Below are 72,089 nucleotides of genomic sequence, written 5' to 3'. Positions count from 1 at the left end.
GATACTTACTGGGTATATGTTATTTATGTACTCACGCTACACTTCTGCACTAACTGTGCAGGATCTGAGGCAGGTGCATCTGCCAGTCATACCAGCACGCACCCCCGTTACCCTGAGGCCTAGTGGTGAGTTGCTTCCTGAGCCGTTCCGCAACTCCTAGAGTCTCTCTTTTGCACTTGTGACACCAGGTCTTGGCACACATACTAGTAGACTTTATGGTTTGGAGTATTTATATCGCTTTGATTGCCACTCAGTTGCCTTCATTTTATTTATTAAATTTTCTACTCCTTAATTTCTTAATAAATGGAATTTAATTATTTGGAAATTTATTTAAAATAGGAATCATATGGTTAGTTTGCCGTTACCTTGCCTAGCGACGAGGTTGGGTGCCATCACGGCCTATAGGAGAAATTGGGTCGTGACAACATGGTATCAGAGCACTAGGTTCACGTAGGTCTCACAAGTTATGAGCAGGCCTAATAGAGTCTTGCGGATCGGTGCAGAGACGTCCGTACTTATCTTCGAGAGGCTATAGGGTGTTAGGAAACTACTCTTTCTTCATATCCTATCATGTAGTTGATGTTGTGCTAAGTATCTTTCTCTTATTCTTAGATGGTGAGAACGCGTGCGGCAGATGTACCCGATCATGGAGGAGCTGCTCCCCCTATTGCTAGAGGCCGAGGGAGGGTTCCAACTCATGGTAGAGGACGAGGGCATCCTAGAGTTGTTACAGTCATGCCACCAGTGGATCTAGTGGAGGATCCTATTATTGAGGAGCAGGGGAAGGTGCCTGCAGTGGAGCCAGATCCAGTGGATTTCATGTCCGCACCGGGATTCCATGAGGTCATAGGCTGTATGTTGCAATTCATGGATTTTATGACTCAGGCTGGTTTATTTCTAGCAGACCCCACCACGTCTTAGGCGGGAGGGGGAGCACAGACCTCTACTGCTCAGGCTTCAGGGCATCCACCTATCATATATCAGACCCCGGACACACTACCCGTGGGCGGAGCTCAGCTAGTTGCAGTAGTTATACCTGAGCCCAGACCGGCTGTGGTCGGTGTTCTGCAGAAGCTATTGGACAAATGGACTAGGATACATCCTCCTGTCTTTGGGGGTGAGCGTCATGAGGACCCCCAGGATTTTATTGATCGGTGCAGGGTCAAACTGCACAACATGAGGATATTGGAGTCCCACGGGGTCGACTTTACCACTATTCAGCTAGAGGGAAGGACTCGTAGATGGTGGCAGCCCTATCTTCTTAGAAGACCAGTAGGTTCTCCTCCCATGACTTGGGATTGGTTCACACACCTCTTCCTGGACAAATATATTCCACCCTCTCAGAGGGAAGAGTTGCGGTTTCAGTTCGAGCAACTCCAACATGGTCAGATGTCGGTGATCGACTATAAGGTGAGATTCTCTGAGTTGTCTCGTCATGCACTTATGATACTTCCTACCGATGCAGAGAGAGTGTGGAGGTTTGTTGTAGGGTTGCACTCTGGTATTCAGGCCACTATGGCCCGAGAGGTTGAGATGGGGACTTCTTAAGAGCTAGTTATGGAGATAGCTCGGAGGATCGAGGGTGTCTGCCAGCGGAGCCTAGAGCAGGCGATGAGGGATAAGCGATTTCGATATTCTGGAGAGTTCAGTGGTGCCCGGGCTGGGGGCAGGGGTCAGTTTGTGAGGGGTCAGTCTAGCAGGCCCACATATCTAACACCGCCGCCTTCTCGAGGTACTCCACTGTAGCCTTATTTCAGCGCCATTCCAGAGAGCTCCTACCGTCCACCAGCTATTCAGGGTTCCTCCAGTGGACCTTCAGGCCATCAGGGTCAGACTTCAGATCAGCAGTCCACCGTACGAAGAGGTTGTTTTGAGTGCGGGGATCTTGGTCACGTGAGAAGGTTTTGCCCTAGGCTTAGGGGAAAGGTAGTGTAGCAGGGTCAGCACCTTATGATTATAGCACCAGCTGCACCACCAACCGTCCGGCCGCTCAGAGGCATAGGGAAGGTGGGTAGGGGCCATCCTAGATGTGGAGGTTAGCCAGGTGGCGCTCCAGCCAGATTTTATGCCTTTCCAGCCAGACCAGATGCAATAGCCTCAGATGCCGTGATCACAGGTATTATTTGTGTCTGCGGTAAGGATGCTCCAATACTATTTGATCCAGGGTCCACATATTCATATGTTTCATCTCTATTTGCTAATTTCCTGGGAGTTCCTCATGAGTCCTTGGGTACTCATGTTTATGTGTCCACTCCAATGGGCGGTTCTTTGTTGTGGATCGGATTTATCGGTCATGTATCATGACTTTCTGTGGTTATAAGACTATAGCATATCTTCTATTGCTTGATATGACCGACTTTGAGGTCATCTTGGGGATGGATTGGTTGTCCTCATATCACGCCATCCATGCCAAGACTGTTACCTTGGCGAAGCCAAAGCTACCTAGATTAGAGTGGAAGGGTTCGTCTCTCAGTGCATCTAGTCGGGTTATCTCCTTTTTGAAGGCTCGACACATGGTAAAGAAGGGTAGTTTGGCTTATCTAGCCTATGTTCGGGATACTACCACATACACTCCGGTGATTGATTCAGTGCCCGTGGTCTGGGAGTTCTCCGATTTGTTTCCTGCTAGCAAAGGGGTTCGTCTGATCAATTGTATCGCCTTGGGGTGCACCGGTGTTATTTGTGAAGAAGAAAGATGGGACTATGTGAATGTGCATTGATTACCGCTAGTTGAACAAAGTTACCATTAAGAACAAGTACACGTTACCGCGTATTGATGATTTGTTTGACCAGTTGCAGGGTACCAGGGTGTTCTCTAAGATCGACTTGAGATTGGGGTACCATCAGTTGAAGATTCGGATGTTCTGAAGACAGCTTTCCGGACTAGATACAACCATTATGAGTTTCTAGTGATGTCCTTCGGTTTTCCTAACGCCCCGGCGGAGTTTATAGATTTGATGAATCGGATGTTCAAGCCATATATTGATTCGTTTGTCATTGTCTTCATTGATGACATTTTGATCTACTCGCATATCATGGAGGAGCATGAGCAGCATTTAAGAGTGCTGCTTCAGACCTTGCGGGAACAGAAGTTATATGCTAAGTTCTCCCAAGTGTGAGTTCTGGTTAGATTCTATGGCATTCTTGGACATGTTGTATCAAGTAAGGGTATTAAGGTAGATCCCACGAAGATCGAGGCAGTTTAGAGTTGGCCTCGTCCTACCACAGCGACCGAGATCAAGAGCTTCTTGGGGTTAGCAGGTTATTATCGTTGGTTTGTGTAGGGCTTCTCATTTATTGCAGCACCTCTACCTAGATTGACCTAGAAGGGTGCTCTGTTCCAATGGTCCGATGATTGCAAGGCGAGCTTTCAGAAGCTCAAGACTGCATTGACTTCAGCACTGGTATTAGTGTTGCCTTCCAGTTCAGGGATATATACTGTGTATTGCAACGCTTCATGCGTTGGTTTGGGTTATGTATTGATGCAGTAGGGGCGAGTTATTGCATATGCTTCACGTCAGCTGAAGCCCCACAAGAAGAATTACCCCGTACATGATTTGGAGTTGGCCGCGATTGTTCATGCTCTCAAGATCTGGAGGCATTATCTTTATGGGGTGTCCTGTGAGGTTTACACCGATCATCGTAGCTTGCAGTATTTGTCCAAGCAGAGGGATCTCAATTTGAGGCAGCGCTGGTGGCTTAAGTTACTAAAAGATTATGATATTATTATCCTTTATCATTCAGGCAAGGCGAATGTAGTTGCGGATGCCTTGAGTAGAAAGGCAAAGAGTATAGGTATTTTGGCATTCATTTCAGCAGAGGAGAGGCCACTAGCTTTGGACATTCAGTCCTTGGCTAACAGACTTGTGAGGTTTGACATTTCATAGCCCAGCCAAGTTCTTGCATGCGTCGTCGCCAAGTCTTCACTATTCAAGAAGATCAAGGCTCGTCAGTTTGATGATCCGCACTTGTTGGATCTCAGAGAGATGGTACTATAGGGTGGTGCCAAGGAGGTTACTGTCGGTGTGGATGGTGTTCTGCGACTCCACGGTCACTTATGTCTCCCTAATGTTGATGGATTGAGGGAAAAGATTCTAGAGGAGGCACACAGTTCTCGGTATTTTATTCATCCCGGTGCTACAAAGATGTATTATGACCTGAGGCAGCATTATTGGTGGCGGCGGATGAGGAAGGACATATTTGAGTATGTAGCGAGGTGCCTTAATTGCCAGCAGGTTAAGTACGAGCATCAGAGGCCAGGTGGCCTACTCCAGTAGATGGTTATAGCTGAGTGAAAATGGGAGCGCATTACTATGGATTTCGTAGTTGGATTGCCGCGGACCTTGCGGAAGTGTGATGCAGTTTGGGTCATCGTCGATAGGTTGACCAAGTCGGCACACTTCATTCCAGTAAGGACCACGTATTCAGAGAGATTGGCCCAGATTTACATTCAAGAGATTGTTCGGTTACACGGTGTGCCTGTCTTCATTATATCAGATAAAGGCCCTCAGTTTACTTCACATTTCTGGAGGGCAGTACAGAGTGAGTTGGGGACCCGGGTAGAGCTCAACACATCCTTTCATCCGCAGACCGATGGACAATCGGAGCGGACAGTTCAGATCTTGGAGGATATGCTTAGAGTATGTGTGATTGACTTCGGAGGACAGTGAGTTCGATTCTTACCATTGGCCGAGTTTACGTACAACAACAATTATCTGTCCAGCATCCAGATGGATCCATTTGAGGCTTTATATGGTCGGCGATGTCATTCGCCCAACTGATGGTTTATGCCCGGCGAGGCTAAGTTATATGGTACTGATTTAGTTATGGATGCCTTGGAAAAGATAAAGTTGATTCAGGAGCGACTTCGCACAGCACAGTCCAGACATAAGAGTTGTGCGGATCAAAAGGCATGTGACTTATCATTTATGGTAGGCAAGAAGGTCCTCTTGAAAGTCTCGCCGATGAAGGAAATCATGAGGTTCGGGAAGAAGGAAACATTGAGCCCAAGGTTTATAGGTCCATTCGAGGTGTTGAGACGGGTTGGGGAGGTTGCTTATGAGCTTGCTTTGCCTCCCAGTCTATCGGGAGTTCATCCGGTCTTCCACGTGTCTATGCTCCGGAAGTATCATGCCGACAGGTCGCATGTGTTAGACTACAACACGGTTCAATTAGATGAGAGCCTGGGTTATGACGAGGAGCCAGTTGCCATTGTTGGCAGGCAAGTTCGCCAGTTGAGGTCCAAGAAGATTTATGTGGTAAAGGTTCAGTGGAGGGGTCAACCAGTTGAGGAGGTGACTTGGGAGACCGAGGAGGACATGCGGAGTAGATATCCGCACTTATTCGGTACTCCAGGTATGATTCTAGACCCGTTCGAGGACGAACGTCTGTTTAAGAGGTGGAGAATGTAATGACCCGATCGGTCATTTTGCTTTCTGGATCCCCGTTCCCATAAATAAGACTCCCCGTATGTGTTTTTACTATTTTATGACTTGCGGGGATGGTTAGTTCGGGTTTGGAAGGGTTCGGGTTGAAATCGAAACACACAGTTCCTTGTTATTGGCTTTAAAGGGGCCAAGTTTGACTTAGGTCAACATTACTAGTAAACGACCTCGAAACCGGGATTTGATGGTCCCAATAGGTTCGTATGATGATTTTGGACTTGGGCATGCGTTTGGATCGGGTTTTGGGTGACTCGGGAGCGTTTTGGCGCCTAAAGTTGAAAGTTAGTTTATTGAGGGTTTTAAAGTTCTTTAAATTTTGTTTGGAGTAGGTTTTGGTGTTATCGAGGTCCGTTTGGGATTTCGATCCCGGAAATAGTTCCGTATAGTTATTTAAGACTTGCACGCAAATTTTGGTAGCATTCCAAGTAGCTTAAGTATGATTCGGCGCGTTCGGAGCAAGCTGGAAGAACTTGAAGATTCATAAATTGATTCGATTTGGTTTGAGGTGCGATTCTTAGTTTTGGTGTTGTTTTCCATGTTCCGAGAGTTTGAGTGAGTCCGTCTCATATTTACAAACTTTTTGGTAAGTTTGGACTAGGCCTCAGGAGCCTCAGGTGCTACTCGGACGTTGCACAGATCGAGTTAAAGCTCAAAATGGGCTGATGGTGAACCAGTTATGGTGTGCCTTCACCTGCGAGCTTTTGGCCGCAGGTGCGAGCTTGTGGCCGCAGGTGCGAGCTCTTGGCCACATAAGCGGTTTTGTCCATTTGGCCAATGGTCCGCAGAAGCGGAGAAATATGCGCAGAAGCGGCCTCGCTTTTGCGATGAGAAGTCTGCAGGTGCGAGAAGGCCGCAAATGCGCTCCACCCTCCGCATAAGTGAGAGCATGTCCGCAGAAGTGGAGTCATCTAGCCTGGGCTAGGACCGCACCTGCGATGACATTTTCGCAGGTGTGGCGCCACATATGCGTCCCCGGGTCCGCAGAAGTGGAAATGCTAGAGGCAGTGAGGTCATTTTAATATGTGACTTAGGCCATTTTGGGTTCATTTATTGCATATTCGTGTATTATCCTTGTAATAACTTTTAAATCGGATGTTTATAAAGTATCCTCTCTTCTTGTGGAGCGGGTAGAACGCCTCGACAGTAGAATAGATGCATCTATGGTTCATGCCTCTCGACCCTCGGCAGTGTATACATTATTATAGATCGGGTCGTACGACCTCAGCATAATCGTGCGTGATAATACTTGGAGCTTAATTATATTTGTTGTTATTTTATGGCCTGAGAGGTTAAAACTATATATGACAGAAACTGACTTGAAATTTACCATTTGTGGAAGAATTATATATTTCCTGCTTGTTATTGAGATATTACTATTATTTACATAAACCATGCTCATTTAGAATTTCTGTATTTTTATTGTTAGCCCATAGTAAGTGTCAATATCGACCCCTCGTCACTACTTCTTCTAGGTTAGACTAGATACTTACTGGGTACATGTTGTTTATGTACTCACGCTACACTTCTGCACTAACCGTGCAGGATCTGAGGCAGGTGAATCTGGTAGTCATACCGGCGCGCACCCCCGTTACTCTGAGGCCTAGTGGTGAGATATTACCTGAGCCGTTCCGCAGCATCTAGAGTGTCTCTTTTGCACTTGTTATACCGGGTGTTGGCACATATACTAGTAGACTTTATAGTTTGGTGTATTTATATCGCTTTGATTGCCACTCAGTTGCCTTCATTTTATTTATTAAATTTTCTACTCCTTAATTTCATAATAAATGAAATTTAATTACTTGGAAATTTATTAAAAAAGAGCAATCATATGGTTAGTTTACCGTTGGCTTGGCTAGCGGCGATGTTGGGCGCCATCACGACTTAAAGGAGAAATTGTGTCGTGACATTAAGACCCTTTAATTGTGAAATGAGCGCTAAAAGAAATAAGGAGGGAATTTGGGTGGCTTTCGAGTGGAGCCAATGAAAAGAAGAAAGGTGCAATTGTTTTGTGAAATAATACACCTCTAGTCGAAATTGCAAAAGAAAAAGAAAAAAATTAGTGAAAAAAAGAAAAGAAAAAATATAGATGAATAAATTGATATCTTGTTCTTGCTAGTGGAGTGTAAATTAAGACAATGCTTAAAGAAAGAGAGAATATTTGGGGTGTGATCTTGTTTGTGAAATTGAAGTGGATTTAAGAATTTCTGCTTAAAGTTATTATGTGATGTGTTGAAGTGTTTAGGAGAGTGAACCATTATTCCTAAATATATCCTACTCGTACCTTAGCCCACATTACAACCAAGAAAAAATCCTAATTGATTTTATATCGAGCAAGCCTATATTAGTAGAGATTTACATTAAGGGCAAGCCTGTGGTACCAATTGCATGCATGTGACGTCTTTGTGAGAGTGAGCGATTTTGATATATGTGAGTCCTTAAAATATATTTAAGTGTTTGATTTGAATGTGTGTATTCAATTTACTCTTTTGTTTTTGTTGTGAGGGCACATGATTTCGCGGGGGATAGGTGATGTTACTAGATTTCTCAATGATATTAAGTGTTCAATCCATGAGTGCATTGTGATACTGAGTCGGTGTTTGAGGCTAGGATTGTTATGAGTATGTTGTCTTCATTGTGAATATTTTTTTTGAAGAATGGCATAAGTATAGGGAAGTGTATGTATTGCACATGCTCTAGCTTAATTTTTGCTATCAACCGTGATCATTGGTGTAGTGTGCCTCAATGGTGTAAATATAAAGTGCTCAAGAATAGTGTAAATTATTGGTTGACTCGAGGACGAGCAATATTTAAGTGTGGGGTAGTGATGTTTGGCTATAAATGTATATTTGTAGTGCATTGTTCAACTTACATTTTAGTGTTTTAATGATTAATTGTGCGACGTTTGAGCTTAATTGTATCATTTTTATGTGTAGGATCATTGACAGATGAAAACGCATGAAGGTTGTACACAAGGATGTCAAATATACACAAAAAGAGAATGAAAAGGCAAAAAATCAAACAAGGCCCAGAACCAAGCACCAGGCCAGGCGACGCCTGGCTCCAGGCAAGGTAGACCGCGCGACAGAGCATGTGAGGCGAGCCCAAACACGCACTACAAGCCAGGCCTCGCGAGCTCTGAGGCCTGGTCCTTTCCCAATCCGTGCATTAAATATTTTTTTACTTGATTTTGGACTTGGAGACTCCGACCCTAACCTATAAATACCCCATAAACGTGATTATTGAGGGGTTGGTCAATTTCGAAGGTGGCAAAGGCATAGAAACACAAACGGAGCACTAAATTCATCAATGTTTCCATCTTTCATCTAGGTTTCATAGCATTCATGCTTAAAAATAATATTTTGATTATTGTCATGAACATGAGTGGCGAAAAACCTCATTATTTTGGGGTTATGGGTTGTACCTGACTATTGTTGTTTGATGATTGATTATTTTGCTTGAATTATTATCTTAATTTGTTTATTCAATCTTGCACTTAATTATTCTATTGCATAGGTAATAGTAGAATACTATTTATGAATCTATAGTTGAACTCGAAAGTGGGAACTAAGATTGCATACAAGATTGAATAGAGTAAGTTCTTGAATCCGGGCATCAGAAAATAGATTCGCGATTAGGATAGACATATCCTAGTTGCCTTATTTGGTTATTTTCGCAGGAAATATACATGCATTTTTGTTAAATTCTAATTCTATAGACATATAGTACTAGGTTGGCTTGAATAGGCGAGCGAAGCGTCGAAAGAACTTTTCGAGCATATAATGTGATTTTGTGATGACCCGATAGGTCATCTTATATTTTAGAACCTAATTCTGCACTATAAAGCCTTAAATACCTCATTCTAGCCTTTCTCAATTTGCGTGTACAGTCCGAGCATTTTTTCGGAAAGCTTTTATGTTAAAAACTGAGAAAAAATATGAATTTTTTTGCCTTAAGATCCATTTGAGTTGACATCACTCAACGTTTTGGGCAAACTAACCTGGATTCGTGTTTTGATGGTCTCGGTGGGTCCGTATCGTGATTTAGGACTTGGACGTATGCCCAAAATCGAATTTGAAAGTCCCTAGCCCGATTTATCGTACTTTGTTGAAATTTGAAATTTGAAATTTTGAAGGCTTAATGACTTTGAAAGTTTGACCAATGTTTAACTTTATTAATATCGGGTCCGTATTTTGGTTCTGGAACCCGATATTGGTCCAATAATACATTTATGACTTATCTGTCAAATTTGGTGTGAAACCGAGTTGGTTTGACGTGTTTCGGACGTCCGGTTGTTAATATAGCAATTCTAAAGTTTCTTGAAAATTTCATTTTATTTTGGTGTCCGATTCATAGTTCTAGGTGTTATTTTGGCGATTTGATTGCGTGAACAAGTTCGTATGATATTTTTAGACTTGTGTGCATATTTGGTTTGGAGCCCCGAGGGCTCGGATGAGTTTCGGATAAGCTACAGAATGGTTTGGACTTAGAAAACTCAGCTGGTTCTGCAATTTCTGGTAACTGGTGTCTGATCTCACAATTTCGAGATCAGAGTTCGCATTTGCGAACATTCCCCAATCCTGACATGCCCGCATTTGCGAGCAAATTCTTTGCATTTGCGAAGAGTACCTGGGTCAGTATGAGTTCGCATTTGCGATCAAGAGGTCGCAATTACGGGGAGCCCAAAGTTTGCATTTGCGAACAATACTTCGCATTTGCGAAGTGGGGCTGGGGCAGGCTTGGTAGCATTTGCGATCAATTTGGTCGCAAATGCGGAAGATCAATGATCGCATTTGCGAACAAGTCATCGCAAATGCGATAAAAACAGAGATGGGAGGACTTCACTTTTGCGACTGTTTCTTCGCATTTGCGGGGTTCGCATTTGCGAACCCCAGGTCGCAAATGCGACATCTACAACTGATCAAAATAGGAGTTAAACGGGATTTTGGTTCACTCTCACATTTTCAAAATAAGAAACCCTAGAGGTGATTTTTCAAAGAACCTTTCTTCCCCAAATCATTGGTAAGTGATTCTAAACTAGTTTCTTTCAATCTTTCACTACATTTCCAAAGATTTCAACCAAAAATCTTGTGTTTCCATGGTGGAAATTGGGGGTTTTGGGTAGAATTAGGGATTTTTGTAAAATAGGGATTTAGACCTCAAATTAAGGTCGGAGGTCGTATTTCAAAATAAATTACATAACTGGGCTCGGGGGTGAATGGGTAATCGGGTTTTGATCTGAATTTCGGGTATGAACCGAGCAAGCCCGGAAGTTGACTTTTGTTAACTTTATCAATAATGACCTAAATTGAATCCTTTGCAATCGTGGGTAGTTCCTAAGGCTTAATTTGAATCATTTGTATGGTAATTTCCTAGATTCTATTGGTTCGGAGGCTTGTTTGAAAGGCAAAGCTATGATCGAGCTTTGAGTGGACTTGTGGAGCGAGGTAGGTGTCGCAGTTAACCTTGACTTGAGGGATTAAGACTCGTTTGTCTATTTTCTACATGTTTAGATGTTGGGTACAACGTATATGTAAGGTGACGAGTACTTATGCGTTGTTGACGGGTTAAAGCATGTGGGTGGGACTTGTTCCTTGTAATTATTACTTACTTTGATCATGTTATCCATGCTTAGACTAGTTATTTGTTAAATTGATCGTTCTTACCGTGTTTATGGGTTTTTGTGATAATTGAGCATTGATTCCAAAGTTGAGATTGGTATTGTGGAACAATTGTTGAAGTAAGGCTTGTTCTTGTTAATCCTATCTCCCTGTTATTACTTGTTCATTGTTATGTGGTAAGGGAGAGTGTTAAATCACGACGGGTGATGTCGTGCCATATTGTGAGTGTTAAAGCACGAAGGGTGATGCCGTGCTAAGTTATGAGAGTTAATGCACGAAGGGTGATGTTGTGCCGTATCTATTGATTTATATTGAGAGTGAGAGTAAAAGCATGAAGGGTGATGCCTTACAGTATCATTATTTCATTGTGAGGTTGAGATTAAAAGCACGAAGTGTGATGCCATACAATTTTATTTTTTATGTTTAATTGTTTTCACTGGTTAAAGGCATATTAACTGTTATGGTATTCATTTCTGCTGTATTTCTCGTATCTTTCATTCCCTTTAGCATGTTCCCTTCCAATAGTACATGTTTAGCTATTATCTGTTGTTATCTTGTACATATACTGTTATCTGCACATGTTTATTATGTGGGTGTCTTGTCATAGCCTCGTCACTACTTCGTCGAGGTTAGGCTCGACACTTTCGAGTACATGGGATCAGTTGTACTCATACTACACTCTGCACTTCTTGTTTAAATTTTGGTACTAGTCCTAGCTGATCGTGAGGCTTAGCAGCTTGGTATTGCTTATTGGAGACTCAAGGTAGATCTGCTGGCGTCCACAGACCTTGGAGTCCCCTTCTATCTCTCCTATTTTACTGTTTCTTTTCATGCAGAACAATTGTATTTCTTTCAGACTTTTTTTGTAGGAAATCTTAGAAGCTCGTGAATTGTGACTCCAGATATGAATTACATTAGATATTATGGGCTTTATGTTATTCCGTATTTCAGTTTTAGCTTCTATTTAGTTTAATTGATTCTGGTTTTGAAATTGACTAAAAATGGTTTAAAGAATCCTCTAACGTTGGCTTGCCTAGCAAGTGAAATGTTAGGCGTCATCACGGTCCCGCATGTGGGAATTCCGAATCGTGAGAAGTTGGTATCAGAGCACTAGGTTGCCTAGGTCTCACAATTCACGAGCATGCTTAGTATAGTCTGGAGGATTGGTACGGAGACGTCTGTACTTATCTTCCAGAGGTTATGAAGTTTAGGAAAAAATTTCACATCTATTCTTCTCTGTCGTGCGATTTTATTCTCTCGTTGCTAATTGAACTCTTCTACTCTTGTTCTCTCATAGATGGCAAGAACACATACTACATCTTCAGCTGAGCAGCAGCCAGATCCCCAGTGGCAGCTCATACGAGGGACAGAGGTCGAGGCCGAGGCCGTGCCAGAGGCCGAGACAGGGGCAGCGCTCAACTAAGAGCTCGAGCAACAGCACCAGTAATGGAGCCTCAGGTAGAGTTTGACGACGAGGTTCCAGGCCAGACTGTCCCTGTCGGACCAGCTCAGGTTCCAGAGAGCTTCATCGCCACCCCAGTGCTTCAGGACGCTTTGTTCCATTTGGTGGGCCTTATGGAGAGTGTGGCCCAGACTGGTACATTTCCCATGGCACTAGCCATCTCTCAGGATGGAGGAGGAGCACAGACTCCTGCTACTCACACTCCGGAGCAGATGGCTCCCCAGTATCAGACTCCAGCAGCTTAGCCAGTCGGAGTAGTTCAGCCGGTTGTTGCGGCACAGGCCGGTGATGGGCCAGCTATGTCTTCTGAGGGCTTATTGAGATTGGACAAGTTCACCAAGCTCTTCTCAGTTCACTTCATTGGTTCACCTTCTGAGGACCCACAGGATTATCTTGACCGCTGCCATGAGGTTCTGCGGAACATGGGGATAGTTGAGAACAATGGGGTCGATTTTGCTATGTTTCAGATGACGGGTTCCGCCAAGAGATGATGGAAGGATTTTATATTGACCAGACCAGCGGGGTCGCCTGCTTTTACTTGGGACCAGTTCCCTCAGATATATCTTGAGAAGTTCCTTCTTGTCACATTGAGAGAGGAGTATTGTCGGCAGTTTGAGCGTCTCCACTAGGGCAGTATGACGGTTACTCAGTATGAGACCCGTTTTGTGGATTTGGCCTGTCATGCTATTCTTATGCTTCCTACCGAGAGAGAGAGAGAGAGAGAGAGAGAGAGAGAGAGAGAGAGAGAGAGAGAGAGAGAGAGAGTGAGGAGGTTTATTGAGGGGCTTGCTCAGCCTATCAAGTTGCAGATAGCTAAGGAGACCGGGAGTGAGATTTTGTTTCAGACGACTGCCAATGTTGCCAGGCGAGTCGAGATGGTTCTTACACATGGGGAAGGTCAGGGGTCTGACAAGAGGCCTCGTCATTCCGATGGGTTTAGTGGCGCCTCGTATGGAGGCAATAGTACTTTTGGTAGAGGCCATCCTCCCAGGCCATTTCATTCAGCACTCCAGGCATCCAACGGTGCTTCAAGTGGACCTGGCACTCATATGCCTAATTCCGACCAGCTAGCCTACAGTGCACCACCAACTCCTATTAGTGCACTTCCGCTCCATAGTTTTCAGGGTGGTTACTCAGGCCGACAGGGGTCAGTTTCAGGGTCAGCAGTCATAGCAGCTAAGGTCCTGTTATACTTGTGGTGATTCGGGGCATATTGCTAGATTTTTCCCTCATGCAACGAGCAGTTCACATCATCAGTGTTCTCGTGCCATGGTCTCGACACCGGGTACTTCACCGCCCACTCAGCCAGCTAAAGGTAGGGGTCATGCAGCCAGAGGTGGTGGTCAAGCCGTTAGAGGTGGAGGTCAAGCCGCTAGAGGTGGAAGCCAGCCAACTAGGGGTCGTCCTAGAGATGTAGTTCAGAGTGGTGGCCCCCAGCCCTGATACTATACTTTTCCACCCATGCATGAGGCTGAGTCATTCGACGTTGTTATCACATGTACTATTTCAGTTTGCAGTAGAGATGCTTCAGTTCTATTTGATCCGGGTTTCACTTATTCCTATGTGTCATCCTATTTTGCTTTACATTTGGTTGTGCCTCGTGATTCTTTGAGTGCTCCTGTGTGTGTGTCCATACTTGTGGGAGATGTTATTGTTATAGATCGCATTTATCGTTTGTGTGTGGTTACCATTGGGAGTCTTGAGACTAGTGTAGACATTCTACTTCTCGATATGGTAGTTTTTGATGTTATCTTAGGTATGGATTGACTGTCACCTTATCATGCTATATTGGATTGTCACGCCAATACAGTGACCTTAGCCTTGCTGGGATTGCCTCGATTAGAGTGGAGAGGGACTCCTAGCCATTCTACCAGCAGGGTTATCTCTTATATGAAGGCTCGGCACATGGTCGAGAAGGGGTGTCTAGCTTATATGTCTTATGTCCGTAATTCTAGCACGGAGGTTCCTTCCATGGATTCAGTATCAGTTGTCCGTGAGTTTCCAGAGGTGTTTCCTGCAGACCTGCCGGGGATGCCACCCGACAGGGATATCGACTTATGTATTGACTTGGTTCCGGGCACTCAGCCCATTTCTATTTTGACATACTGTATGGCCCCGCCAGAGTTGAAAGAATTGAAGGAGCAGTTGCAGGACTTGCTTGATAAGGGCTTCATTAGACCTAGTGTCCCGTCCTAAGGTACGCCTGTATTATTCGTGAAGAAGAAGGATGGATCGATGAGGATGTGCATAGATTATCGGCAGTTAAACAAAGTCACCATCAAGAACAAGTATCCATTGCTGAGGATTGATGACTTATTTGATCAGCTTTGGGGTGCCAAAGTATTCTCGAAGATTGATTTGATATCTGGCTACCATCAATTGAGTATTAGGGCATCTGATGTCCCTAAGACAGCTTTTCGGACTCGGTATGGGCATTATGAGTTTCTAGTGATGTTCTTTGGGTTGACAAATTCCCCAACAACATTTATGGATTTGATGAGCCGAGTGTTCAAGCCCTACTTGGACTCCTTTGTGATTGTGTTTATTGATGATATCTTGATCTACTCCCACAGTCGAGGGGAGCACGAGCAGCATCTTCGGATTGTACTTCAGACTCTGAGAGACAGCCAGTTATATGCTAAGTTTTCAAAGTGCGAGTTTTGGTTGGCTTCAGTCGCTTTTTTGGGGTATGTTGTATCAACATAGGGCATTCAGGTGGACCTTAAGAAGATTGAGGCAGTTCAGAACTGGCCCAGACCCACTTCAGCCACGGAGATCCGGAGTTTCTTGGGATTAGCGGGTTATTACCGTCGTTTGTGGAGGGGTTCTCATCTATAGTAGCCCCGTTGACCAGGTTGACCCAGAAGGGTGCCCCGTTCAGATCGTCAGACGAGTGTGAGGCGAGCTTTCAGAAGCTCAAGACTGCTTTGGCTACGATGCCGGTGTTGGTGTTTCCCAGAGGTTCAGGATCTTATACAGTATATTGTGATGCATCCCGTGTTGGGCTCGGTACAGTATTGATGCAGGATGGCAGGGTGATTGCATATGCGTCGCGACAGTTGAAGATTCATGAGAAAAATTACCATGTCCATGACTTAGAGTTAGCAGCCATTGTTCATGCGCTGAAGATTTGGAGGCACTATCTTTACGGCGTATCATGTGAGGTATTCACGGATTATCGGAGCTTGTATTACTTGTTCAAACAGAATGAGCTCAATTTGCGACAGAGGAGGTGGTTGTAGCTATTGAAAGACTATGATATCACCATCTTGCATCATCCCGGGAAGGCTAATATAGTGGCTGATGCCTTGAGTAGAAAGTCAATGAGTATGGGCAGCCTTGCGTACATTCTAGTCGGTGAGAGACCGCTTACATTAGATGTTCAGGCTTTGGCCAATCAGTTCGTGCGGTTGGATTTTTCTGAGCCCAGTCATGTTCTAGCTTGTACATTCGCTCGGTATTCATTGTTTGAGCACATCAGGGAGCGACAATATGATGACCCTCATTTGCTTGTCCTTAGGGACACAGTGCGGCACGGTGGTGCCAAGCAGGTTACTATTGGAGATGATGGAGTTTTGAGGATGTAGGGTTGTGTTTGTTTGCCTAATGTGGATGGACTTTGTGAGTTGAGCCCTAGGTATATCGGGCCTTTTGAGATTCTTGAGAGAGTGAGAGAGGTGGTTTACAGGCTTGCGTTGCCAGCGGGTTTATCAGCAGTTCATCTGGTGTTCCATGTGTCCATGCTCCGAAAGTATCACGGCGATCCATCCCACGTACTAGATTTCAGCTCTGTCCAGTTGGACAAGGATTTGACTTACGAGGAGGAGCCGGTGGCTATTCTAGCTCGGCAGGTTCGTCAGTTGAGGTCGAAGAGTTATCCTTCAGTCAGAGTGTAGTGGAGAGGTCAGCACATCGAGGCAGCTACTTGGGAGTCTGAGTCGGACATGCAGAGTAGATATCCCCACCTTTTCACCAGCCCAAGAACTTTTCTATGTCCGTTCGAGGACGAACGATTATTTTAGAGGTGAAGAATGTGATGACCCGATAGGTCATCTTATGTTTTAGAACCTAATTCTGCTCTATGAAGCCTTAAATACCTCATTCTAGCCTTTCTCGATTTATGTGCACAGTCCAGACATTTTTATGAAAAGCTTTTATGTTAAAAACTGAAAAAAATATGAAATGTTTTTTGCCTTAAGATCTATTTAAGTTGACTTCGGTCAACGTTTTGAGCAAACTGACCGGATTTATGTTTTGACGGTCCCGGTGGGTCGTATCATGATTTGAGACTTGGACGTATGCCCGAAATTGAATTCGAAAGTCCCTAGCCCGAGTTATCGGACTTTGTTGAAATTTAAAAGTTTGAAGGCTTAATGACTTTGAAAGTTTGACCAATATTTGACTTTATTGATATCGGATCCGTATTTTGGTTCCGGAACCCGGTATAGGTCCAATAGTACATTTATGGCTTATCTATCAAATTTGGTGTGAAACGAAGTTGGTTTGACGTGATTCGGACGTCCGATTGTTAATATAGCACCACTACTAAAAAATCAGGTTTTAGCGACGAACAAATCTTGTAGCTAAACAGCAAAATTCGTCGCTAATCTCATTTAGCGACGGATTAGCAACGGATTATCAAATAATTTTGCTAGCTACGAGCATTTTAGTGACATATTAGCCACGACGTTCGTAGCTAATTCTAATTTTTTTTGTAGTGGCAATTCTAAAGTTTCTTGAAAATTTTATTTGATTTTGGTGTCTGATTCATAGTTATAGGTGCTATTTTGGCGATTTGATCACGCGAGCAAGTTCGTATGATATTTTTATACTTGTGTGCATGTTTGGTTTGGAGCCCCGAGGGCTCGGGTGAGTTTCGGATAGGCAACAGAGTGGTTTGGACTTAGAAAACTCAGCTGGTTCTACAATTTCTGGTAGCTGGTGTCTGATCTCGCAATTGCGAGATCAGTGTTCGCATTTGCGAACATTCTCCAATCCTGACAGGCTCGCATTTGCGAAGAGTACTTGGGCCAGCATGAGTTCGCATTTGCGATCAAGAGGTCGCAATTGTGGGGAGGCCAGATTCTATTGGTTCGGAGGCTTGTTTGAAAGGCAAAGCTGTGATCGAGCTTTGAGTGGACTTTTGGAGCGAGGTAGGTATCGTGGTTAACCTTGACTTGAGGGATTAAGACTCGTTTGTCTATTTGCTACATGTTTAGATGTTGGGTACAACGTATATGTGAGGTGATGAGTACTTATGCGTTGTTGACGGGTTAAAGCATGCAGGTGGGACTTGTTCCTTGTAATTATTACTTACTTTGATCATGTTATCCATGCTTAGACTAGTTATTTGTTAAATTGATCATTCTTACCGTGTTTATGGGTTTTTGTGATAATTGAGTATTTATTCCAAAGTTGAGATTGGTATTGTGGAACCATTGTTGAAGTAAGGCTTGTTCTTGTTGATCTTATCTCCCTGTTATTACTTGTTCATTGTTATGTGGTAAGGGAGAGTGTTAAAGCACGGAGGGTGATACCGTGCCATATTGTGAGTGCTAATGCATGAAGGGTGATGTCGTGCCATATTGTGAGTGTTAAAGCACGAAGGGTGATGCCGTGCCATATTATGAGAGTTAATGCACGAAGGGTGATGTCGTGTCGTATCTATTGATTTATATTGAGAGTGAGAGTAAAAGCACGAAGGGTGATGCCGTGTAGTATCATTGTTTCATTGTGAGGTTGAGAGTAAAAGCACGAAGGGTGATGCCGTTTAATTTTCTTTATTGTGTTTAATTGTTTTCAATGGTTAAAGGCATATTGACTGTTTTGGTTATCATTTCCGCTGTATTTCTCGTATCTTGCATTCCCTTTAGCATGTCCCCCTCCCAATAGTACATGTTTAGCTGTTATTTGTTGTTATCTTGTACATATATTATTATCTGCACAAGTTTATTATGTGGGTGTCCTGTCATAGTCTCGTCACTACTTCGTCGAGGTTAGGCTCGACACTTACGAGTACATGGGGTTGGTTGTACTCATACTACACTATATACTTCTTGTGCAGATTTTGGTACCAGTCCTAGCTGATCGTGAGGCTTAACAGCTTGGGCTTGCTTATTGGAGACTCAAGGTAGATCTGCTGGCGTCCGCAGACCTTGGAGTCCCCTTCTATCTCCCTTATTTTACTGTTTCTTTTCATTCAGAACAATTGTATTTATTTCAGACTCCGTTTGTAGGAAATCTTAGAAGCTCGTGAGTTGTGACTCCATATCCGAATTATATCAGATATTATGGGCTTTATGTTATTCCGCATTTTAGTTTTAGCTTCTATTTAGTTTTAATTGATTCTTTTATTGAAATTGACTAAAATTAGTTTAAAGAATCCTCTAACGTTGGCTTGCCTAGCAAGTGAAATGTTAGGCGCCATCACGGTCTGGCAGGTGGGAATTCCGGGTCGTGACAGATTCTATCCACTCTTTAAATTTATTTGATAAAATTAAGTAAATAAATAATACTCCAAAATATTATTGATAAATTTAAATATAAAAATAATTATGAGAAAGTCATAGAGGATAAAGTCAAGTTAAATTTCAAGAGTAATGCAAAATTATATTCATTGTATTATATTAAACTCATAATTTATTAAAACATTAAATGATAATATTATAATATTAAGTAATGGATAATACAATTAGATAAGCAAAGAACAAAAATATATATATAAATTTGTGAGAAGATATAAAAATATAAGACGTATAATTAGAATTATGATGAGACAAGTCGTACATATACACATAACTAAAATCATAATAAGCAAATAGTTATAAAAGAAGAATACTAAAAAAAAATCAAGTGATAGCGTAAAAACATATGTACTAATAAATTTCTCATGTAGGAAATTTTAGTTAATAAATAAAACTCATAATTTCAGAATGAAAAATATAAAAATGTAAAGATACTATTAGGCTATTATACATAAGATAAGCATATTATATATATCTATATATATAACACAAATTAATAATTATTAAAAATATTGGCAAGCTTTTTTATAAAAATAATAAAAGGGTTATCTCTTTAAACTTTTGATGAATTCAAAATTATAATTTAGTAAAAAAATATTACAATATTAAAATTTTCAGTAAACAACAAAATGAGAAAACTAATCAAATATTACAGTAGAAAAGAATGCACGACAAGAGAGGGATACAGATAATTTTATGATATTTATATTGTGAATTAATTAAAATAAAATAAAATATAAATAAATAACACCAAACAATTATTGATAAATTTAGACCATTGAAGAATTTTGAACTGTATAACATACATAAGTTTAAAAAAAATAAAAATATTTTCAGAGTAAGAAAATATATATTTATGTTATATTAAAAGAGAAGTAGTATAAAAATATTTAGCCAATTGACAAGTTAATAAAAAGTCACATTAGTAAATGTATAGTACTAAGTACTTGCTAATTTAATAAAGAATAAATAAAGAACAAACAATTTATTTGATTACTATATGATGTGTATCCTTTGATTTTATATTGATTTTATTATATTTTTGCACACTATATTAAATAATAAAATAACAACTAAGATTTATTAAAATAATATGATATATTATATCATAATTTTATAAGATTAATATTCTGTCAAATTATCCATGCATCGCGCGGGTTCTAACACTAATTAATTTGAAAAACGCTATTATCAATATTAGAGCAGCAATTTATGCTTGACCGAGATTCCAAAAGTGATTCCGAAAAAAAAACTATGTTTTTCAGAACCTACTATTCTAAAAATTTAACCAAACAACTCAACTCTCTAAAATAAGTAATTTATTTTATTAAAAAAAGCACTTTTGGCTTTCCAAAGCTTGAGCAAATATGCTATAAGTCATTCTCTAGTTTTTAATTGTCAATATATATTTTTCAAAATAAATATTTTTTCTCGAGAAAATACTTTTTGTCACTTAGAGGTCGTTTGGTAGAGTGTGTTACACAAAATAATGCATGCATTAGCTTTGTGTATTAGTAATGCTTTGTTTGGTATACCTTTTCAACCTATGTATAACTAATACAAGCATTAGTTATACACTCTATTTGGTATTATCCTATGTATAACTAATGCATAGAAAATTATGGCATTAGCAATACAAAGACTATTAATGCATGCATTAGCATTGTTAAAGACAAAATTATCCTTAGAGTCCCTTAAGTTAAAGAATATGGAGGGCATTTTTATAAACAATTAAATTTCTTAAAAATTATGCAATGGATTTTAATTTTTAATACACCACACCAAACAATGCATAAGAAATAATCTCTGTATAACTAATGTTTGCCTTACTAACTCATGCATTACTAACTCATGCATTATTAGTACACCTTATTTAGCATTATTCTTATACGCCCTACCAAACGACCCCTTAGTGACAGAATTGTTTTTCTTATTACTATCTCAACTTTTGACTTCATATCACTGCTCTAATCAATATATATATTCATTAGACCATTATATTGTCAATAACTAATTCATAAAATTCTTATCAAAGCTACGTTTGATTTGCTAACACTGTTATCCATCATTTCTTTCCGTAAGTATTTTCTGCTCATCAATCACACAATTCTTTTTTTAGAATTTATTTATCAAAAATAACTTATATTTTAAACAATATATCTTTAAAATGATTTATTGCTTATCTTTTAATTTTTTTTTAATGTTTTTTCGTCTTTTAAAATGATTTTCTTCTTTTAGAAACAAAAAATTGTACTTGTTGACCCTATTTTGTATCCGGACCCCCAAACCCAACCTCTACTACACTACTTTGGTGGAAATATACTAGAAAGCTACTTTTAAGTATTTTGTTTAAAATATATTCACAGTTTACAATATATTTAAAGATTAGTCAATTTCGCTCAAACTTCAGGACACGACGTCTTAGAGTTTAAATCTCTAAGTTCAACCTCAAAGTTCAAACTTCAGGATATCGTGTCCTAAAGTTCGAAAATTGTGTCCAGAAGTTCGAACCTTATTTCTTGAATTTTAAATTAGTAGTTCAAAAATTCAGGACACTTAGAGTTGAATTTCAAATTAGCAGCTCAAAAGTTCAGGACACTTAGTCCTGAAATTTGGGCTAGAAGTTCGAATTTTAAATTAGTAATTTACAGATTCAGAACACTTAGTTTTGAATTTTAAATTAACAACTCAAAAATTGAGTACACTATGTCCTAAATTTCCAAATTCATGAATAAATTGGTTATGTATTGTAAATTATGGATACTTAAAAGTGGCTACACTTCGCCCGCTACTTTGTCATAAGAACCATTACACCTTGGGTCGGGTTCAGTCTGCAAAATTAGGTGCAACAATGGCAGAAGCACTCATCGAATTGAATGAACTTCTCATCTCCAGAAAGGTTTGATTTTTTTTATGAGCCTAAAGGCCTAATGCTTCCTATTGAAATGGGTACCAACTTTTTTTCTTCATAATTTATTTATTCTTTTGTTATCCTTAGTTTTCAGAAATTTTTTGTTGTAAATTTCAGTTTTATTCCAATTCTGAAAAATATATTATACTTATTTATCTATTTATTAAAATTGATAGGCTACTTTAACAACTGAAGAAAGTAAACTACTAAATTCATGGAAGCAATCTGCTGTAAGAGATTTTGGTATTGGTGCCGCTGGTGCTTCCGTTGCCACTTGGTTAGGTACAATTCCTATATAATTACTTGTAAATTTCATTATTAGATAATTCTTTTTTAACTTTAGTCAAAGTATTTGCATATATGCCTTTTATTTTCTTACCTCTGAACAGTTAAATGGGTTGAAAGCTTTAGTTTAATCCAAATTGATTCATTTGATCTGCAAATATTGGTTCAGTTATTTCAGGATAGTGTTTTTCTTTGTTCCTTTGGATTTTTGTTTCGTCTCAAGTTAGTTTTAGTGGATAATCCCCCTAATACTTTTCATCGTTCATGATTCCATTGCTAGATCCTCCATCCCGCCTACACTTAAAAAAAGAAAGAAAGGGAAGTAACATTTTTGGATTTAATGAAATAATTAGTATTTTTTTAATGGTTTGAAATAATCAGTATATTTTTCTTGTGCCATATTTTGCTACACTCTGCTTCTTTCTTCTCGAAGGCTGTTCCATCAACTCCTGTTGAGGTCCGAAACATTAGGATAGGGTGATGACCGGTGTCAACTTTTGCCTTATAAAGTTAACTAAACGGGAATATAGTTCGTTCCGATTGTGTTGGATTTCTAGGCTAAACTCTAGTGGTCCAATTTGTAATAAGTATGGAAAATGTTCAAATTTACTGAACTTTGCGAAATTAGTCATATATGCAATCTGTTAAATGTTTGCTTCTAAAGGGACATCTCGGTTACCCTATATGTCTTCATTTCTAGCAAAACTCCTGTTGTGCATATTTTATTATGCTGACCATTTTAAATTGCCATCTAAAGAAGATAGGTGGAGAAAGAAAAGGAAAGAAAAGTCCAAATTTACCCCTGAACTTTGCGAAAATTAGTCATCAATACTCCCTAACCACCACCACCATAGCCAGTGACCAAGAAGAGCTTCCACCACCCTAAGGAATGGTGAACTTTTTAAAAATTCTAAAGTTTTGCAAATGGACCGTGGAAGTTGGATATCCACTTCTCCCCATCCCCCTAGATTTATGAAAACTAAGTCCTGGAAATGACAGATATTATCAGCTCTATTGGAAAAAAATATCTCCAACTTGCAGTAGTCATAGAAAGGTTTGCGTGCCAATTTCAGATACCATATCATCTCAACTATGTGTATTTTCAAGTCAATTTAATAAGAAATTGTTTCAACAATGGATATGATACTACCTGTTGAGATGCACTTTCTCTCCATTTCTCTTGCTTATATTTGGCTGTGATTTCTCCCATCAACGGTGAATAATCCAAAAAGACCCAAAACAAGAAAAAGGTTAAACCTTGTCGTTGTAATGTGATTGTAGAGCCTTCATATGGGTTGTGTTCAAACCTTAGAGGTTAGAAGATAAACATTTTCATATTTTCCCAGAAAATGAGGTCTTGTTGGCGGAAAATTGAGGAAGAGAGAAGACGATGGTCAGGATTGAAGGGTGACTTGAGAGAGGTTGCAGTAGTAGTTTTAGCGGCGAAAGATAGGTGGAGGATGGCGTCAATACTGGTTGCTTGGAGGAAATGTGTGTGGGGTCCAACCCATTACATATTGAAAGAAAGAAGTTTAGCATTTGGTAAGAATTTCAAAGGTTTACAGCAACCATAGATTTGGCCAACCACCCAATAGATCAGTTCACATTGCAATTTTTGAAATTCTATCTTTTGCTTATATCACTAATGATATCGGCAGGGTATTTTACTTTACTTCTATAAATAGAAAACTCCATTTGTAATATACCAATTCATAAAAAGCACATTCTGAAGAAATTTTTTTAGAGTTTTGAATGGCTTTGTAGTGAGGATATTTCTTGAGTGTATAGCCTCGAGGATTTTTGGAACCCACAAAATATTCACAGTCAAATAACGAGAATAAAATAAAGAAATAAAGAAATCGGGAATAAAAATGTAAAAAACCCATTAAAACTAAAGGAAAAACCTGACTTAAAGGAGCAAAAACAATATTGCTATAGTGAGACAAATACACTTCACACTTGAGTTTCACAAAAGTCCTCGAGGCTATACAAAGAAATATCCTCTTGAAATTAGGGTTGTGCATAATATGGTAAATACTGAATTTTCGTACCGAAACCGAAAATTTGGTATTTGGTATTCAGTATTTGGGTATTTGGTTTATATTTTTGAAATTTTTGGTATTAGGTATGCTATTTGGTATTTAAAAAAATAATATCGAAATACCGATACCATACCGAAATATATACTAAATTACGCAATACATATATTATTGATTATATCATACTATAAGTTACACAATAGTTTTCTTTTGCATTCATGTTGAGGTCGGCGGTACATAACGTTTCTACGATTTTAGGGTATTTCTTACTTTATTACTCGTGTATTGTTGTAGCATTTGTATTACTTTATTGCATACTCTAAGTTCAACAATTAACTCTAACTAAGTAGCAAGACATTTTCAACGATCATATTTATTCCTTTATGTACCTTCTTTCTCTCAGTTTATACTTGTTGATTTTGAATAAAGATTTATTCAACAGTCAGGTGAGCTAGACCGTTTTTATATTTGTATTTATAAGTACTTTAATTAAGAATATTAAAGTTAGCATTTAAGCCTAATAAACCGAAGTTACCGAACCGAATAAACCGAAACCAAAAGGAGAAAAGCCAAACCATACTGAATTTAATTAGGTATGGTATTGGTATAGCATTTTAAGAAACCGAATACCGAAAATACCAAACCGAAATATCTAAATACCGTACCGACCGATGAACACCCATACTTGAAATGACCTTACTAAAAAGCTGCTCAAAACTCTTAATGTTTTGCTTCACAAATGTGCTTCATTCTATGAATTTGTGTACTATCAAATGAAGGGAAGCATCCTATTTCTAGGAGTAAAATAACCTACTGATGTCATCAATGACATAAGCGAATAATAGAAATTTCAAAGGTTGCAATGTGAATAGATCTATTCACCATTTTGCCAAATCTATATTTTTTGCAAACCTTTGAAAATTTTGCCAAATGATAAACTTCTTCCTTTCAATAGGGCTGGTCCCCACAAATCTCCTCCTCTAGTCCCATGCACCTGAACGAGTGCATTACAAATTGTAAGGAAAAGCTTATCATTGGGTGTATAGTCTCGAGGACTTTGTGATGCTCGAGTGCAAAATGTATTTGTCTCGCTATAGTGATATTGTTTTTGCTCCTCTGGGACCGTGATTTTTCCCTTTTTTTAAAAGAGTTCTCTATGTTTTTATTTTCGGTGCCGTAATTTCTCTATTTTATTTCCGTTACTTGATTGTGAATATTTCAGTGGGTATTCTTCCAATGGGTTCATTTGATGATAGTTTATTTGGAAGAATGGGGATTTTCCAACATTGTCCAAATTTACACCATGTCAGCTGACTGATTATAAAAATAGGGGCATGGATGGCTAATTCCGCAAAGTGTGGAGCAAATTTGAATTTTTTTCATCTTTTTTCCACATGTCTCACTTATGTGGACATTTTAAATTGTGAGCACAGATAGTATGCCGCTGGAGTTCCATTAGAAATGAAGGGCGTATATGATACGTTTGAGTAAGAATGTAGTTCTTTTTTAAGCAACTTTTAATGGAAGGTTGGATGACTAATTTCGCGAAGTTTAGGAATATATGCTTCTCAGAAAAGCAATTTCTTTTCTTCTTTTTTTCTTTTCACTTCTCTGCTGTATTGCTTTAGCTCTGTGATTATCTTTCCTCCCTATATTTTGTTGTTCATTAAAGCACCTAATACTATTATTTCAATTTGTGTTTGTTGTAGTTACTCGAAGGCTGCATAACCTACTCCGCATCAACCTTGCAGTAGGTAAATCAAAACTCACCCTCATCCTCAACCTTATTCTAGTGGACAGGGAGTTATCTTTCTCGTGTTCTTCTCTTTTCCTCTTACATATCGGGCACCAACAACTATCTATCTGTATGGTGTCTGTTTTTGTAAAATCTGAAATGCCGAGTAAGCAGTTGATGCCTGTCAAGTGCTCAATTCAATTACATATTTAGCTTTTCTTAAAAAAAGTTGTATGTAATGCAAGAAGTAAAAGCTAAAAGAAGAATTCAACTTCAAGTCGCTTAGTTGTGGTCCTTCTTATTTTTATTTATTAATTAATTAATCATTTGTTGTTACTTCTTGGTGGAAATCTCTTCTCTTCTCACATGATCGTGCTGTTTTATTACAAATATTAATTTAATCATGCAGTAGATTGTATAGGCAGTGCCAATGGTTGACTAGCCAGATTCATTTTTTTAATAGTTGTTAAGCTTTTTGATTGTGGTTGCAATGCTCTGTATTTTTACGTGTCAAGAAGTAACCTATCAGCCTTTACATGAATAAAGAAAAATAAACTGACATGCCTATTTCATGTTTACTTGCAAAGGGCTTTTGCAACTTTGGAGACTTATAAACTCACTGTCGCACTACTACCAATCTTTGTATGTAGGACACTTAGTTCAAACTGCTGATTTAGGGCTCAAGTTTCTAAAAGAGCTATTGATTTCTACTCCAAAACAGAGATTCATTTAGGGTTGGTTTTCTGAAGTGTATTACTTAGTTTTTCAAACTTTCTATCTCCAGGTGCTGGTTGGTTCTATGGCAAGTGGAGATTTGCCAAATCTTTGGATTCAGGTGTTGAACTTATTCTCTCTCAGCATGGAACTCGTCTGCAAAAGGAGTTGGGGGAAATGTAGGTCCTCAAAAACACTTCTTAAACTTTTATATTTTTGGGCTAAATAATGAGGTGACTTGTACTCCTAAAGATGAAGTGTGACACAGTCAAATATATGCATGACTTAGTATGATGAAACTTAACCTTGAGCACTTGGATAATCACACCAACTCTAGTTATCAAAAAACAGTCGCACTTGCTCTACTTAAGTTGAAGTTCCAACTTTCTTTTCGGGTTTTCTGAAAAAGGTGGTCTCTTTCATTCCCTTATCAAAAAAAGGTGGTCTCTTTCATTCATAAAAAGAGATCAGGAACTTTTAACTCAAATTTAAGCAATGTGCTCTGAATGGCATCTTAAATACTTTTCAATATTTTATTCTCAGAAAATAACAAAAGGCCCATGCCTGTAGAAAGGAAAAAGTTCAATTTATTCAGAGAGTTCAACTGCTACCTCAATAGCTTTTACAAGTCTATGTAGGTAGGATATGTAAAATTGGGTTGTTAGGGGGGGGGGGTGGAGGGGTGATTAGTAAGATTTGCAAGATTATTACTTGCCTGAATTTAACTGTTCACAATTGTTAACGTGAAAGATGTTTAGCAAAGGAGGCAGGTTAATATGGGTTTCGAAAAATTATTTAAATCAAAGATATCTGAATTAATTAGATGTCGTAAGATGTGCATTACGACATCTTTGCATCGAGGTTTCCCTGAAATAATTTTAATTAAAAAAGATGTGCATATTAATATGGGTTACCTGAAAAGTTGAAGCTTACCAACCCTGTAAAAATATAAAGAGTTATGAGGAGGAAAATAGAATATATCTAATCACGTAAAGTGTAGGATCAATAATACTATCTGGTTTATTATTAGTTATGTATCAGTTTGTGGAGGTCAAGTTTTCATCTTTTAAGCTTGATCAGTTGGCCTGATCGTACTAACAGGTTATACTTGTCACCATTAGTGTTAGAGTGAGGTACCATGTGAAAATGTCGGAACTAATTAATGTAAATAATATCCTTGGTGACAGCTACCTCTCTTACCCAAGGAAGCAAAATCAGGAATTTCAAATTGCTTTATAGTTCTGGATATTTGAATGAGAAAGGTGCTAAACCTTTGACAAAGACAGAATATGTCATGCTGTTCCCATCTGATAAATAATTGTATACTCAAGATTTATATCCTTGAGTAGCCGTAGTACTTGACAACTTGGGGCATTGGTACATCTTTATCTCTCTAGGCTATTTGTCTGGATCCAACTTGCGGTAGGGACACGTTGACTGGTTAGTTATGCTACGTTTGTATTCTCTCTATTTTCTTCTTCTTTTGCTACTTTCTTTGGCTTCAGTTCAGGATAAGAATGATTGAGAAATGTGTAAGTTGTGCTGGATGTACCTTAGATAGAAAGAACTTGTCCTCACTGCGAGCGTCGAACTTTAAAATTTGCCATAATCTAGAGTATGACCAGAGTTTCTTAACTTCAATTATGTATGTATGTATGTATGTATGTATGTATGTATGTATGTATGTATGTATGTACACACACACACACACATATATATATATATCATCTATTTCCACCAAGTATAGAAATATGTGCTCACTCGTTGTGGAAATACATAATAGTGTGCATGGAAATACATAATATTAGGAAATATACTGAGCATCAGTATATCTCATTCATATTTTAAATTTAAAGGACTGCTAGATGAATAGCCTGTTAAAACATTGTTCAAATAATAAAATATTTTTAAAGAATATAAGGTGTCTTTAAATTGAGAGGATGTATCCTATTCATTATTTTGTAACTACCAAGTAGTATATAACTACAAATGGTCTTGTTTTTGAATTGAAACTTCTTTATTCCAGCGTTACTTTTGGCTTAGCAGAAAACGTCTTCAATTTTTACCTTTCCTCGCATTTTTTTTCTTGTCCAAAAGATCAAGCTGAGAGTTCTTGTTTTCTTATTAGAATTTTTCAGCCTTTTGCTTAGTGTAGAAATTTAAAAGCTTGTCATATCCACTAGAGCTATTTGCATTTATCCCGTAGCAATCTCGGGTAGGAGAGGGAGCAAATATCACTTTTAGGAAAGCGTTTCGAACGTTTTTCAAGGCTTTATGTTGTTTTATGTTCTTCTTCATATATTTCTCCAACAATCTAAAACCGATATTTATTATGAAAATATTCACTATTATGGTGAATTAAGAAGTTTAGTAAATGGATCACCCAAATTGCTAAACTTCTTAATTCTCCATAACAGTGAATGTCTTCAAGTGCTTGAGGAAACCAATGTGTTAAAGTGGCTGGATAATATCATGTTCAGTTTAGGCACAAGTGAGTTATCGCTCTAATCTTAGTAATTCCAATAATTTTGTCTAAATTTTAAAGTATTTACACTAGTGGGAAGTTCTAATCTACTAGATACTTCCTATTATGCGTGATATTAGGAGTAGTATTACAGACTAGTGGGGAATTGTTGTATAGTTATAATATTGATGTGAAAAATGATAAGGAGACTTCAAGAAAAAATCACTCGGGACATGGGACTATTGAAGAATCTGCAAATGGCATTGCAGAGCCAAATTTCAGCTATGCATAGACCAACTAATATTGGCAAATCAGCCAACGCCACTGTAGAGCCAATGTCTGGCTATTCATAGGCATAAACTGCCTAAGATACGAAATGAAGTTTTAGTGCTTCAAATTCTCTTTTGTCTCTGCTATTAGATTTAGCAGGGACTTGAAAATTAAGAAGAATCCTTATACTTTTATCATTATTATGATTATTTACAACAACAAACAACAAAGAGTGGTATTATTATGATTATTTCAAAAGTTAAATTCCAAAGGACATGACTATTTAGAAATAGTGGTATAATAGTTGCAGGAATTAACTACCAACACTCTCCATTTAAGAGTGTAGTTTCACTTCAAATCAACAACGTTTCTAGACAATTCGTAATAGGCTTGTTATATTCCAGAAGAGCACTGTTTGCTATTCCGGAAAGTGATGCAATCACTCTTTCGAATTCTCCATAACAGGAAATATCTTCTTCATAGTGAAATATCGCTTTTAGATTGTTGGAAAAGTATATGAAGAATAATCCATAATAAGATAAGGCTTAAATACATCTGAAACACTTTCCTAAAAGCGATAATTTTCTCTTCTTCCCGAGTTTGCCATGGGATTAGTGCAAATAGCTTTAGTGGATATGACAAGCCTTTGAATTTCTATGCTAAGAAAATTGTGGAGAAATTCTATTAGGAAAACAAGAACTTTCAACTTGATTTTTTTAAAAAGAAAGAAAATGTGAAGAATGGTTAGTTTTTTATTCAAGAAACAAGGCTACTTGTAGTTATATACTACTTGGTGATACAAAATAATGAAAGGGTACATTCTTTCAATTAAAAGACACCTTATACTCTTTTAATACTTTATTATTTGAACAAATTTCTAACATAAACTATTCAAAAGGAGTGCAAGATTATAAAGCCATTTTTTGGATGGTCCTGTGTTTTAGCACTTCATGCTTGAAGCCTAGTCTTCTATTTATGCTTGGTCTGCATGCTTAAATCTGGTTAAAGACTCATATCTGTTCCCTTTTTATCAAGTACCTTTGTATTCTGATAGATACAGTCCTTGCTATTTTGGCCAAGTTATGTACTTGCAGGGTCAAATGACTTGTGTGTGTAGAAATGATAACAGCTCCAAAGCTTAAGCGAGTAGAAGAGAGCAAGATTCTAACAAGTAAAAAATTGTTTGAATTCGAAAAATGGTTTGAATCTGGAATGTTTTTAAAGCTGGAACGGCTGGATGAAGAAGGAAAAATGGTTTGAAGATGACCTGAGAAAATGGGTTTGAATCTGGAAAATAAGGGCTAGTAAAAAAGAGAGAGAGAACAACAACAACAACAGCCCAGTTAAATCCCACTAGTGGGATCTGGGGAGGGTAGAGTGTACGCAGACCTTACCCCTACCCCGGAGGGATATAGAGGTTGTTTCCGGGAGACCCTCGGCTCAGAGACGAAAATAGAGAGAGAGAGAGAGAGAGAGAGAATGGCCGGAAAAACATTTTCCTGCCAAACTTCAAATTTTTATGGTAAAACCATTATTGTATGCCCTCAATTTTGGGTACAAGACACGCGTTGTGCCATGTCACCACCTAGTGCCTAATGGGTACATTTTGAATGGGCTCGAGTGCTCAATAGGCCACGAGCTCACTTTAGGTGTTCAGATAATAAATTTTGATAACTTCAACTGTCTGTCAATGTATTCGGCCAAAAGAAAATGATTCATTTTCAGGACATATTCCTTAGAAGTGGAAAGATTTTAATAAACTTTTCTTGAAATAAATCTTTGATACTCGTGGAATTTTATGAATCTCGGCATCTTGCTTCTATATTTGAATAGTATCATGGTAAATTCTTTTTCTTTTCTTCCCGTGTATGAACTAGTGATGTAGTATTCTAAAAAGATAGAAGTTGAGGTTTCAGTTTGATCCATTTTAACTATTTACTGATGTAGTATTTTCTCATGATAGAATGTTGAGGAAGTACCAGCGTAATCCGCCAGTATTACAGCATGTCTCCAAATACTTTTACTCTGAAAATGTTTATGATGATGATTCAACAGACCAGCCAAAACCAAGATGGCGTTTTCGGAGTACCTATGGGGAAATATTTTCTTCTCACAGGATGGATGGTGATGACTCTTCCAGTAAGAAAACCCATTTGGAGAATACTGATCCGAGGATCACTAATCTTGAGAGAAAGCAAGTTAATGTGAGTACTCCTTTGCTGCTCTTTTATATAACATTGAAGAAGATTAAAGGATATTGGGGCCAGGAGGTCTTTCTGTTTGTGCAAGGACATAGTAGGAACGGGGACAAGATAACCAAATTTATGCACATGATTGTAGAATTAATGACAAGTATCAAATGGTGATTATCCTATCTTTATACAAGCTGCCCTCTCCGGCAGAGTTGGCGAGTAAATTGGGGGCTCTCTCTGTGTAAATGAGCATAAAAAATCCTTGTTTCCTTTGTCTATAAAAAAACAAATCATTTGTCTTCATTATAGTAGAATCATTTTGAGTTACTTTTACCAGGCTTTGTATTGAAAATTGTAGATAAATGGTGCTGCTGCTGCTCCTCTAGAGTCAACTGAAGACCCATTTGATTGCATACTCGGACATCAAGTGAGTGCCGAAGAGAGTCGTTGCCCTGATGCACCTAGCGCGCTTCCTAGGAGGCATAATCATAGCCACAGACGGTCTCAAGGAAGGCGTCGGAGACATCACCATGAGAAAATGGAAGGTTGAGCTTTTTAGTTGGCCGACCTTGGCAAATTCAATGAAACTGATCTGTTACTGGGATCAGTCTTGCATGCACCTGTTAAATGTAATCTCTAGCAAATCTCTACATGAAACTGACATTACCTTAAAGCTGGTTGTATAAAATTATGGCCTGTTGGTTTTTTTTTTTAATCATAAACCTATTTAATAGAAAAGGTTTATGGATTAACTCAAGGTAAACTAGCATAATTTAATATAGGATGAAATGTAATAAAGGCAGGATTGAGTTACTCAATTTGGCAGCATTTTAAGTCGAGTCTTCTATATTCTATTTTCCCCTTGTGATTTCTCTTTTCATAGTTTCTTTTGCTTTTACAGTTTCTTTATTATCCTATATCTGAAAATGCTCCAGAAATCTACCTTTTGATCTTCTGCAAAATGTGGGAGGATACGTATAAAAAACCCTTAAATCAACCAAAAATGTGAGCTATAGTATTTTTACTTTAATCTTAGATATGGACATTTCCTTTTTTTAAAAGAAAAAATGTAGTCCGGATTCGTACAAAAAAATTACCAGAAGCATTGATCTCCATTAGCGCTGCAAATCTTTTAAAGTAAAAGATGTTCCTATAGTTTTTTCTTTATCAAACACATAATGAAATTCATTTTTTAGAGGTTATTGTAATGTGGATTATATATAGCAACTATAATATTTTAAGGGTCCGAATTAACAACCTTAAATCGAGCTGAAGATGCAATGTGTAGGGAAATGGTGTACACCTAATCAAAACCATTAAACCAATCATGAAATGCATTTGGGAGCCATAGTCAGCATTTGAGATTTGATTGTTAAAAAAGGCGAATAATCTTAAATTAGCAATGCTTTTTTCTGAAAAGTAAAAACACACGCTTGAGCTGAAGAAATAAAAATTAGTTGTGTATATTATTAATGAAGTTTGTGGATCGCACAAGTATAGCAGTAAAAATAGAGGATAAAAACATTTTGGCATAAGTTTTTGAATTACGATATGATATATAAATTACAAAGTATTTTTTGAGGTGTGACTCTGTATCCAGCTTATATTGTTCCAATCTTTCAATTATGAACCAATTGAACTTTGGCATGGTATTTACTAAGTTAAAACATGGAGGTGCTGAGATGAAGAGGTTTCAGGTTAAAATTCTCGTGAGGTGCGAGTTTGTGTCAAATTGATACGTTAGGATTCTCCTACTAGTGTGCGATAAAGGACATCAATTTAGTGGGCATAAGAATTGTAAAATTTCAAAAAAAAGTAAAAAAAAGAAATTTAAGTGAAAATGGTATTTGAAAATTAGAGTTGTGTTTGGATATAAATATAATTTTGGATTGTTTTTGAATTTTTGTGAGCGATCTGAGTGAAAATTTCGAAAAATAATTTTTTGGAGTTTTTCAAATTTTCGAGAAATTTTAAAATTCATTTTTAAGTGAAAATTAAAAATATTATGGCCAAACACTGATTTTGAAAATTAAAAAAAATTCTTATATTTCATGTAAATATTAGGAGTATATATCTTCCACTACTTGATAACAAAAATAAAAATGCAGTGTTTCAGTTGTTTATTTTTTATTTTCAACAGATCAATTAGGATTTAATTTTTGTTATAATAAGTTAGCAAAATTCCCTCTCCGCAAAACTTTGACTCCCACAAAACCATTACAAGAAAAATAAGAGACTCCTACTTCCTTTGCGTCTTTGTCTCCCTCTCTTATCCTTCATTTTCATTTACTTTTCATGCAATCCTCTTCTTCCTCTTCCTCCTGGTTTTTCCTCTCGAAATCCCGATACCTACTTGCAGAGGCAATATGTAATTGAATATATATTACTATATATACATAGGTATATACCCCCTTTATATATTCAATTACATCTGCATTTTTATCTTTTTTTCATTTCCAAGAATCTCTCTTTTTAGTTGCCCAAAAACTTTCCATATAGCATACACAATTACGTTTGATCTTTTATTGTTTTCTCAATATTTTGTTCATTGTTAATTTACATGAATCTAGTTTTACACAGACTAAAAGATAGTGAATTTAATCAAGATTTGGATACTTTTGGTATTATTGGGCCTTCGCTTTTCAGCCAAGCAGATTTATAGCATGAGGGTCCATCCTATGTCCATGAAACGAAACATTGCTATTCGTGAAGGTATTTATCCGGGTTCAACTTCGGGTTCGGATCAGCGGGAACAACTTTTGGCGGTAATGGAAGGAAACCCGACGAAGAAGCTACGGAAACTGCCGCACGTATTTGGGAAGGTTCTAGAACTTCCGTTCCGTTCCGATGCTGACGTGGCGGTGGAGGAAGGGCCGGAATTCTTCCGTTTCGTGGCGGAGATGGAATTTGACGATGGCGGAGAGGGTGGAGGAGCGGGAGGCGGCGTGAGAGTGCAGGCGGTGGAGATTCATCCTGGGATTACGAAGATCGTGGTGAGAAATGGTGCGGGAGATGGAGGTGTCGGCGCCGTCCCCGGCAGCGAAGACGAGCTGCTGTTGGAAGAGCTGAAGGTGGACACGTGGAGGTTCAGGTTGCCGGCGACGACAAAACCGGAGCTGGCCACGGCGGTGTTCGTGGATGGTGAGTTGACTGTTACGGTACCGAAGGGTGATCGTGGCGGTGAAGATTTCGCCGACGGTAGGAATGTTTGGGGTGGCGGTGGCCGGCTTGTTCTTGTACAGTAACAGAAAAAATAAAAGAAAAAGAGATATTAATATTTTATTTAAAAAGATTTTTATTTTTCAAAAATAATACTAATAATAATTGTTGTACATTATGGTGGACTCTGGGAACTTTATTCTCCATGTATGAATACTACTAATACTCCCTTTTTCTTGCAATATTATTCTTTTATTATTTTATTACATGTTATCAGTACGAGACTCTATCGTCTTAATAAACTCTTTGAGAAGACTAAGCAAATATGAATATCTCTCAAAGCAAACTTGGATCAAAGTTCAATTATAAAAAATATTTGTTTAATTGATTCATGTACGACACATACAATATTTAAAGAAAAGAAATATTTCTCTCGTTTAAGTATGTGTAATGCAGATGTTACTATAATTTCTGATAATAGTAATCTAATCAAAGGCTCTCGAAGAGCCACTATAACTCTGCCTATGAGAACAATATTTATCATAGATAATGCAATATTCTCCTCTAAGTCCAAGAGGAACTTGTTGAGTTTTAAAGATATCCGCCGAAATAGATATCATATTGAGACAATAGATAAGAATAATCTTGAATATCTCATCGTTACCAAAAATATCTCTTGTCAGAAAAGGGTTATTGAGAAGTTCTCATCTTTATCTTGTGACCTGTATTGGACAAGAATTAATGCAATTGAGGCACATTCTACCGTAAATCAAAAGGTTACTGATTCCAATACTTTTGTACTTTGGCATGATCAATTGGGACATCCTAGATCAATTATGATGAGACAGATTATAGAAAATTCAAATGGGCATCCATTAAAGAATTTAAAGATTCTTTTAAATAATGAATTTTCCTACATTTCTTGTTATCAAGGCAAGTTAAATATTAGACCATCACCAACAAAGGTTGGGTTTGAGTCCCCTGCGTTTTTGGAATGTAAACAAGGGGACATTTGTAGACATATTCACCCATCTAGTGGGTCGTTTAGATATTTTATGGTCTTAATAGATGCATTTTTTAGATGGTCTCATGTGTGCCTATTGTCATCTCGCAACCTGGCGTTTGCAAAATTAATAGCACAAATAATCCAATTACGGGCACAATTTCTCGATAATCCAATTAAGTCTATTAGACTTGATAATACTGCTAAGTTTTCATCCCAAGCATTTAATGATTATTGCTTATCAATTGGGATAAAAGTGGAACATCCTGTAGCTCATGTTCACACTCAAAATGGCATTGCAGAGTCTTTAATTAAACGTCAGTAATTGATAGCAAGACTGTTACTCATGAAAACGAGGTTGCCCACTTCTGTTTGGGATCACACCATTTTGCATGCAGCAATGCTAGTTCATCTCACACCGACAAACTATCATAAATATTCCCCGTTGCACTTAGTTTTGGGTCAAGAACCTAATATATCCCATTTAAAATTTTTTGGATGCGCAGTATATGTGCATGTAGCACCGCCATATCACACTAAAATGAGTCCCCAAAGAAGGTTAGGAATATATGTTGGGTTTGAATCGCCCTCTATTATTCGCTACCTCGAAACATTAACGGGGGATTTGTTTACTACTCGATTTGCAGACTGTCGATTCGATGAGACATTTATCCCAAAATTAGGGGGAGAAATTTGTGAAACCAAACAGAAAATTTTGTGAAAAAATGTATCATTGTCTCATCTTGATCCACGTACCTCCATTTGTGAAAAGGAGGTGCAAAAGATCATTCACTTGCAGAAAATAGCAAATCAAATGCCAGACGCATTTATCTGAAAAAGAATAACAAAATCACATATCTCTGCAGAGAATGTTCCAATTCGTATTAATGTTCCTGTTGGACAATCTTCTAGTGTCATAGCTAATGAGTCAAAAGAACACCTAAAGCGTGGCAGACCATTGGGTTCTAAGGATCGAAATCCTAGAAAAAGAAAAAAAAATTATCAAGATGACACTATGAAAGAGTCTCATGAAGAAATCCACGATTTAACCAATCATAAAATTAATGATGAAATCATTGAGCATGAGACTCGAAAAAATAAGGAACTACCAATAAATCCAATCGATATTGAGACAAATTTGAATCGATTGGATATAGTGATGGATTATGTCTTTGTTGTAAGGCCCCGTAAAATATTTTCCTAAAAACCTGGATTCCGTGATGCCAAAGTAGGTGTAGAGGGTTCAGACTTTTTGGATTAAACAGTGCGCTGGGAGTTGAAGGAAAATGTTGGGCTGAAGTACGCATTTCTGCGGCCCATTCTGCGAACCGCAGACTGGTCGCATAGTGGGGCAGAGTTCTGGGGCATTTTTGATGTCCAATTTCGTGGCCATTATGCGACCGCATAAACGTTTCGCGGGCCGCATTTTCCACCTTGGGATTTTTCAGAGGGATGTTCTGCGGTGCACTATGCGACCGCAGAACTGTTTTGCGGTGCATTATGCGACCGATTCTGCGGGCCGCATAGTGACCGCAGACCAGGCCAGTTTCTTTTCAGTTCTGGCCCCCATTTTCGTGGTCATTTCGTGGACCGCATAACCACTATACGGTCGCATATGCGACCGCAAAACCTGTTCCGGAACTTTAATTTTGGGATTTTTAAACCCTACCCTATTTCATTAAAACACATCCCATTGACCATTTTGACCATATTTTATGATATGTTTAGAGTGAGAGAGAGGGTCCTAGAGGGAGAAGTGATCTTCATCACATTGCTCTTCAATTATCACCTAAAATCTTGAAGATTATCAAGAGAGGCACCTAGGTCTTCTTCCTAAGAGGTAAGACTCTATCACCCAAACTCTTAATTTCAAAATGTAACTAGAATGAGCCATTAGTAAGGTAATTCATGGGGATGAGAGTACTTACCTTGCACACATGTATCCTTGTAGTATGTGGGAAGATTGTGAGCTAAAAATGATAGAGAATGGGTTGGAGAATGATGGAATCTTTCACAAAAAAGGCCTTAAAACATTGATGCACACCTAGTGTTTGATAATATGCTCAAATGAGCCAGAATCATGACCATCTTCCTAATTTTGGTCCAACTTGTTATATTTCTAAAATAAATTGAAGTTGTTAAGAATTTCGGATCATTTTAGAGTTTGAGAAACTCAATTGAGGTATGTTGGCTAAACCCTCTTCTTCTTAGAATCGAACCCCACAGTGTTCATGTAATTGGAGTAAGCCCTTGATCATTATAGAATTGGCGATTTCTAATGTGTTTGTGTTGGAGAATGTAGGTCCAATCCTTATTCTAAATGCTTCATCATGATATCATGTTATTTGAGGATGCGTTCAAAATATGGAATATGTGCTAGCAATGTTAAGACTTCATGTCAAGATCAAAATAATGGTTGTTATGCCAAATTGTATGAAAAACCTCTATGTGCCTAAGATTTCTTAAATTGCTCATATGTGAATTTAATGTCTTGAATGGGAAACCTTATTGTTGTTGATAATAATAATGTTGGGATGTGAAAAAGAACTTGAATTATGAAATACGACCTAGCGCCAAGAATAACTTTATAAATGGGGCCACTCGTGCCATTATATTGAAACTTGAAAGTATAGGAAAGAAACATGAATTGAGATGACTGATTAAATATGGGTGATGTCTCAAATGAGATGGCCTAGCCGATCAGGCCGAGATCGGACTCCGTGTAAGAACATGGTGGTATTGTGTGCAAAATTATGTATATGGTTGATGTCTCAAATGAGATGGCCTAACCGATCGGACCGAGCTCGGACTCCGTATAAGAATACGGTGGTATTGTGGATGAAATTTTGAAAATGGTTGATGTCTCAAATGAGATGGTCTAGCCGATCGGGCCATGATCGGACGCCATGCCGCACACATGGTGGCACTGTGCTAGAAATTATAATGAAATTATGGTAATGTCTCAAATGAGATGGCCCAGCCGATCGGGCCGATATCGGACTCCGTGTAAGAATACAAAGGTATTTTGAATTGTGAAATATCGGTACTAAAGACCACCCAACCTAATACTATGGAAATTGACTTGAAAACGTATATGATTCTTAACTCGTTGTTTTAATATTATTTGATGACCTTATTGAATTCTTGATTGTTCCTCTTGTATTATTATTATTCATTCTATTGAGTTGGTGTTTAGCTTTTCATACTAGTTCTATTCGACGGTACTAATGTTCCTTTTGCCGAGGGCGCTGCATCTTTAAATGGATGCAAGTGATTACATAGCAGACAGTGTTGATCACAGATAGCGCTGCATCCTCTTCTCATCGGATTCGGTAAGCCCCATTTCATTCCAGGGTCTTGTATTGTACCTTTGTTCATATTGTGGTCACTTTTGAGGTATAGTTGGGGCCTTGTTGCCGGCATCATCTTTACTCTCTTTTGTATCTTTAGAGGCTTCGTAGACACTATGTGGGTTGTATATGGGTGTTGGAAATGTTAAATAAGTATATGTTGTGTTTGATCACTTGTTCCTCTCAGACTATGAGAATCGGTGTATTTTGAGATTTAAAGGCGAAATAGCTAATGAAACAGATTAATGTTGTATGTATGAACGCCCTTCTGTCTAATTAATGGAATCACGTTTTTCTTGGATCATGGGTTAATTGGGTAGATAGTATCTAACAGGCTTGCTCGGCCGGGTTCATTCGGTTGAGCGCTGGTCGCGCTTTCCGAAGTTTGGGCGTGACATTTGCATACAATGTTGCATCTAGCATTATGCAAGATAGTGAGGATCTTGAACCTCAATCTGTTGGAAAATGTCTACAAAGACGTGATTGGCCAAAATGGCAAGAAGCAATCCAATCCGAGTTGGATTCACTTGCGAAACGTGAAGTTTTTGGGCCTGTAGTCCAAACACCTAATGGTGTCAAGCCTGTTTGTTATAGATGGGTCTTTGTACGTAAAAGGAATGAGAAAAATGAGGTACAAAGATACAAGGCACACCTTGTTGCACAAGGATTTTCACAAAGGCCTAGTGTCGATTATGAAGAAACGTATTCTCCTGTTATGGATGCTATAACGTTCCGTTATCTCATTAGTTTTTATGTTCATGAAAAGCTTGACATGCATTTGATGGATGTGGTTATAGCCTACATTTACGACTCACTTGATAATGAGATATACATAAAAAAAATCGAGGGATTTAAAATGCCTGACGCATATAATTCAAAGTCTCGGGAAATATTTTCAATCAAATTGTAAAGATATTTGTATGGTCTAAAGCAATCAGGAAGAATGTAGTATAACCGCCTTAGTGAGTATTTATTAAAGGAAGGTTATATAAATGGTGCCATTTGTCCATTGTTTTTATAAATAAAACAACATCAAAATTTGTTGTACTTGCCGTATATGTTGATAACATAAATCTTATTGGAACTCCTATTGAAACTCCAAAAAGCAATTGATTATTTAAAGAAGTAATTCGAGATGAAAGATCTCGGAAAGGAAAAATCATGTCTCGATTTGCAAATTGAACATTTGGCAAACGAAATTTTTGTTCATCAATTCGCCTACACAGAAAAGGTATTGAAACGGTTTTACACGGATGTAGCACATCCATTAAGTACTCCGATGGTGGTTCGATCACTTGATATGAATAAGGATCCGTTCCGACCTCAAGAAAAGAATGAAGAGCTACCTGGTCCTGAAGTACCATATTTTAGTGCAATTGGTGCATTAATGTATCTTGCTAATACTACAAGACCTGATATAACTTTTTCAGTTAATGTCTTAGCAAGATATAACTTTGCTCCTATAAGAAGACATTGGAATGGAGTCAAACATATATTACGGTATCTAAAAGGGACTACTGATATGGGATTATTTTATGGCAATGAATGCAGTCCCGATCTTGTTGATTATGCCGATGCTTGGTGTTTATCCGACCCACACAAGGTTCGATCTCAAACATGCTATTTTTTTACATGTGGAGGTACTGCTATATCTTGGCAATCTACTAAGCAATCAATCATGGCTACTTCATCTAATCATGCTGAGATAATTGCTATTCATGAAGCAAGTCAAGAATGTGTGTGGTTGAGGTCTATAATACATCTTATTCGAGACAAATATGGTTTGAAATGTGACAAATTAAACTACCCACGATTTTGTATGAAGACAATGCAACATGCATAGCCCAATTGAAGGGAGGATTCATAAAAGGAGATAGGACAAAGCACATTTCACCGAAATTATTTTTCACACATGAGCTTCAAAAGAATGGTGATATCAATGTGCAATAAATTCGTTCAAGTGATAATATGGATAATTTGTTCACAAAACCTCTACCAACGTCAACCTTTAAGAAACTAGTGTACAAGATTGGGATGCAAAGGCTCAAGGATGTGAATTGATGCTCTCATCAGGGGGAGTTAATACGTGTTGTACTCTTTTTCCTTTATAAGGTTTTGTCCCTCTAGATTTTTCTTGCAAGGTTTTTAACGAGGCAACCAAAAGGCGTATTATTAAACATGCGTACTCTTTTTCCTTTACTAGAATTTTTTTCCCACCGAATTTTATTTTAGTTAAGGTTTTAACGAGGCATATTACCTATTGAGTAGACATTCAAGGGGGAGTGTTATGAATAGAATTGTACTTAGAGTGAATGTCTATCTTTTAGAGAGTTTGCTACTTTGTGGCTAAGTCATTCTCCATTCCCAGCCTAACTTGATTACTCTTTTTATTAAGAGAATGGTATAAAATATGAAACAATTTAGGGTGTGTTTGGTATGAAGGAAAATATTTTTTAATTTTTTCATGTTTGGTTGGCTTAAATGTTTTGGAAAATATTTTCCTCATGAGCTCATTTTGCTCTAATTGGAGGAAAATATTTTCCCTATCAAGAGAACGAAAAATATTTTTCAAAACTCTTTTTCAATCTTCCCTACCCTATTCTCCATCTTCACCAACCCTCACCAACTCATGACGTAGAAAAAGTATTTTCTTTCATTTCAATAAAATGATGTAGTAAAAAGTATTTACTTTCATTTCAATAAAATGAGTATTTTCTTTCATTTCAACAAAATGAGTACTTTATTTTCATGTTATAGAAAGAATACTTTCTTTTTCAACAAAAAAAAGAGTATTTTCTTTTTAGTTATGAAGCACAAATATCAACATTATTTTTGCGTAAAAAAGTAAAGCAGCATATTAGGTCCTTTGGGTTCATGTGAATATTTAGAAGAATAATTAAATTCTTGAAGAAATTAGAGTCCTAAAAATATTGGTTATTTGGGAGGGGGGACATGAAACATGGGGACTTGGGGGAAGGGAGGTGAGGAGAGTAGCATAAAAAATTATTTTCTACTCTCTAACCAAACACTAGAAAATATTTTCCGGAAAAAATTTTTCACTCACCAACCAAACAAGAGAAAATAAGTGATAAACCACTCATTTTCCAAGAAAACATTATCCTTCTTACCAAACACATCCTTAGTATCTTTTTAAAAAGGCAAAATGGCCTCCCAACTGCCTAAACTTGTACTCATTTCTCAAGCCGGTAAATAAACTTACGGCTTTCCCATTTTGACACTTATACTTTACAAAATAGTTATTAATAAACACCTCCGATTTAGCGTGTTCTGCAATTGCCATGACATGGATAACATGTCATATGCTTAGCTTATGATTGTTTGACACATGTAATTTGTGGGTCCCAACCTTTTCAATTTATAAAATTTATTTTTTCTTTTTTCTTTCTTCTTCATAGATTAAAACCAGTTCCGCCATCACTTATACCATTTCACCGGACTAATCACCAAAAAAAGTTCCCCAGACGCCATATTTTTTCTTCAAAATATCAACTTTATTTTTCTTTCATTATTTTTCTTAAAGCCATTTCTAAGAGACTTCCAAAATTCACCACTCTCAGATCAAATCAAACTCCACCCATCTGACAACAGAAATTCATTTCCTATCTTTCCCAGCTTCACAAAGAAACCATCACTTTATCGGAGAGACATTTTTCACTTCAAATGGTTGGAGCCTAATTGATTGGTTCGAAGAATCTGAATTAATAATAGGAAAATCAAATTCTTTACTACTGATTTAACCCAATTTCGAATCTCAGAAAATCGATTCTTTTTTCTCCGGCAACTTCTCTGGTGATTTGCAAATATTGAACTCCAATATTTGCATAATGATTTGACAATTAGTATTTGAAAATGTTGAATTTCAGTATCTGAAATATTGGTGAAATATTTTATAAAAACAATCAAGAGTAAATCAAGTGAAATAATAATTTTTATTCATATTTTGTCAATTTTATCCAAGTTAAAATTCATGTCCAGCTACTCTTTTTTTTTTGGGTCCTTTTGTCCCTAACACCTAAATTTTCATATAAAAGAATACTCAGTCCGTTCACTTTTTACTTGTCCACCAAGGGCGGCTCAAACACATGTGTGACCTTTAGCTAAAATTTAATATGAGGCCTAATTCTTTTTCAAGATTATAATATATATATATATATATATTTTTATTTAATGTTTACCATTCTAAATTTTTGAGATGCAAAATTATTAAAAAAATTATAATCGATTTCTTTCAATAATTTCTTTTTAATTAATAATATAGCGAACCCCTTTAATCTTTCTTGAGATATTGTTGATCTTTGCTAAGGTTTTATCAGTTTTAAATTTAAAAATATTATTTTCATTGATGCAACTATTATAGGAACTGTTAATACTATTCTAAAAGCAATATAAATATTTAAAAAAGAATCAAGCCTTTTTATTTGGATGAGCATATAGTATCTTCTACTTGTATTATTTTCCTTGACAAACTAATTTCGATCCACATGTTAGAAAAATATTCATACTACCAAATTTTAAGTAAGTCAAACGATTACTTTATTTACTTTATTATATTTCATTTCATATAAATACCTATAAACCGATTATTTCTAAAAGATGGGGCCCTCCCAAATTTGGGGCCTAAGGCACAAGCCTTAGTAGCTAGATCATTAGAGGCCGCCATGTTGTCCACACAATGAATTTTGCACTTCCTTAAAGAAATAATAAATGAAGTATATTTTTTCACTATAATAGCGATAGCATTTCAAAGTCTTGGAAAATGATTTGGAGGATGAATAATTAATGATAAAGATAAAACATAAAAAAAATATTTTTTTCTTGATTTACTAAAATGGACAAGTAAAAATAAAAATATATTTTGATATAATAAATAAGTAAAACTGAACAGAGACATTAACATTTCAAGTAATATCAGAAATGTTTGTTTGGAAAATATGAAGAAAGGACTAAGCATTGGATTCTTCTATTCAAGTCTACCATTAATTAATAATTTACCCTTACCTAGTAGTAATTCCTATTTATTCAAGTACAATCTGTTATCTGTTGTTGCTCAGGATGGATTGTAGCTCTTCCATTGATCTAATGCTAAAACATTCACCCCACTAAATACATTACAGGTTTCTGCCTTGCATATAATTCCTGACTAGCGCCTTTCTTTTGACAGAAATTAATATTTTGTTAAATCAGTTAACTTATTCATTTTATGATCTTCTCACCAGTGTTAAGAGGCGTTTTCGGGGCGAGCCCTGGGGTGAGGCGCGCCAAAAATGCCCCGGGATGGTGTGGGGCGAAAGCAGTGGCAGAACCAAGATTTTGTACAAGCAGGTTCAATCTTAGAAGTACATAACTTTAGTCGTAAAATAGTAGTTGTCAAGTGAGTTCAAATAAAATATTTATACAAAATTTACGCAATTTTGATCGTAATTTATACATATACACAATATTATTTTTTGACGAAGCGGGTTCAGTTGAACCCGCTTTTCACCATGTGCGTCCGCCACTGGTCGAAAGTCTCAAGAGACGTACGCCCGGGCGTTTGAGGCGAGTTTATTTAGTGAGGCGTAAGTCCCAGAGATTATTTCAAATTAAAATAAAATTTGTGGAAAAAGTCCTTCATATAATACCCAGAATTTCAAAATTCAGCTTGGTAATTACTCAAAGTTTTAAAAAGGAACTGGGATGTATTAAATTTAAAAGTCAAGACCTTTTTTTATTGATTGAAGCCCCAATGCATGGTCTTTCTCAATTCTTTATCTTGTCTGCTAGTCTGCTTATATCTCCCAAAAGCAACGAATATTTAATTTTTTTTACAAATACAAAAAGAACTTCGTTGTCCTTCGTAGCAGCAAGTTCAAAGTTCAAATTGAAGGTTAGTCATCATTTTTGTTCCTCAATGTAGAAAACTTTATTTTTTTCGACTCAAGTTACTTGAGCTTCTTTTTTTTTTGAATTGATAACGTTAGTATATATTAATAAAGTCAGTACATTGATTGTACTGGGAATCATATTTACAGATAAATGCTAGCTGGATGTGCTAGTGTGCAGTCCTAGCAAGATCCTAGTATGTCTAGGATTGATAGTGTATCTTCTGTGTAAATCTGTTTACACCAAAAGAAAAAAAAAAGAATACAATTGAGTTTGATCTTCTGCACTGAGTTGCTTCTGTCTTCAAAACATCTAGCATTCCTTTCTTTCCAAATTGTCCACCAGATGCATGCTGGAACAGTCCTCCATTTATCTCTGTTAGTTGCTTCAGCTCCAGCTTCTTCCCAACTAAAAAGGACTTCTGTAATCCTGTAGGGCATTGTCCATGAAATACCCCTTAGACTAATAAAAAATTTTCATAGTTGGTCTGTTATCTTGCAGTGTATAAATAGATGGCTAACTGTCTCCACATTTTCCCCACATAGAAAGCATCTTGAACACAAAGAGATTTCTCTCTTTATGAGATTATCCTGGGTTAAGACAACCTCATTTGCTAGTAGCCAAGTAAAACAAGCTACCTTATAGGGAATCTTGGTTCTCCATATATGCTTCCATGGCCAATCATTTATCTGTAAATCACTTTGATTCAAAATCTTATATGCTGCCTTCACCTGATAGACCCATCTATTGTGCCTCTGCCACCAAAGTGAGTCCACCCCTTCCTGTATTCCTTTGAATGCTTCCAACTTGTTGTAGAGGTCAGTTAATCTTGCTATCTCCCAATAATATAACAGTCTTCTTAGGGTGAGTTCCCATCCTTGAGCCGTCCACATTTTAGCTACTGTCTTCTGTTGGTTTTGTGCCAAACCAAACATATCAGGGTAAAGTTACTTTAGACATCTATGTCCCAACCAGTTATCATTCCAGAATGATGTTTTCCTTCCATTATTCACTCTAATGAAAGTGTGATTCTTCATTGTGGGCCAAAGTGCCCTGATGGATTTCCACACACTAACTCCATATGATGTGCTGACTTTCTTTGACACCCAGTTATTTTTCTCACCATACTTAGCTTTGATCACTTTGCTCCATAAGTTTTGGGATTCTTGAGAGTATCTTCTATAGCCATTTCATTTTGAGAGCCTTGCTTTGATTCTTCAAGTTTCTGATTCCCAGACCACCTTGCATTTTCGCCACTGCGAGGGATTTCCATTTGACCAAATGGAAGACCTTTTTTCCCTTATTCCTCTGCCAAAGGAATGATCTTCTGAGTTTGTCTAATCTCTGTATAACTCCGGCTGGAATTGGGAACAAAGACATCATGTAGGTAGGAAGTGAGTCTAATACTGAGTTGATTAAGACTAGCCTTCCCCCTATTGATAGATATTGTGTTTTCCACCTTGACATCTTCTTCTCGCATTTTTCAATAACTGAGTTCCAAATCTCTTTGGATTTAGATCTTGCACCCAACGGCATCCCAAGGTATGTAGTAGGTAGAGACCCTAACTCTCCTCCCAGTACAAAAGTCAGTTGCTACATATTATAAACTTCATTAATGGGATAGATATGGCTCTCTTTCCAGTTGATGTGGATTCCTGAGATTCCCTCAAACAGAACCAAGATAATCCTCAAAAACCTCAGTTTCTCCTCTTCAGCATCACAAAATACTAGAGTATCATCAGTATATTGGAGATGTGTGATCTCTAGACTGTTTGATCCATTCCTGTCAACCTCAAAACCTTTAACCCATAAATTGACTTTAGCTGTCTTAATCATGTTGTTCAGGCCTTCCATGGCTATAATGAAAAGGAAGGGAGATAAGGGATCAGCTTGTCTTATACCTCTATAAGCAGGGAAGAAGCCTTCAGGAGATCCATTTATGAGAATGGAGAATCTAACAATAGAGATACAGAATTTCATCCAATTGACCCATTTCTGTCCAAAACCCCTTTGTTCTAACATTTTCAGCAGAAAACTCCAGTTGACATGATCATAAGCCTTCTCAATATCTAGTTTACATAGAATTCCTGATTTTTTCTGTTTGATTCTTGAATCCACAGCTTCATTAGCAATCAACACTGCATCCATTATTTGTCTTCCTTTGATAAAAGCCATTTGTTGAGCATTTACTAGTTTGCCTACCACCCTCTTAAGTCTTTCAATCAAGACTTTTGAGAGCAGCTTGTAGAAACTCCCTATCAGACTGATTAGTCTGAAATCTCTCAATTCTTTGGCCCCCGGCTTCTTTGGAATCAAAGCTATGTATGTTGCATTGAAGCTTTTCTCAAACATCTCCTGGGAATGAAAGTTGTTGAAAGCCTCAATGATGTCCTTCTTCAAAATATCCCAATACTTAATGAAAAAGCCCATTGTGTATCCATCAGGGCCTGGGGCCTTGTCACTTGCACACATCTTCAGGCAGCTCAGGACCTCTTGCTCTTCAAATTTGCTTTGTAGAGACTCCTTCTCTAATTCTGAAATTTTGGGACAATTATCGAAATTGGCTGCAGGTCTCCACTCTTCAGGTTCTATGTATAACTTCTTGTAGAATTCAATGATCTCATTCTTTATTCTGTTTGGCTCCTCCACTGTTTCATCTTGAATCACTAGTTGGTCAATATTGTTGCATCTCTTGGGTGCATTGGCAGTACGATGGAAAAACTTTGTATTTCTATCCCCTTCTTTGAGCCACATGGCCCTTGATTTCTGTCTCCATGCACTTTATTCATTCTTGAGGTGGTCCTCAAATTCCATGAAGATAACTGCCTTCCTAATTGATTCCTCCTCTGTCAAAGCTCTTGATTGTTGTGTTACAGCAAAACATGTCAATTGACTTAGCAGTTTTGATTTTTGCATTCCCAGATTTCCCTTCCAACTTCTGCTCCATTCTTTTAACTTACCTTTGAGAGCTTTTAGTTTGCAAGCTAAAATATAGTCTGGTCTTCCTGAAAATTCAAAAAAGACCACCAATTCCTGATTCTGTCATCAAAACCTTCGGAATTCAGCCACCAATTTTCAAACCTAAAGTATGATTTATCTTGCTCCCAAGCACCACAACGTAGGGCCACATGGGTATGGTCAGAGATCAGCCTTTGTTGGATAGTTTTCTTGATATTTCTGAAGCTATCATCCCATTCTTCTAAAATTAGAAATCTGTCAATTCTAGAAGCAGTGATATGATTATCCCCTTTGAACCAAGTGTAGGCGCCTCCTTCGAGTTGAAGATCTATCAACTCCATGTCTTCTATACAATTTGAGAATTCCACCATCTCACTGGCCCTCCTCGAGCAGTCCCGTTTTTCAGAGGGGTACCTTGTGACATTAAAGTCACCACAAACTGCCCAAGGGCCTTCCATCAGGCCCCTCACTGCACCAATTTCCCTCCATATTGTTCTTCTTTCTATTCTGCAATTAGGAGCATATACCCGCATATACCCCTGTTATATGACATTGGAAGTTCTGTAAGAGAGCCTCGAACTTGCATGTCAAAGTGTATGCACCAATCTGTAACACCTCCCATTTCCATACTCTGCAGTCCCATAATAACAAAATTCCCCCTCTCGTGCTACTAGCTTCTAAACATGCATACCTCACCCATCTCCCACCCCAAATTTGACTGACAATTTTCTTGATTTCCCCCTCCAATTTTGTCTCCTGCAGGAAAATAATGTCTGCCTTCCAATTGAGTACTTGACTCTTTATGATCTCCCTTTTCTTCTTGTCATTTAATCCCCTTACATTCCATGTTATTAAATTGATCTTCATATTGCAATAATAGACAGATCTTTTCCCCTATTTCTTTTCCCATCACTCTTAAATTTGACATCAAAGGAGGCCAAATCTTTTAGTTCCAGTGAGCCTTTGAACCTTTGTTTCTTCACCTCCACCTCTGTCTCCAATCTTCTGACTTGTCTACAGCTGTCAATTTGCATAAGTAACTCCAGTGCTTCTTCTTCATGGCCTTGAAAGTCTACTCCAAATATTTTTCCCAATTTAATCATATTCTGATGTACCCACAGTGTCGCATCCATCTCTTTTTCCATTACTGAATTGTGGTGTTGTACTGAGAGAGGAGTAACCTCCTCCACCTCCCAATTTTGATCAGAATTGAGGTGACATAACTGCTGTTGGTGCTCCAATCTAGTATCAACTTGATCTTCCCCCATTTTTATGTATATAGTATCCTCCCCTGCCTTCTGTCCCGATTTTCTTGTCTCTGCTACACATTCTGGCTGGTCGCAGTTCATGTGTGGTATTGCATGTGCCATAATTTCGAGGTTTGCAATGAGAATTGGATCCCCAGCGTTGGTTTCTTGAATTTTCGAGCAAGAGGCGCTGCTCAGTTCCTCAATAAAAGGCGTCATTCTTTTTTATTCAGTGGGCTCACGTAAAAGGTCATTAAAAATGACTTGGGCTGCAGAATCAGGCCCTTTTAATTTCAACTCAGTATTTGGATCATTAAGGCCTAGATCAGTTGTATTTAAACTTGGACCTTGCATGTGTTGCACACGTGCCTTTTCCTTATTTTTAATTTGCAATACAGTACACCCCATGTTCTCCCCCATCACGTCTACAGCTGTTTGACTGACTTTATCCATTAGTTGCTTATAGGGTTCCTTTGTCCACTGGTCTCTTGTGAGTTTCGTTTCTTTATATTCTCCGACGTTGTCTAGGTTTTCCGACGACTTAAGTTCAAATCTTGCCTATTTTTCAGCCCATATTAGAATGAAAAATCTGATCCCTTCTCTTTCAATCACGATCTCATTAGGTATCTTTCTGCCATCACCATCAATTTGTACTCTGGCCCACTTGAGATGGTTTTTGAGATCAGTTTCTTCTTCAGTAGCTATCCATCCCCCGCAGAGATCTCCTATTTCTTTGAAGATCTTTTGTGACCACAGATGCAGGGGAATCCCCATGGCTCTAATCCAGCAGGTTTCCACTAATTGAGAGTTTGCAGCCAACATTGTAGTTCCACGATTCCAGATGAAACTTGAACTTTTTCCATCTCCATTCTCCTTGAAGAATCTGCTCAGCCATGTATCTATTCGGAAATTCGAATAGAAACATGTTACCGGTCATCTCATACATGTTGACACCAAAGGCTTTGTTCCATGAAGCAGTAGCCCATCACCTTATGTCTGGTAATGAGGGTCTCTCAGTGATTTCCTTCCTAAAGTACCCAATAATGCATCTTTTCAGCAAACCAGTGTCCTCAATTCTGGGTGGTTCCAAAATAGAGATATCTCTTTTTTGTGCTGACATTTGCCTCTCGGAAAGTATTGGATTACCATTTAATCTCCTTAACTGCTTTGACATAAGGGTAGTTATCCACCGTGTTTCTGGGTGGTACTGTGACATTCAGCTTGGGGGCATAATAAATGAATCTTTCTATCTTAAATGCTATGTCTTTCCAGCCTGCATTCGAGGCCAACTCTGGGATAATAATGACTGATCTTCCTTCTCCCTTTAATGACAAAATACTTATATACCTTCCATGGGCATTGAATTTCCTAGTACAGAAATATTCTGTCAGTTGGTCCTTATTTTTCCATCTCTTTACTAAATTCTTGTGATCTTTCGATGCTTCTTTAAGTACGTAGCAAATCCATTCCATTGTCTTTCTGCCCATGGATGAGCGTCTCATCATATTGCGACTTCTCTCCACCCATTCAAACCATATGTCTTTGTTGGAATTCCATCTGGTGATATCGAAAGATTTGAAGCCGGCATTGAAGTATATCCTGTTTTCTCCCATATTAGTGCTAACTTTTGCTTAGGTTATGTGAAAAGGGAGGTTTGGTAGTAATCACAGTGGGTGAATACTGATTTAGAAGAAAGAAATGATTGATTCCGCCGGAATCTAATGTTTAATGGCCGGAAAAAGAAAGAGACGTCGGAATTTGGTGAAACTGAAACAGGGAGGCTCGAAAAATCCTCGCGAGGAGGCTGTCTGAAGAAAAAAGTTTGAAAAGTCGCCGGGAAAAGCCACACGCGCCGACGCGTGGCTGAGATCTCGCTGGAAAAGCACGCGAGTTGGTCGCACGTGAGGGCTCGTTTGCCGGTTAACTTCACTGGGGTTTGGACGCAGAAAGCTTGGCTCTTGGTGGTGGTGATGTAGTCTTAGGAAGAAGAAGGGAGAGTAGAGTCACGGGAAGCGTGCCTGGGAGCATTTCTCATTTCCTAGAATGCACCTTTCCCGTTACATTATTAGATGTCATGTTTTAAGTTACTTGAGCTTCTAAGTAGCGTATAATAGATTATGAAGCATATCTATCTATCTATCTATCTATCTATCTATATATATATATATATATATATATATATATATATATATAAAATATTACAGTATTTATTACATATAAAATAGTTTTCTTCATTTTTTTATACAATTTTACATATTTATAAATATTTACTGTAATTATATTATTTTATAAAATATTAAAAATTAAATATCTATGGAGCTTATGCTCCGTGCCTCAGGTCATACGCCTCGTCTTACGCCCACGCCTTCTCAGCAACAAAAATCTACTCTAATTTTGAAAGATCAAGATAAATCTGATTTTATGGAAATGTTAACATATGGACTAATAGTAATGTCCTCTATCTGAAAAAACAATATACATGGGCCTAATAGTAGCGCAACTGTTACAAAGAAATAACTCTGAGGCTCGGAACAAAATTTTGGCATAACATGATCAGGGCAGGGCGTATTTGTTGTAGATACAAAGGGCAGAGCTTGCTTAAGACGATTCTGTTTCTAGACCAAAGTAATCCTTGAGTATTTGCTTCGAAGTTGTTCCAAATCCATTTTGCACTTGTTTCATGTCCTTGAGTTTCGAAATTTCTCTCTTTATTTGGTCTACTCTTTTCAGGACAACATCAAGTAAGGTATCTGTTTCAACCATTGATGTATGGCTTGATAGATCTGATCTTTCCTTGTCAAGCTGTTCGTATAGATTCATGATATAGTTCTTTTGAGCAAAGAGCTTTTCCTCAGCAAGTCTGTACTCAAATTCTTGAGACTTCCTCAATGCCTGCAGTGTTTGATCAATCTCATCCTCAAGCTTAAGGGATTCGATGCGATGGTCAAAATTTGAAGTCATCTTTTGTGGTGATGATCTTTCGTTAAGAATTGACTCTCCATGGTATGTAGACACACATATTCCGGTGTCATGCTGAGATGTTCCTCCTACCATCAAAAGAAATTTACATAAGTGGAAGCTTTAAAGAGATCTTAATAACACTGAATGCAGCTTTGCAAGGAGGAGAGATATTCGAACAGAAAGCTCTTGAACATAGTTACTAAGTCGACTAAATGCTCTTCCAATGAAAAGATAAATCTCAGCATGCACAAACATCAACAAGAGATATACAAAAAAGAAAAGAAAAGAGTTCATATAAATTAAGATGACAATATGTTTCATATATCTCAAAACTCGTTCAGTATATTGTGTCGGAAAATAAGCCTTGATGGTACTCATGACTCCAAAACGATGAGTTATGCACATCGTTCATACTTTAAAACGAGTAATTTGTAGATAGACTACAAGCAAATAAAGAAGAGCCAAAGAGTAACTAGCTTAGTGTAGTTAAAAACACATGTAAAGCTGAAGCTAGGTGCAGTGTAGGATGGACGTTTTGTCTTCAATCAGGTAGCATTTTGGTGCAAGCACCAAAGCGCTCAAGTGTACACTACATGATGAATATAACTGGAAACGGGATTTATTAATAAGAAGACAATATGAATGAGTATATTAGTTAAAAATATTAGGAATAGATTTATTTAGTATAAGAAAATAATCACTGAATCTGACTGAGGTAAGACATTCAATGATTTGAAATAGAACTTAAAACTGAATATTTGCAATGAATCTAGAAATCAGCTCCGTAAGAAGCCCCCGTCTTTTAAGATCTAAAACATCCTAAATGACATCAGAAACCAAACATGGAATGAACTGACAAAGGATTCTGAAAGTCATATAGACAGTTTAAGCACTGACCTAGGATTCTGAAAATACCAAAGAGAGAGAATCCAGTGAACACGACCTACTGCCAACATCATTAAGGCATGACTGAACTTCATGCTCAACAACAGGAGCACAAGAGCAATAAACGACACGAGCACGGCTAGGGGTTCCCGCCAAACATCATGCCAAGAGAGCATTGGATGCCAATGGAAGGTCCCAAGTGAAGACTAAGTCTGTTTGAGGAAGGATTTGGAGATGGCAGAATTTGCAAAGGTTGTGCGACCGCACTATAGGAAACCAACCTCACAGCAATTCAGAATTCAGGATGTGCAGAATTCGTGAAGGTTGTATGATGACCGCACACTATGCCCACAACCACATGCACCAGGGTACGGATTTAGGAGTTCATTGGACCACATATTTAATTCGTGAAGGTTGTATGGCCGCACACCATGCCCTCAACTACACGCACCAGGTCCGGATTTAGGAGTTCATTGTTTTAAGGCTCATTTCAGGTATTAACCTAATGGGTTTGTTTGCTTAGTTATCCTAGACTATAAATAGGTGTTTAGTGTTTACAGCTTAAAAAGGAGACAATTAAAGATTATTAATGAATATTGAGTCCTGAAGCTTTACCAAGAAATATCACGTAGTGAGTTGAAAGACTATAACGTCCCCGTGGAAGTGGGGAGGACTTGGAGTGAAAGACCTTAGGGTGTTCAATAAACTTTACTTGATAAATGGTTATGGAAATTTGGGATAGAGGAACATGCTTTTTGGAGGAGGTGGTTGCAAAAAAGTATGGTACCATTTATTTGGGAGGGGGAGGGGGATTGAAGGACTAGAAGTATCACATTTTCATTTGGGTCCAAGCTTTGGAGGAGGTGGTTGCAAAAAGTATGGTACCATTTATGGGGGGTGAAGGACTAGAAGTATCACATTTTCATTTGGGTGCAAGCTTTGGAGGAGTATTATGAACGGATGGGAAGCGTTCCACAGCCAAATTATATCAAGGTGGGTGATGGAAACAGAATTAGATTTTGGTGACACAAGTGATGAGGAGAGAACGTTTTGAGATTTGTCTTTCCAATTTATACAAAATTTCTAGCCAAAAAGAATTGACAATGCAACAGACTCAAAGGATACATAAGGAGGACGTTGATTTGGGATCTTACATTCGGAAGGAATCTACAAGATTTGGAGATGGGTGAACTCCAAAGTTTAGTAGAATTAATCTACAAACAGAACACATTGCATGCCATGCATGATAAGTGGAGATGAGAGACGGGCAAAGATGGACAGTTCTCAATTGTATCATATTACCAGAAACTTTTGGTGATGGATAAAGTGGAGGCTCGCCAATTTTGCTTACATGTAGAAGACTCTAGGTTGATAATTTTCTGTTCATATTTATGCTTCAGTTGCAAGATGTCTTTGGAATTTGTAAACAATGTAAAGCACAGAAATAGGCAAACACAAAGAGAATAATGCATGCACATACATATCTATTCGTGCATTTATATACACTAGTCTTAGTGTACGCGCATTGCACGTGTACCCTATATCAAAGAAAATATTTTTTTGTAAAAATAATAAAATGATACTTAAAAAGTTGTATTTGTGTTACAAAATAAAAATTACTAAAAAAAATTGCAAGAACCTGAAAATAATAAATGTTAATCATGTTTAGAATTTTTCGAATCCACTATTCTTCCTCCAGTTTTTTTCCCGTAATTGCTTCATTGTACAAAAACGTTATAAGAGTAGTATTTGATTGAAAGGTAAAAAGGTCGTTCGACTTTACATGAGGCCTAGCTAAGTGCGTGCGTTTATTTCATATTAATTTTACAAAATCAGGGTCTGATAGTTTACCAACAATTAAAAAGTCTTTACCCACATTTTACTCAATTTGTGAGAATGCTAAAACTTGTACCCTTATCCTAATCATGCATTAGTAATCACACAATCAGAACTCGACAAATACTGATGGCAGAAAACTTTTATAAAGAACATAGAGATCGCAACAATTCTTTTTGAACGTGGAGTTGTATGAACTTGCACCACTCAAGAAGAAATCAAGTTAAAAGAATGCTAGGATTATCAATAGATGGAAAGTCAAATAATATATGGTGTCAAAGTCCAGTAAAATCTTATTGATTTTAAAGTTCTAAATTTTAGGATTTCCTACATAGTGTAAATAAGAAAAAATTTAATGACTAAAATTTTAGTCCATTTCAAAGTCCTAAATATTAGGGAAAAAATCAAATGACTATTTTGTCCAGTGTGAACTCTATTTTAAAGGGGTAAAAAAAACAAACAACATTACGCTAAAGTCTTCGTACTTTTAATATAGTATACATTCAATAGTGACAACACAAGAAGCATGTACCCACATAAACAGATAACTCGGGCAGGTATAGATACATGAGCCAAAGGGAAAAGTGACACAAATAAGAATTAAAAAAGGCAGAGAAGGTACCATTGGTGTCCATGAATTCTTCTTCTTTGAACACATCTCTAATGCAGGTTCCCTTGTGAAGCTGATACAAGATATCATAATGGTCATTCTGGTCAATTGGAAACCCCATAAAGGCAAAAATAAACATCTTGACAAACAGAGTACCGTTCATCTACCTCTCAGTCAGCTATACCTTTGCCATGGCCGATTTAAGATGATGCAACAACTGTTTTGCATTTGTTTTTCGTGAGCCACGCAGAATGCAAATGCCAACACTCAAAATCTTCTCAATGTCATCACGAGAATCAATTGATCCACAAATGTTTAGAAGCTTCATGACATGTGAGACCAAATCAGTTCTTGAATCACAGCGTCGACAAAAATACTCTGCATCCAATCCGATGCTTCCTCCAACTGTCCCAGCCATATAAGCTCGTAGAGCGCAGTCTATATGGGCTATGTGTCCACAAATGTAACCATCAACACCTGTTGCTTCACACCTAATGTAACTATACCCACCATAAGCAGAACTAATAGTTTTACAACAAAGAATACAACAACAATCTCGGCAAAAACCAGGCTCACTGCAACAAAGGTCACAAATCATGGTCTCTGGACTAGGATTCTCTGCTACTAAACTGGCACACACACTGTTACCAGCCTTACAACTGCTGCTTCCAAAATGAGAATCAGGTTTCATGCCTGAAGATGTGACCTCAGCATACCAGCCACCTATAATTTTCAGACAAAGAAGTCAAATTTGAAATCATGTCACAAATAACTCGTTCAAGCACAACAAGAAACACGAAAAGATTTGCAATCCACTGACAGGCGACAGCATTCAAATTTATAATCAAAGAGGAAATTCACTCAAAATGAGAATTTCGAAGATGAGCTAAAGAAATAGATCTTTATGAGCTTACTAGTTAGTTGTAATGGAGAGAAGGTATGAAATTTAAAAAAGTAGCTTCATGCACATCCTCAAAGTGAATTTAAAGCTCCTCAAAATTAATCAAGTTTTTTAGGTTTCAACTTTGAGAGATCTGCAACAGTGTATCAAACGGTGCCTTTAAAGTAAACACAATCAGTACAGAGGATTAAGCTAGATTGTATCAAGTTATATCAATTTTTGTGTAAAAAGATATATGCAAATGAGGCAGAAACTTGACTAGATTTCATAGAGTCCCTCTAAGAATAGAAGAGGGGCTATATTTTTGGCTCACTTGTACATAAAACCCAGCACTACCTTTGTATTGTTTCTGAACACAATTATTACCATTTCAAAAGAAAAGTAAACACAATCAGTTAAATTATCTGCCACGTATAAATGGCCACGCCAAATGTGGTATGGAAAAGAAGTAATTAACTACTCACTCCGCCCAAAAAATAATGACTTAACCCGTATAGAGTCAAAGCATCTATTTTAATATCAGTTCCTCAAATTTTTTTAAACATATATACATATTTGAGAACTATATAAAAGTACTCCCTCTATTCCATTTTTATGTGGCACCCTTTCCTTTAGGGCCTATTCCAAAAAGAATGGGATATTTGGATAGAATTTAACTTTATATTTCAATATTACCCGTAGGGGTTGTTTGGTTACCAGGTGGGATAGAATAGACAAGGGCTGGGATATCCCATGGAATTAGCTATCCCACCTTCTATATGGGATAGCTAATCCCATCATTTTAGTATAAAATTTATCACACCACTAGCTAATACTCATAACCAAACATGGGATAAATGCAATCTCATATTCTATCTCGAGATTAGCATCCTTATCCTGGTAACCAAACAATCCCTTATTGACATGCTTTTGTAATAACAGGAATGCCATGGCTTGTTTAGAACTATAAGTTTCAAAAGTTTTTTTTCCTTTTTCGGAACTCTGTGCTCAGTCAAACACTGCCACATAAAATGAAACAAAGGCAATACAAGGTAAAAACCAAAGTCAATGAAAAAGTTTTTGACTCTGTAAATAAAAGTGTCACATAAAATGGACGGAGGAGCATTAGTTTGCCCTTCTTGCTTGGAAAGACTTCATCCTAGGATTCTCTTATCCCTTGTTCGCTTCAACCACCTTTTAGCGTGTGTGAGGCATACTAGTAACATTTCATAAGGGAGATCATAGCAGTCGCTTTGTTGAAATTTAAACAAAACTTGTATGTGTAAATTTTCCAGAGAGTACAAGTGATAAAAAGAAATAAATACCAACCTTATTACTCGTCATGGTTTCAGTCCAACAATTTATAGTACCTTATTTGAAAAATGTTTAACTCCCATGTACAAAGTATAGGCAGCAAAGGAGGACGATTGCAGTAGCTTCACAATCAATACAAAAATAAACTAATTATGAGAATTCTTTGAAGAATGAATGGGCCTAAAACGAAATGAATACAGATGATTCATATAACTGACCCCCCCCCCCAAACTATAAAATAAAATCCCAGGTGAAGGTTAAAAATGTTCTCTCTAACTTTCCTCTTTGACTTGGGAAATATGCCTTTTCTTTCTCTCCTTTTGATACTCACTCCGGCTAAATTAGATTTTATTATAGGGTAACAAATGTTTTTCATCTCGGGGGACAAATCTATTAAACTTATTAACATTAGGGATGCTCAGATTAGATGGTATTCACTCATCGAAAAACGCAACTGTTTTACAAGCAGAATTAGCATCGATAAAAAGAATCTACGACGGGTTTGTGACGCTATGAAGCAAGCATCAAGTCTTTATAGAAGATAGGGAAGAACACAACAACCATATCTTTACCGAGTATATATCAAATTACATCTATGACAGATTTGTGAGTAAAAAGAAACATGTGGCGATCATTCTGGAGGCAGAATAGAATACAACAAAGGCTGGATTGACATTGCTAAGAAAATACTTCGGTTCTTAGGAAGCCACAACAATCCTGGACCAAGACGGCCACAATCTCCATCACTAAAAACCTACTTTGAGGCCGCAAGAATAGAAAGCTAGCTAGCTATTCCAATGGCCCCATCAACAAAGTTTGAAGATGTCACACACCCACACTCTGGATGCCTGATAGCGATCTCCGATGATCCATTTTAAAGTATCCCAAATACAAAAATCATACCGAAATGGTTCCTCAGCATATGGAAAATGAGTGCAGGACTCAAAGATACTAATAGATCACAACCGCTTTCTGTTTGAGTTTCCATCAAGACATAAGGTTGTTGGAATCAGCGTACGGAATTGGTTTTGGATGGTAGACATTTGCATCTGAATAGTTGATGTTCGGCCAAAAGCATGTATTTTTGTATATGAATCGCCTCACATTTTGCTCTATTCGTTGTTGTTCTAATGTGTAATTTCAATGAGTTGAGCTACTTTTTTATGTTTATATGTGCAGGAATCAATTGAAAGTGATTTGGAAAGTTTGCATGCAAAATGAAGTAAAAACGGAAGAATTTGGAGGAAGTACTGAGTTTGGTGCCCAAGCTCGCGCCAGGCACCAACCAAAACGCCGTTGACAGCAGGCTAAAGAGTTCACTGTTCAGCTTCGCGCCAGGCGCCAAGCGAGACGGTGAAGGGCGGATTTTGTCCTAATTCGGTTGGGACTTGGTGATTTCAACCCTACACGCCCCCAACGTGTATAAAAGGGATTCTAAACCTAATTTGGAGGGGATCAGACATACTTTTGGGAGGAGAACACACAACTTTGGAGGGAGAACGCAAACCACGCTTGGAGGAAGCTTCTAACTAGTTTTTCTTCTCTTCTCTTCTCTTGTTTTAATCTCATATTTATTAGTTCTAGAGTTGTGGGTGCTACATGAACGTTGTAGTTTGAAGCTTGGATTGTTCTTATTATTTCATCATATTGGTTTATTTATTCAATCTTGTGCTTAATTATTTGATTGTTTGATCACCAATTGAATACTATCTACGAATCTAGGATTGAACTCGTGAGAGGAAATTCTAGATAGCATATAAGATTGAGTAGAGCAAGATCTTGAACCTGAATATCGGGAACAGATTTGCGGTTAGGATAGGGATATACCTAATCGCGTTGCTTGGTTACTATACGGGAATTATTAATGCGTTCTTGCTAATCCTAATTCCATAAGAATATAGGCGTTAGGTTAGCTTGAATAGGTGAGTAGTACTTCGGGAGAATACTATGAGTAATATTAACCATCAATCAATAAACCAGATAAATTAATTAGATAATTTAAGTGAAAAACTCAATGGGATTGTTAGCTAACCCATAACTCTAGAATATCGGATCCCATTGAATTCGTGTCTAATTTCGCCAACTTGTTTCTTTTAATCTCTTAGTTTGTTACTCTAGATTAGTTTTAGTTAAATATTCATACTTTAGGATTCGCTTGAATAGATTAATTATTCGGGTTTAATTTAGTTGATAGTTAATCACAAGTCCATGTGGGTACGATATATGGACTTACAATCCTATATTACTTGTCGACCACGTATACTTGCCTGTATGTTTGGAAGCAACAATAGTGGATGCCAAAAGTTGGTACAATCTCTACTGACAGTAGGTCGAAAGTTTTCTGGGTTAAAACATTTGGCATTCCTCTCCATGCTATCGAAGATAAGTGTGTTGGCTACGTTGGAGCAGATGAAGATTCAAAGAATAGAAAACCTTTTGTCTGGGCTCGATAATGCATTAGGAACCCCGGTAAGCAACTTCGAGCGAAGATGGGAATAGAATTGGGGGATTGAGATCTGAAATCTCGATAATGGCAGAACCCGGCCATCTCTAACATCGATCTAACAATGCACAGAACCTATTGCAGTAGTGAGGCCAACAGAGAAGCATGTAGGTTTTGAGAATTCGAGCCTTGCGCAGGTCAACAAAATTGTGTTTAATAACCAGCCAATGGGTTTACACATGAGGGGGGCAACTTTTGTTCTAAGAGACCCAGCAATACCAATTCCAAAACAGAAGACCCAGGTCCGACCCAATAAAGGCAAATCTGCATTGGGCTTTTACAATAGGTATTATTCAAGTGGCCGAAAACACAAGAAACATAAAAAGGTCCAATAATGCTACTAAATGGAAAGTTGTAGGGAATAAAAATGACCTTTGTCTTCTAAAGGGACACTAGATAGAACTTTAGAATTATTTTGATCCCCTCCCCGTGGAAATCTAAGCTTCTGGCTGAGATTTTGTGTAACCTCAATTACTCCAAATTTGAATTTGAAAAAAGGAAGTAGTTGGCCGGCGGCCGCTCAACTGTTCGAGCGCAATGCAGTGGTTCCATGCATAGGGCCAATGAAGTAATAAGCAAAGCATCTCATTCCCACTCTGATGTCGACGATGAAGTTGGGCCACTCACAGTGCCCTCTACACCACAATTGTTTCTATATATAGAATCATCTAAGGTGCGACCCATAATCAGACTTCTCCACTCAGTCTCTTAATGAATTTCTTCCTCTTCCATGGCACGATGAGAGGATCTTGCATGCAAGTGGTGAACAAACCAGCAAAGGTTGAAGCATCAAGATGGATCAAAATTGCGATGGTGAAAGCATGTAAAGCATTTGGGGTAACCGCTACCGTTTTCGAACATAAGATCTTGGGAATTATTTTAAGAATACAAAAGAGAGATGGCTTAACTGCTGCAACACAACAACAGCACCAAGCCAAGACAGCTGCAAGCCCCCCAAAAGGGAAGAATAAAAGGGAAATAGAACTTGAGAAACTAGTTTGAGATCTTCAAGAGGGCAGCGACAAAGAAGATAGTGGTAGACTAGCAGGTCACAAAAATCTCTTTTCATGTAAAGGTCAAAATCCCAAGTTGGAATCCGCAAGGTCTCAATGACAACAATAAAAGTACTTAGGAGTCTCTAATCTGTAAGTGGAGAGTGCACATCTTTTGTCTTCAAGAAACCAAAATTGAGGATTGGAACAATTCTATAATCAGACAATTAAGGGGCAACAGATGGGTATCATGGGGTGAACTCAAGGCTTGTGGAAGTATGGGAAAATTATAATTATGCGGGATAAAGGGTTGTGACACTGAGTTGATACTCAGACAAGGAACTTCTCAATCACTTGCAGATTTGAAAGTCTAACTGAAGATTTCAAGTGGGCTTTCACATGGGTGTATGGTTCTCATTCCAATCACGAAAGGAAGGAACTTTACAATGACTTGGCAACAGATAGGGGCTTATGGTTTGATCAATGGGTAATTGTGATTTGTGGAGATTTCAACGTATACAACTATGAAAGTGAAAGACTAAGTTGTACTAGAAAGACTAGTGCAATGAATAATATCTCAAACATAATATTAGAACTAGGCTTGGTCTCTTATTAAACGGAGCAGAATACACATGGTCAATAGGGAAGAACCTCCCACAAGCATCCGGAATTGACAGATTTCTGATTTCACTTGAATGGAGTGAAGAATTTAAAGTAGTGAAGCAGTTAGCAATGCCCAGGGTAATTTCAAATCACAAACCAATCATCCTCGAAAGGTGAAGACTCGAAACACACCTTCATACTTCAAATTTGAAATATGTGGACTCAAACTAAAGGCTTATGGAAATGGTGGCAATTTTACACCGTATTGGCTCCCCCCAGATTTTTATCTTATTTAGAAACTCAGATCCATAAAGAAGGACATAACAACTTAAAATAGATAAGAGTATGGAAAGTTAGAAAATGGAAGGAATAAGGCACTAGATGATTTGAGGCTCTTGGATCAAGTTGCTACTCTCTAGATGAAAAGCTGGAAGCTTTCAATTTAAGACTTGAACTTTATCAGATTGCACTAGCTGAAGAAATTTCTTGGAGACAAAAATCAGAGGCTTATGACTAAGAGAGGGAGACAGAAACACAAGTATTTTCGGAGGACATGCTAACTCTCAAAGGAGGAACAATTGCAGGACAAGCTCATGGTGGGAGAGGAATTAGTTGAAGATAAAGAGTAGATCAAACAAGAAATTCTGGATTACTACCTGGTTGTACAAGGAAAGGAATTCATGGAGACCCACAGCAGAGCTTAGGGGTTATCCTATCATCTATAGATGAAAAAGAAGGCCTGGAATCACCTTTTGAGAAATCAGAAATCCTAACAATCTTAAAGTCTTGTGCTCCTAACAAAGCACCAGGCTCTGATGGGTACACTATGACTTTTTTTCCAAAAGACATGGGACTCAATCAAAACAGATATCATGGAGGACCTTAATCACTTTCATCATAATTTTTATACGGTGAGATCCAACAACGCTTCCTTTATTGTCTCAGCTGCACATCAACATGCTTAAAAGCATTATCTATCTAGTTAGAGGTTCAAGACCCGGAAGAGTTGGAATCCTTTGATGCAAAACATGCTCCCTCTCCCAACATATCTAGGACTGCCTCTAGGAGCCAAATTCAAATCCATTACAATTTGGAATGAGGTCATTAAAAAAAGTGGAAAAGAGACTTGCAACATGGCAATTGCAATATCTCTCAACGGGGGCAGACTCACATCGATCAGTAGTGCCCTTGATAGAATTCTCACTTACTATATATCTATATGTCCTATGCCAAGCTCAGTACTAAAGCAGCAAAGACAGGCTAAGGAGAAGGTTCTTATGGGAAGGAAATAGTGAGACTCACAAATTCCGATGGATTAGATGGCCAAAAGTCATGCAGCCAAAATTTTCCGGGGACTGGAATCAGAAACCTTAAGCTTCAAAACAGATGTATGTTACTCAAATGGCTATGACGGCATGGACAAACTGAAACAGGATACTGTAAGGAGATCATACATGCCAAATATGGAACTCCTGAAGCCCTAATAAAAGTTCAGGAGCTTATGGAATTGGTCTATGGAAACATAACAGCAGTTTTCAAAATGATTTCTTTCAGAATACATCCTTAACAGTTGATAATGGTCTACATGCTAATTTTTAGAAAGACATGACTTGGTAATACAGCACTAAAAGATTCATACCTAGAATATACCATATTGCATGCTACTAGGATTCAAATACTGCCCAAAATATAGAAAACATCTGGGATCTGGTGTTTATAAGGAATCTTCATGATTGGAAATCAATGACTTGCTTGCTCTCCTAGCCAAACCGGAGGATTTCATGACGGAAGATCAACCACCCAACAGGATCATACAAGGAAATTCCAAAGAAGGGAGTTTACAACCAAAGAAGGTTACAGCCTTATGTTCTCCTAGAACGGAATGCTAGAGGATTGGCCTTGGAAACATGTCAGGAGGACCAGACAACCACTTAAAGTATCTTGCCTCACATGGACTTCCCTCAATGAAGCTTGTTTAACACAAGAAAACCCTTTTTTAACCCCTTCATAGGCTCCTCTATTTTGCTCTCTTGGTGACTCGAACCCAGAACCTCAAGGTTGGACGTGAAGGGTTCTTACCACTTCGGCAACCCTCTCTTGTCATACAAAGACAACCTTAGCAGTAAGGGTGTTCGTCGGTCTGTACGGTACGACACTTAGTCAATTCGGTTCGGTATTTTCGGTTCTTAAAATGCTACACCAATATCATACCTAATTACATTCGGTATGGTTCGGCTTTTCTCCTTTAGGTTTCGGTTTATTCAGTCCGGTAATTTCGGTTAATTCGGCTTGAATTTTAACTAGTGCATGAGTCATAGACTGTAATATTTTTAATTAAAGTACTCAATGAAAACATTCTAAGCTATACTCACCTGACTGTTGATAAAATCTTTGTCCAAAACAATCAAGTAACAACTAAGAGAAAAAAGGTACATAAAGGAATACATTTGATCATTGGAAATATCATGTTACTTACTTAGAGTTAATTGTTGAAATTAGAGAATACAACAAGGACTAATCCAACATATGCAACAACAATACAAGAGTAACGGAGTAAGAAACACCCTAAAACCGTTGAAATATTACGTGAAAATGCTTGACAACCTAGAGAGTAAGAATAGAATCTGCATCTTACCTTGTTCCTCCATTTTCCTAAAGAAGTACATGGGATTTAATGTCAACCTCAACATGAATGCCAAAAAAAGTATTGTGCAACTTAGTATGTTAATCAATAATATGTGTAATGTGTAACTTAGTATATATTTTGGTACGATACCGATATTTCAGTATTATTTTTTTAAATAACAAATACCATACCTAATACAAAATTATTTTAAAAACTTAAACCAAATCCAAAACACCGAACATATACCAAAATTTTCAATTTCGGTACGGTAATTCGGAATTTACCATATCATGCACAGTCCTTCTTAGCAGATGGAACAGTGTCTTAGTCAACAGATGCTACATGTGCCAACAAAGCTCAGAAAGTGTTAACTAATCTATTTTTTCACTACTCAGTTGTTGCTGATATCTAGTATTTCTTCCTTTTCATTTTTTGCCTATTTTGTGTCAGCCTCAGTACATCAAGGAAGGCTATATCAACATTTTTCGGAGAGTTGACAAAGTCATCAAAAGAATATGGAAAATGATCCCAACAATAATTTTTTGGTGTGTTGGAATGAAAGAAACTGGAGTTGTTCAGATGGAATCTCAACTCCAACGCATTCCCTGAAAACTAGATATTTAGTTCATTTGTTCAGTTGGAGCTCTCTTACCCCTAATAGTGCTGACAATTTTTGGACTTTGTTAGCTCCCAGATTCTAGCATAGACACTCTTGTAATAGAGCTAACATGCTTTTGTCTTCTGTAATCTGGCATCTTCCTGATGCCATTTCAATGATATATCATACTTCATAAACAAAAAAAATAGATTGTTTGATAACTTTAATTGATGGAAGATTAGCTAAGGCAAGAGACGATCGAACTATATGTGTATTACTCGTGTATAGTGTTCTAATGAGCTAATGAACTAGACACCATTTTTCTAAAGAAAAACTAATGAAACAATGACTTTTTTTTCCAAAATAATTTGTTGTTAGTATAGATATATATATATATATATATATTTAATACTCACTATGTCCCATTTTACGTGCACAATTTTCTTTTAATTTGTTCCAAAAAGAATTGCACCTTTCTATATTTAGAATCAATTTAACTTTAAACTTCTCATTTTTTCCTTAATGAAATAATTTTATAGTTACAAAAATATCTATGGGCATGTTTTAGACTATATGTTTCAAAAGACTTTCTTTCTTTCTTGCACTCTGTGCCGAGTCAAACAGTGTCACATACATTAGGATGAAGGGAGTATTAAAAGTTCTTTCTTAATTGATATATACTAACAAAAGTGGGTTGCTCTAGTGGTAAGCATCCTCCACTTCCAACCAAGAGGTTGTGAGTTCGAGTCACCCCAAGAGCAAGTGGGGAGTTCTTGGAGGGAAGGAGCCGAGGGTCTATCGGAAACAACCTCTCTACCCCAGGGTAGGGGGTAAGGTCTGCATACACATTACCCTCCTCATACCTCACTAGTGTGATTATACTAGGTTGTTGTTGTGTTAATTGATATATACATTTTCACCCATAGCCTCTCGAAAGTATATCAAGTATTCTAAAATTGGCATAATAGCATTGTTAAAGTTAAGCAAATATAAATAGGCTCCCCAATATAGAGAGCTCAGCAAACATGGCACAAAGCCCAAGACAAAGTTACATATGCAGAGGCTAGAGCTTAAGATTGGTACTTCCGTATAGGTGCTCCGAGTTGCATAATTTTGCCTTGAAAGTGGTTATTTTTCTTTTTGGGATAAGGTAATTTTCCCTTGAAAGTGGTGTAACCGCATTGAACTATGTATAAAAGTTTCTTACTAATTCCAAAAACAGAAGAAAATTCAACGTACTAAATGACCAAAAAGCCATATCAAATCCAACCTTTTAATAGTTTTGACGGAATCTTCCAACTGAATGATGCAAAGAATTCCTTGATATCTACGCTTGGAAACTCGGACCGGATGTATTGTTCCACTGAAAGCCTACTTGCGAAAGCATTTCGCTTTCCCCGAAGACGTTGTGGAAGATACAGATATCTATCAAGAAAGTAGCCAGCAGCTGCAATTCGCTTTCCCACCTTCCAGGCCCACTTGTCACCTGGGTTCGGCCAATCTGCAGGAGCATATGGTAAACCTTCGCCTGAAGCATTGACAGAAACAGGATAAAGGTAAAGTCCGTTTTTATTGGTACTAAGTGTATCTCCATTACATGCAGCAGGACTGTCAATCTCCACAGGATCATCGTTGGATGACATGTAGCTAGATGTTTTAACTGTGTAGATAGCCAAAGAAAAGAATATATCAGCTTAAAATCCAAGAAAGAAAAGGTTTGTTAAATTACAGTCTTACAGCAATGCATAATACTCGTTTAACCATCAAGCAGAAGAATGAAGAAGACATACCACAAGTCCAAATCAGAAAGCAAACACATTTTCTGATGATTAAAATAATAAAAAGCAGCTTAAGATTAAAAAGTCAAAGCGGGCACTTTTGCCTCTGTACAAAACGAGTTAGCTAATAATTGAACAAACGAAAGAATACGATAGCAAAGAACATAGATAAAAGAATAGTCCAAGGGATCTCCACAAAATCAATGTATCCAACTTGTCCTTAATTTTCTAGTCAGAAAGTGAACCTTGCAACTTGAAGCTACAAAAGTGACCCTGCCCGACAGAACAAATACAATCTTTAACGCACATTTCAAAACCATTAATTTCAATTTTATGTGTCCGACAGGAAGTACTCCTTTTTTTGATAGATTTGACTTTGTTAAGGTTTGCCAGTTGACTACAAGAACTTCCAGACAGTGATCATTACAGAATATCAGACAATGTATCTAATTTTCATTCTTCCCCTTATAATCGCAGCATCACATCCTTATGTTGGTGATTGACAAAATAAAGGCTCAAATTGGATCAATCTAATCTAAACAATGAGAAAAAAGAGATAGATTGAAACTTTTTTCACATTTTCGGTCTCTGAAGGAGTAGTGGCATGTGTCTCTAGCTCTAGAAAACCTTTACATATAGCCGACCAAGAAAGGTTTACTTTACATATAGCTGACCAAGAAAGCTTTACTTCAAATAACTATTTTGTCAAAAAATTGGCTTTATTTAATCCATTGGTTCAAACTTCAAAGGCTTCAGTCAGTTGTTCACAAACAACTTCTTTTACTTAAAAACAGTAAACACATGTAAATAAACTACATAGATAACAGCATTACTTTTCAAAGTTCACTACTTTAAACCATTATCAACAAGCTCACGGTGGATTCGAGAGTATACCTGAGAAAATTAAAGGTAGGCTAGGGTTTCCGAATTAAAAAAATGGTTGCCTGTGCCAACCGTAAGTCGAGGAATAAAGCCGATTCAGAGCAAATGTTTCATTACATATCTATGCATTAGCGTATACATACAGTGGAATCGTAGAATCACAGAATTCGGAATCGGAAACCCTACAACTCCCTTAGAGCTGAGGAATGTCGAGTTCCCCGAAAATGCGGCCGCCGGAGATTCCTTCCTAGTGCCCCGACAGCGTTCCAAAATTCAAGGCGATGACTAAGCAAATAAGAGGATTTTTGGCATTGTGCAAAAGAAATACACTCAATTTACAGCTTGTTCGGATAATTGGTATGCATTTACTAATGTATAGTATATTATTATATTTTATTATTGTGATGTATCTAATATTTTGATAAGATTAGTAATACAGTTATTCGGGAGATCACGGGCGTGGCTCCTTTTGACGAACCATCCAAACAGGTTGTTATGTGACACGTCCAATTTCGAGTTAAAATATGCAATGTTATTATATGTTTTCTAAATTTACTAGTCTTGGCAAATGTGCTCGATGAGCATAAAATATTAACAGTTCATATAAATTGTTATGAAATATAGCTTAAAATAACAATATAAAATAAGAAAATAAGTAATAGAATAAAAGAAGGAGAGATAACTTTCTTATTTCAAAAGTGTTCAAGTGTATCCCATATCACATTTCAAGTCTCTATTTATATTATTACACATAAGGTTACAAAAGGGTTGTCCTAAACATGACATTAACACTTGGGATTGTGGGAGTTACAATCATAATAGTGAGGAGTAGTGGGCGGTTATCTATATCATGGATGAAAGTAGTGGGACTAGTGGACATCCACATTTACTAATAATTTACAACACCCCCCCCCCTAGATGTCCAAAAATAGATAATATGCCTCGTCAAAATCTTACTAAGTAAATATCATGTGGAAAAAAATCACGAAAAAGAGTACACATATCTGTAATACGCTTTGTTTGTTGCCTCGTTAAAACCCTTACTAGGAAAACTGAGTGAGACAAAACCTAGACTAAGGGAAAAAAGAGTACAACGCGTAACTTACTTTCCATCATGAAAACATCGCTTTATGCATTCTAATCTTCTATCTCAACTTCTCAAATGTTGTGCTTGGTAATGCCTTAGTGAACAGATCAGTCAAATTATCACATGAACGATTCTGGTAAACATTAATTCACCATTATGTTGAAGATCATGCGTGAGAAAGAACTTTGGTGAAATGTGCTTTGTTTAGTCTCATTTGATATATCCTCCTTTGTGTTGAGCAATAAAGCAGCATTTGTCTTTATATAGTGTAGTTGAATTATCATTTTTCATAGGAAACCACACATTTTCTGAATATGCTGAGCCATTGATCTCAACCAAATACACTCCTGACTTGCTTCACGAATGGCTATTATCTCAGCATGATTTGAAGAAGTGGCGGTAATTGTTTGTTTCATTGAACGCCATGATATATATATATATATATATATATATATACCTCCATATGTAAATAAATAGCATGTTTGAGATCGAACTTTATGTGAATCAGACAAATAGCCTGCATCTATATAACCGATCATTTTTTACTTGATTTCATTAGAATAAAACAATCACATATCTATAGTTCCCTGAAGATATCTAATTCTATGTTTAACACCATTCCAATGTCTTCTTGTTGGGGAGGAGCTGAATTTTGCTAATAAGCTTACTGCAAAAGTAATGGTCGGGTATTGTTGGCAAGATACATCAGTGCCCCAATTGCACTAAGATATGGAGTTTCATCACCAACAAGTTATTCATCATTTTCTTGAGGCTGAAATGGATCTTTATTTATGTCAAGCAATCTCACAACCACCGGAGTACTCAATGGATGTAAATTATCCATGTAAAATCGCTTTAAAACCTTTTCAGTGTATGTTGATTGATGGACACAAATTATATTTGTCACATGCTCAATTTGTAGGCCAAGATAAAATTTTGTCTTAGCAAGATCTTTCATTTCAAATTCTTTCTTAAAACACTCTATAGCCTTTGGAAGCTCTTTAGAAGTACCAATAATATTCAAGTCGTCAAAATACACAGCTATGATAATAAATTCAGATCTAGACCTCTTAATAAAGACACAAGGGCAAATAAGGTTATTTTTGTACCTTCCTTTAGCAAATACTCATAACGGCGATTGTACCACATTTGCCTTAGAAGCTTCAATCCGTATATGATTGTTTTTAGCTTTATTGAACAAGTTTTCATGGAACTTTTATATGCTTCAGGAAGTTTAAATCCTTCAGGGATTTTCATAAAAAAATTCATTGTCCAATGATCCATATAAATAGGTCGTGACAATGTCCATCAACCGCACATCAAGCTTTTCATGAACTGCCAGATTTATTAGTTATCTCAAGGTAATTGTATATACCACAGGAGAATACGTCACATATAATCAATGTCAGGCCTTTGCAAAAACCCTTGTGCCACAAGTTGTGCTTTATATCTTACGACTTCACCTTTCTAATTTCATTTTCACACAAAAACCCCATTAATACCTCACTGGCTTGACACCTTCAGGTATTCGAACTATAGGTTCGAAGACTTCACATTTTTCAAGTGAAGCCCATTTCTCTTAAATTGCATCTTTTCAGTTTGGCCAATCATTTCTCTATCTACATTCATCGACAGATATTGGCTCAAGATCCTCATCTTGTTGCATTACTTCAAATGCAACATTATCTGCAACATTTATGTCAATAATAATATTATTTTGGTTTCACCTTTTTTTCGTGGAGACATAACTTTTTGAGATCTCTTCATTTTCATTATTTTTAGGTACTTGAACCTCCCGTGAGGTCTTATCAATTGTTATGTCTTTATGCTCTTTTTTGAGAAATTGCCTCCATACTATGATCAACTTGATCATTTGCTCCTTTTCTTTTCAAGGATTCTTATTCTTAGAACCAATTAGTCAACCACATTTAAGGTGTGTCCTAGACTCACTTGCATTATCATATTGTTTAACTGGGACATCAACTCGAATTGGAGCAATTACAACTGGAATATGTAATTTAGTAACCCGTGGAAGGTCAGCAAATTCATCTTCCAATTAATTTACAACATTTTGCATATAAATTATCTTTTGAACTTTTTTTTCACGTTGATTTGTATGAGGATCTAAACGAGATAGAGTTAATGCATTCAAATCTATCTCTTTTTCCATATGTTTATTTTCTCCCCATGATATTGGGAAAACTAATGTCATGACCCCAAATTCCCTCCGCAGGATGTCATGATGCCACCTAGTCTCTAAGACTAGGTAAGACGATTGTTATAACAATTAAGCTAGTTCTTAACAATGGTAGTTTGAAATAGAGCTTAATATGATTACCGAAACAAGAGCGAAATGAGCCTACGCGGCAATAATCATAACAACCTCCCAAGACTGGTAATACAGAGTCACAAACTCTAGCTAGGTACATGGAAAGATCTCAAAGATCGAAATACAATACTGTTCAAATAACAAGTTGGTCGTATAATGAACGGAAAAGAACTCCAAGGGACTGCGACGATCAAGCAGCTCTACCTTGAATCCTCGCGATCAACAAGCTAACTCTGCCCGAGTCTGATATCTCTAATACCTGGCTCTGCACAAAAGTGTAGTATGAGTACATCAGTACACCATGGTCGATACCCAGTGAGTATCAAGACTAACCTCGGTGGAGTAGTGACGAGGTACAAGTCAAGACATTCACTTGACAGAATAACCTATGTAGTATATAAGTATAAAGCTAATAATGGAAAACAGAAAATCAGTAAATGGCAACAAGAATCAACAAGTGATATAAACAGTAAAGCAATAAGAACAACGTGAAGTATCGTTAAAACCGAATAAGAAACACAAATGACAACTAATTAATCAAGTCGTTATAACACAAGTTTCACAACGAAAACACTTCGTGATACATCATCTAATAATCATAAGTCATGGGTCTCAAACCACTATCCTATGTTCACGGCACCTTGTTCCCGCATTTCAAATCACAACCCCACGGACAACTCACGTGCCAATGTCTCAATCCGCTCGGCATGATCATAGGCTCACATTTACAATCCGCCTAGCGTGGTCACAAGCTCACAATAACAATCCGCCTAGCGTGGTCACATGCTCAATATCACAATACTCCTGGCATGGTCACAAGCTCAATATCAACATGAAAATAGATAATACAAGAACACATGTGCACGATAAATAAATGTCAAGTTTCATACTCCTGAGCTAGTATAAGTGGCATGCTACGGTGTATGCTTGTGCGAGTGTACTAATGC

At 37.6% G+C, this 72,089-nt stretch overlaps 4 protein-coding genes across 4 annotated transcripts; 2 read left to right on the top strand and 2 right to left on the bottom strand.

Annotated features, from left to right (window-relative positions):
- Nucleotides 1-21,790: 21,790 nt before the first annotated feature.
- On the top strand, nt 21,791-32,512 carry LOC104086635 (uncharacterized). Its single transcript, XM_033653515.2, has 6 exons — nt 21,791-21,947; nt 22,136-22,241; nt 25,993-26,037; nt 26,803-26,911; nt 31,430-31,670; nt 32,017-32,512. The coding sequence occupies exons 1-6, from the start codon at nt 21,900-21,902 to the stop codon at nt 32,206-32,208; spliced, it is 741 nt and encodes a 246-aa protein (XP_033509406.1). The 5' UTR covers nt 21,791-21,899; the 3' UTR covers nt 32,209-32,512.
- Nucleotides 32,513-33,895: 1,383 nt separating this feature from the next.
- LOC104086637 (uncharacterized) lies at nt 33,896-35,059 on the top strand. Its single transcript, XM_009590952.4, has one exon. The coding sequence runs from the start codon at nt 34,322-34,324 to the stop codon at nt 34,901-34,903; it is 582 nt and encodes a 193-aa protein (XP_009589247.1). The 5' UTR covers nt 33,896-34,321; the 3' UTR covers nt 34,904-35,059.
- A 12,775-nt stretch (nt 35,060-47,834) lies between these two features.
- LOC138898711 (uncharacterized) lies at nt 47,835-48,544 on the bottom strand. The gene is made up of 2 exons (XM_070184803.1): nt 48,106-48,544; nt 47,835-48,058 (listed from the first exon to the last, which is right to left on the bottom strand). Exons 1-2 carry the CDS (start codon nt 48,542-48,544, stop codon nt 47,835-47,837), a joined length of 663 nt encoding a protein of 220 aa, XP_070040904.1.
- Nucleotides 48,545-51,642: 3,098 nt separating this feature from the next.
- Nucleotides 51,643-68,036, bottom strand: LOC104086638 (uncharacterized). The gene is made up of 5 exons (XM_009590953.4): nt 67,739-68,036; nt 66,337-66,726; nt 55,735-56,273; nt 55,563-55,623; nt 51,643-52,305 (listed from the first exon to the last, which is right to left on the bottom strand). The coding sequence occupies exons 2-5, from the start codon at nt 66,707-66,709 to the stop codon at nt 51,857-51,859; spliced, it is 1,422 nt and encodes a 473-aa protein (XP_009589248.1). The 5' UTR covers nt 66,710-66,726; nt 67,739-68,036; the 3' UTR covers nt 51,643-51,856.
- Nucleotides 68,037-72,089: the final 4,053 nt, after the last annotated feature.

The sequence above is a fragment of the Nicotiana tomentosiformis genome, chromosome 9 (genome assembly GCF_000390325.3).
Source record: "Nicotiana tomentosiformis chromosome 9, ASM39032v3, whole genome shotgun sequence".
Classification (NCBI taxonomy): Eukaryota; Viridiplantae; Streptophyta; class Magnoliopsida; order Solanales; family Solanaceae; genus Nicotiana; species Nicotiana tomentosiformis.
Note: the sequence above shows the minus strand (reverse complement) of the source record. Positions and strands in the feature narration are given on the sequence as shown.

What these genes read in the sequence shown, in the direction of transcription:
- LOC138898711 (XM_070184803.1), bottom strand. Translation starts at nt 48,544, where the DNA reads ATGCGGGTATATGCTCCTAATTGCAGAATAGAAAGAAGAACAATATGG. An exon ending in TTGGTGGCTGAATTCCGAAG is followed by an intron (nt 48,059 to 48,105) that starts GTTTTGATGACA and finishes TTGAATTTTCAG; the next exon opens with GAAGACCAGACTATATTTTA.
- LOC104086637 (XM_009590952.4), top strand. Translation starts at nt 34,322, where the DNA reads ATGAGGGTCCATCCTATGTCCATGAAACGAAACATTGCTATTCGTGAA.
- LOC104086635 (XM_033653515.2), top strand. Translation starts at nt 21,900, where the DNA reads ATGGCAGAAGCACTCATCGAATTGAATGAACTTCTCATCTCCAGAAAG. An exon ending in CAAAAGGAGTTGGGGGAAAT is followed by an intron (nt 26,912 to 31,429) that starts GTAGGTCCTCAA and finishes TTCTCATGATAG; the next exon opens with AATGTTGAGGAAGTACCAGC. An exon ending in TTGAGAGAAAGCAAGTTAAT is followed by an intron (nt 31,671 to 32,016) that starts GTGAGTACTCCT and finishes TGAAAATTGTAG; the next exon opens with ATAAATGGTGCTGCTGCTGC.
- LOC104086638 (XM_009590953.4), bottom strand. Translation starts at nt 66,709, where the DNA reads ATGTCATCCAACGATGATCCTGTGGAGATTGACAGTCCTGCTGCATGT. An exon ending in TCCGTCAAAACTATTAAAAG is followed by an intron (nt 56,274 to 66,336) that starts GTTGGATTTGAT and finishes TGAAAATTATAG; the next exon opens with GTGGCTGGTATGCTGAGGTC. An exon ending in AGAATTCATGGACACCAATG is followed by an intron (nt 52,306 to 55,562) that starts GTACCTTCTCTG and finishes TTTTGATGGTAG; the next exon opens with GAGGAACATCTCAGCATGAC.